The following is a 72,089-nucleotide window of genomic DNA, read 5'->3' as shown; positions in this document are numbered from 1 at the left end:
CAAACAGTAGTTTAGGACCACATATGGGGTGTTTTTGCAAACTACAGAATCAGGGAAACCCATATTGAGTTTTTTTTGGCAGTTAACCCTTACTTTATTACTGGAAAAAATGGGTTATAATGGAAAATTTTCCAAAAAATAGAAATTCCTAAATTGTTTCTCCATCTGCCATTAACTCTTGTGGAACACCTAAAGGGTTAACAAAGTTTGTAAACCCAGTTTTGAATACCTTGAGGGGTGTACTTTCTTAGATGGAGTCACTTTTTTTAAATTTCTATTCTAGGGGTGCAACGGGGGGCTTGAAATGGGACATGGTATAAACAAAACCAGTCCTGCAAAATCTGCCTTGCAAAAAACATATGACAATCCCCTCCTTCTATGTCCTCCCGTTTGGCCAAACAGTAGTTTACGACCACATATGGGGTGTTTCTGCAAACAACAGAATCAGGGCAACCCATATTGAGTTTTGTTTGGCAGTTAACCCTTGCTTTGCTTGATTATATTGGAAAATTAAAAAAAAAAAAAAATTCTTAAATTTTAGGTCCATTTGCCATGAAGTCTTGTGGAAGACCTAAAGGGTAAACAAAGTTTGTAAAATCTGTTTTGAATACCTTGAGGGGTGTAGTTTCTAAAGTGGGGTCATTTCTGGATGGTTTCAATTACTTAAGCCTCACAAAGTGACTTCAGACCTGAACTGGTCCATAAAAAGTGGGATTTGGAAAATTTCTGAAAAATTTCTAAACTTCTAAGCTATGTAACATCCCCAAAAAATGAAATATCATTCCCAAAATTATACAAACATGAAGTAGACATATGGGGAATGTAAAGTTATCATAATTTTTTGGGGTATTACTATGTATTACAGAAGTAGAGAAACTGAAACTTTGAAATTTGCTAATTTTTCCAAATTTTTGGTAAATTTTGTATTTTTTTATGAATTTTTTTTTATTTTTTTGACCCAATTTTAGCAGTGTCATGAAGTACAGTATGTGACAAAAAATCAATCTCAGCTTTGGGTAAGTAAAAGCGTTTTAAAGTTATTAGCACTTAAAGTGACACTGGTCAGATTTGCAAAAAATGGCCAAGTCCTTAAGGGGTTGAGTCCTTAAGGGGTTAAGGATGATGGTCTTACCCATTCCTAAATCGCTAAAACCTTGTAAGGATCTATCATTATGTCGTGGGGAGTCAGAACATGTCCAAGAAATATAATCTCCTGCACCCCAAAGACACATTTTTCCTGTTTAGCAGATAATTGGTTCTTTCTCAACACCTCCAACACCTGTCTAACATGAAACACATGACTCTTAAAATCAGGGGAAAATATCAAAATGTTATCAAGAAATACAATAACAAATTTTCCCAAGAACTCCCTAAGAATATCGTTCATGAAATTTTGGAACACAGCCGGGGCATTGCTGAGTCCAAAAGGCATAACGAGATATTCAAAGTGACCAGTCGGGGTATTGAACGCTGTCTTCCACTCGTCCCCCTCCTTGATTCGAATTAAATTGTATGCTCCTCTTAAATCAATCTTAGAAAACCAGGCCGCCCCTAATACCTGGTTAAATAAATCCGGAATCAATGGGAGGGAGTAAGTATTCCGGATAGTGATCTTATTTAATTTCCAGTAATCTATACAGAGTCTAAGACCACCATCCTTCTTCTTAACAAAGAAAAACCCCGCCCCATAGGAGAAACCGAGTGTCTAATGTGCCCCTTAATGAGACTCTCCTTAATGTAATCTTCCATGGCCTCACGTTCAGGTTTGGAAAAATTGTAAATACGCCCCTTAGGAAACCTTTCCCCCTTCTCCAGGACTATGGCACAATCATAAGGTCTATGGGGAGGAAGAGCCTCCGGGGACGATGACGAGAACACATCAGCATACTCCTTTATGACTGCGGGTAATACCTCAGACTCCACAGAGAACCCAACCCGTATTCTAGACAAACACGAGCCGCACTCAGATCCCCAACTCACCAGTTCCCCTCTGGTCCAATCAATCTTAGGATTGTGTAATTGGAGCCACGGCATCCCCAATACCACCTCGACAGGTAAGTTCTCCAGGACTAACTGGGAACATTTCTCTAAGTGGCACACTCCCACAGCTAAGGAAATCTCTGAGGTACATGACCTCACAGTACCCCCTACCAGGGCAGTGGAGTCGATGGCCATGATATGGATGGGCGTAGGTAAAACAAAAATTGGAATACCCTGTCTAGTAGCATACCCATGGTCAAATAAAGCTGGCCGCTGAGCCCGAATCTATAAAGGCCTGACCCGACCACTTATTAGAACCCAGAGAAATGGTTATAGGAACTAAAAGCTTACTCTTAGTAATAACAGGGAGTACCTGGTCCCTTGGTGGTCTTGTCTTGGAAGCCTTATCAGAAAGGATCCTCTTAGGACACTGATTGATCCAATGGTCAGGATCTCCGCAGTAGAAAAAGATCCCACGTCTGCGGCGCTGATCCCCTCTGGTCATGCCAATTTGTATAGGTTCTTCTGAGGAGACCTCAACACCACTCCTGGTACAAACCTCAGACTGGACCAGCACCTGAGAAGAGAACTGTCGTTCCTGTAATCTTTCTCTCACACGTCGGTCGAGTCAGACTGCTAGGGTCATAGTCTCCTCAAGAGTCTCTGGGAGCTGATAACTCACTAGTAGGTCTTTTAGATTATCAGATAGGCCTGACATGAATTGACACTTAAGAGCTGTCTCATTCCACCCTGAGGGAACACAACACCTTCTAAATTGGGTGCAATACTCCTCCGCAGAGAGGTTGCCTTGAACCAATGCTTTCAGCGCGGTTTCGGATACCAGGGCCCTGTCTGGTTCATCATACAGGATACCCAGAGCCTAAAAAAATCCCTCTACTGTGGTTAAACAATTAGCATCAGGGGGTAAAGAAAAGGCCCACTCCTGGGGATCCCTCTGTAAGCGGGAAATAACAATGCCCACCCGTTGGCTTTCCGACCCGGAAGACAAGGGGCGTAAACTAAAATACAATTTACAGCTCTCCTTAAAGGAGTGAAACTTCCTCCGATCTCCAGAGAAGAGTTATGGAGGCTTGATCGGTGGCTCCATATGAGTGCTCAAGTTCGGACTAGAGGCCTGAGGAGCAGCGGCGTCTGGTCCTATTTCTAGGGAATTAATCTTCTTCCCTAGCTCCTGCACCATCTGCGTCAGGTTTGACACATGCTCAGTCAGGGTCACTAGAGCATTCATGGTACAGTGGTTTCAGTAGGCCTGTTATTCTGTAACGGTCGCGTACACACACACAGGGGGGAGGGAAGTGACCACTGCGCTCCACCCTCACCCCTGGCCCTGCCTACTTGCCTCGCGAGTCCTAATGACAGGGGACAACTGGACGGCAATCCCTAGCTTGGAATAAGTGCAGGGAGGACAGACCAGACAAACAACAGAATGTGAACGGACCGAGTCTATACCAGGAAAGCTACGAAGTACAAATGGAGCAAGCAGAGAATAGTCAGGAGAAACCGGGGTCATAAATACCAGGAGAGCCGTGAAGTACCAAAGGAGTCAGCAGAGGATCATCAGGAGGAAGCCGGGGTCAGAATACCAGGAGAGCAGCAAAGTACACAAGGAGCAGGCAGAGGATCATCAGGAATTCAGCAGGAGGTCAGTACGCCAGGAAAAACAAAGTCGCAGGTGGAACCTAAATAACAGGCAATCTGTGGCCAGCAGACTGCCTGTTTAAGTAGGGAGCCAGAGGGGTCATGTGACGTGGCCAGCATCACATGACTCCACACAGACTACACAGCCGAGCGCCGAGTGATCAGCTCGGCGCTCAGCCCTAAAACCATTCTCATGAATGCGCATAGACGCGCGGGGGGCGTGCATAGTATTATCAGGAGAGCGGGCGACGCTGGACGCGCTGATGATGCGTGCACGCTCCGGACGTGCCTGCCTCCTAGACCGCGCCGTGACACGCTGTTCACATTTGGTGTTATTTGACCTATAAGCGTTTCTTGTCATATTTCTAGAGAAAAAGAGAAAAATACACGCCGTTCACATTTGGTGTTATTTGCGCAGACATAATTTTGTGTCTTATTTCAGTACAAAAAGAACAATATATTTGTCGCTTTTAGGGGTGTTTTAATTTCCGTTTAATTTGTTTAATTCAGCTACAAGTATGTCAGGCAGAGAAGTGCCAGGCCATGCACAGAGGAGTGGCAGTGGCTTGAATGTTTCTGGCACAAGCAGAGGTCGCAGCAGAGTAAGGGGTCGTGGCAGCAGTAGTTGCAGCGAGAGGCCTGAGCTCCCGGTGTCATCTAGCAGTCGTGTCTTGACCAGCAACCCAGCGGTTCTTGATTGGTTAACTCGGTCATCCACGTCATCCCAAGTGACATCAGTCGGTGGGTTGGTCAGACACAACCCTTAGTTGGCATGGCCCGGGAGCAGGCCCTGTGCTCTCACCTGTACTCAACTTGCCTCTGTCCTTTTCTGCTCCCTCACCGTGAGGTGTAGTATATGCTGTAGGCTCAGCTTCACTTTTCAGCGAGGAACAGCTACTAGAGTACTGCCCAGACAAAATCTGGAGGAGACATCCGCAGCTTCCTCTGCTAGGCGGGCAAATAGTGATGAGGAGAGTGGCATACGAGCTTGTGCTGCTAGTGGTCAGGCTCCTGACCCAGAGGCTGTTGAGGAGGACATAAGTGATGTGCAGACACTAATCAATGATGAAGCCGATCGCACTTGGGAGCCGGGTGCAGAAGCTTGCCATTGATGCAGCAGTAGAGCCAGCAAGGTGGTAGCATGACTGGGAGTCAGCAGGCTGGCAGCAGTGGGAGGTCAGGAGCCAAACGTGCTCGGGGTAGACCACCTGCTTTTCAGCAGCCTACCTGCCCGGGATGTAGTGGTGCAGGGGTTCACGGAGGCAGCGGCAGTATCAATCAGTCAGTGCAGACTGTTGGGGGTAAAATCACCTACTCGGCGGTGTGGCAGTTTTTTTCCAAAGCGCCAAAGCATGTGAACGTGGCCATATGTCACATCTGTGGGCAGAAGGTGAAGCTTGGCCAGGGTGCCAATGTTGGCACTACGACCCTGCGTCAACATATGCAGTGGCCAGGTAGAACAGTGTCTCCGATGTGGTGGTCCAGCCTGCCGAAGCAACCGCTACATCACCCAGTGGCACGCATCCAGTTTCAGCCAGTCAAGGGTCCACCACCTAAGCCGAAGGGAGCTGTCTGTCAATCCCATCTTCTGCTGGTCCAGATGCTCCTGATCCTACTCCTCGTCAGCCATTCCTCGTCGATCACTGAAGCGATTGCCAAGAGACAACAGTATGTGTGCACGCATCCAACGGCGCAGAAGCTGAACATCCAAGTGGTGCACCTTTCAGAGAACTGATGGCTTGTGACGAGCCAAGGTGGAGAGTCCCAAGCCGTCATTTCTTTCAGAAAAAGGCAGTACCAGCCCTGCACACACATGTAGAACAGAAGGTGGGCCAGTCTTTGAGCCTGTCGGTGTCTGCCAAATTCCACGGTGGAGCTGTACCTACGGTCAGGGATAATACATGTCCTTTACGGTCCACTGGGTGAATGTGGTTCCTGCACAGTCACACTAGCAACTTGGACAGGTCACGCCGCTTCTTCCTCCACGTTGTCACGCCGTTGGTCCTGCGACAATGTCCGCCTCTGCCTCCTCATCCTCCACCATGTCCTCAGTCTCCACTGCAGGGAAAAGTCACAGTGCCCCTCCAGCATACCACATCTGCAGGGCTTGGCGGTTTTATGCTGTTCTGCACCTGGTTTGCCTTAGTGAACGGAGTAACACAGGGGAGGAACTGCTCCGTGTGATGCATCAAGAAATCGGATCCTGGCTTTCTCCCCAACAACTCAAAATCGGAACTATGGTGTCCAACAACGGGAAGAACATTATGTCGGTGCTGCGTCAAGGAAGTCTGAGCCATGCGCCCTGCATGGCACACATGTTCAATCTGGTTGTCCAGTGGTTCCTGAAGTCTTCCACCCATCTGCAAGGCACCCTAAAAATGGCCAGAAAACTTTGCATGCACTTCAGCCACTCGTATACCGCAAAGCACACCCTCCTTGAGTTGCAGTGGCAGAACAGCATCCCCCAACATAGGCTGATCTGCAACTTTTTCACCCGTTGGAATTCCACCCTCCATATGTTGGACCGACTATACAAACAGAAAAAGGCCATCAACGATTTCTTGATGATGCAAGCGGATAGGAGTACACCACTGTGTAACTTCGATGTCAGCCAGTAGCAGCTTATGCGTGAAACCTGCCATTTGCTCAGGCCCTTTGATGAAGCCATGTTATTTGTCAGTCGCAACAGGAGACAGGAGATGTGGTACCTCGATCTCACGGCCACATGAGCCCTGTGGGGGCTGAACTGGAGGAGGGGGAGAAGGACTTTGGAGCACAGGCAATGTGTAGCCAAATGGGTGGATTTTCTTCTCAGCTGACAGGACAGAAGGAGCAGGAGCAGCCAGAGGAGCTACAGGATGATGAAGAAGATGAGACAGAGGACCCGGACACACTGTGGGAGAATGCAGTAGAGATGGAGACAGGAAGTCCCTCCGAGTCACTTGCAGAAATGGCCCACTGCATGCTCACTTGCTTGCATAGTGACAGCCAAATTGTCACCATTCGGCAGAGGGATGACTTCTGTCTCCCCACCTTGTTGGACCCTTGCTACCGGTCCAGAATGGGGGCCTTTTTTACACCCACCGAGAGGGAGGACAAACTAAACTACTACAGATACATCCTATGTAGTCAGTTGGCTGCTGCCTATCTGCGCCATCATCCATCCTCTCTCAGGTCTGACCGGGGGGGCCCTCTGCGCTCACGTTCCACTGCTATGGCTGCTGGGGAGGCGTGGGGTGAAAAGAGCAGTACCAGCTCCATCAGCAGCAGCCTTAGTCTAGAGTTGCTAACGAGTAGCTTTCTTCACCCGCATAGTGAATAAACTACTCACCAGCAGCAGCAGGTAGACCTAGAGCAGGACCTGAACCAGCAGGTGGTGGCATACTTGGACAGCACCCTGCCACCCCACATTGAAGATCCGCTGGACTACTAGCAGAGTTTGCCTTGGAAAAGCTGTCCTGCCCGGCCAGTAGTGTGGCATCACAGTGGGTGTTTAGTGCTGCGGGGGCCATAGTTTCCCAAAGGAGAACTCGCCTGTCCACCCAAAATGTGGAGAGACTGACCTTTGTCAAGATGAATCAGGCGTGGATCAGCCAGGATTTCCAACCACCAATTCCTGATGCATCAGACTAGATCATCCATGGTGCCACACCAACACTTTGATACAAGAGACCGGTTGCTTCTGACTACCTGCCTCAACTACTACTTTGATGCTGTCCCCTGCCTGATGCCACACATCTGATGCCAAGCGCTCCTTATTTCACCCACCTTCATCAGCGGGTACTTGCATTGCCACCCACCGCCCCACTCTGTAACCGGGTCACTTTCTGGTTTCCTGATGCAGCTGCTGCCATCTCCACACTATGTCACCTTGCCACTCTGTGGTCTCCTCCTGCTGCTGTCGCCATCTCCACACTATGTCACCTTGCCACTCTGTGGTCTCCTCCTTCTGCTGCCGCCATCTCCACACTATGCCACCTTGCCACTCTGTGGTCTCCTCCTGCTGCTGCCATCTCCACACTATGTCACCTTGCCACTCTGTGATCTCCTCCTGCTGATGCCGCCATCTCCACACTATGCCACCTTGCCACTCTGTGGTCTCCTCCTGCTGCTGCCATCTCCACACTATGTCCCCTTGCCACTCTGTGGTCTCCTCCTGCTGCTGCCGCCATCTCCACACTATGTCCCCTTGCCACTCTGTGGTCTCCTCTTGCTGCTGCCACCATCTCCACACTATGTCACCTTGCCACTCTGTGATCTCCTCCTGCTGCTGCCATCTCCACACTATGTCACCTTGCCACTCTATGGTATCCTCCTGATGCTGCTGCTGCTGTTACTGCCATCTCCACACTATGTCACCTTGCCACTTGGTGGCCTCATCATACTGCTGCCATCTACAGACTCTGTCATTGTGTCACTCGGTGGCCTTATCATGATGCTGCTGCTCCATCTGCCACCTCCAGACTCGGTCATTGTGCCACTCGGTGGCCTCCTTATACTGCTGGCAACTCCAGACTCTGTCATTGTGCCATTTGGTGGCCTCCTCATACTGCTTACACCTCCAGACCCTGTCATTGGGCCACTCTGTGGCCTCCTCATGCTGCTTACACCTCACCACTAAGTCATAGGTCCACTCTGTGGACTTCTCATGCTGTTCCCACCCTCCCCACTTCATGACTGGTCCACTATTTTGGCTTTCGGCCTGGCTGACATCATCATTCATTTGACCTTTCTTCTGATCTGTCAGAAGGATGGAAAAATGAGGCGCACAACGGATCCTGTCTGTGTAGCAGCTGTAAGGCCTGTATGGTCCCATCAGATTTGGCTTATGATTTGGTAGCCAAAAGCAGGAGTGGGTACAAAACACAGAAGACATGCAAATATTCTATTCACGTGCAGGGCTGGTTTTAGACAAAATGTGGCCCTGGGCAAAATTTAAAAGATGAGGCCAACATCTTGTAATAATGTGCTAAAAACACAGTCAGACATCCCAGCCGATCTGCTGTTTAAGGACATGGCGCGTGCTGTTCACTGCTGCTGTCCCATAGACATACAGCAGCAGAGCAGGAAGAGAGAAGGGAGACTGCACGTGCACACACCGTCTCATTATACAGCTGATCGTTGGGAGTGCCGGGTGTCAGACCCCCACCGATCTCATATTGATGACCTATCCTAAGGATAGGTCATCAATATGAAAAAACCGGGAGAGCCTCTTGAAGCCCCCAATACTGTGCCTGTTGTGCTCCCCCATGTCCACAAACACTACACTATACACCCAGACTTCCCTCAATAGTAATGGTGCCCCCAATTATGATAATACTCCCCAAGATAGCACCCATTCGTAGCAATGCCCTCCATATTGTGTAAAATAATAATAATGCCCCTACAGTACTCTAGTAGTAATAATATAACCATAATGCTCCCAGTGGCTCTAATGTCCCACTGTAGTGCCCCCACTAGTTCCAATATATAATAATGCTCCCCCCCATAGTGCCAGTATATATATATATATATATATATATGTATATACAGTACAGACCAAAAGTTTGGACACACCTTCTCATTCAAAGAGGTTTCTTTATTTTCATGACTATGAAGGCATCAAAACTATGAATTAACACATGTGGAATTATATACATAACAAACAAGTGTGAAACAACTGAAAATATGTCATATTCTAGGTTCTTCAAAGTAGCCACCTTTTGCTTTGATTACTGCTTTGCACACTCTTGGCATTCTCTTGATGAGCTTCAGGAGGTAGTCCCCTGAAATGGTCTTCCAACAGTCTTGAAGGAGTTCCCAGAGATGCTTAGCACTTGTTGGCCCTTTTGCCTTCACTCTGCGGTCCAGCTCACCCCAAACCATCTCGATTGGGTTCAGGTCCAGTGACTGTGGAGGCCAGGTCATCTGGCGCAGCACCCCATCACTCTCCTTCATGGTCAAATAGCCCTTACTTTCAAAGTTTTCCCAATTTTTTGGCTGACTGACTGACCTTCATTTCTTAAAGTAATGATGGCCACTCGTTTTTCTTTACTTAGCTGCTTTTTTCTTGCCATAATACAAATTCAAACAGTCTATTCAGTAGGACTATCAGCTGTGTATCCACCTGACTTCTCCTCAACGCAACTGATGGTCCCAACCCCATTTATAAGGCAAGAAATCCCACTTATTAAACCTGACAGGGCACACCTGTGAAGTGAAAAACATTTCAGGGGACTACCTCTTGAAGCTCATCAAGAGAATGTCAAGAGTGTGCAAAGCAGTAATCTAAGCAAAAGGTGGCTACTTTGAAGAACCTAGAATATGACATATTTTCAGTTGTTTCACACTTGTTTGCTATGTATATAATTCCACATGTGTTAATTCATAGTTTTGATGCCTTCAGTGTGAATCTGCAATTTTCATAGTCATGAAAATAAAGAAAACTCTTTGAATGAGAAGGTGTGTCCAAACTTTTGGTCTGTACTGTATATGAATGCATAATATCTGGGAAACTACTACATATATCTCTTATATATATAAAAATAAGTTTCTGTCTGTCTAGACGTCTGTCTGTCTGTTCTTTATGCGCGACCAAACGACAGGACCGATCTTCACCAAATTTGGCACACAGGTGCATCAGGTGTCCGATAAGATTTGAGAGCGAGACTCAGCTCTCTAGGACGTACCATTCCTGAGATATACCCAAAAAATTACCTGCATTAGCCAATAGAAGCCTGCAAGTCTTCCACTCATATCCCAACTGCCATACACACGGTCAATGTCCCTTATCAGCCAATAGAAGCTTGCAGGTCCTACTCAAGGTTGCCATAACAACTGATCACAGGTTTCAGTAGGTCGCAGGTCCTTAAATATTCAGTCATATGACGTATGACGGCACGACTACACTGCTACATGGATAGGAGAACAAAACCTAAAAAAAATGTCAGGCCGCTTATAATGAATTAATACTTTATTGCAAAATCACATAAATTTACAAACATGATTAAAAGAAAATATGGTGCAGGAGATAAAAAGAGAGACGACATCGCTGGAGGAAACATACAGCGGATACATGTCCGTACATCAGTCCATTAATGCAATACATAGGAAGATAAAGTGCAAATGCAAACAAATCATCTGTAATCAAAAGGACATCGGACAATTATCCATACTGCGTCTCCTCCAGGATGGCGCCAACCCCAACGCGCGTTTCGGCGTACCTACATGGATAGGAGGCAGGGGCCACTATTAAACGGATGAGCACTGTGGAGTTCACTGTTAAAGGGGTAGGAACTGTGGAGGCCACTGTTAAAGGGGCTGGCACAGCGGAGGTCACTGTTAAAGGGGAGGCCACTATGAAAGTCACTGTAAAAGGGATGGTCAATGTTCAAGGGGCAGGCACTGTGGAAGTCACTGCTGAAGGGGCGGGCACTGTGAAGGTCACTGTTAAAGGGGCAGCCACAATGAAGGTCACTGTTAAAGGGGTAGTCAATGTTAAAGGGGCGGGTACTGTGGAGGTGACTGTTAAAAGGGTGGTCAATATTAAAAGGGTGGGCACTGTGGAGATCACTGTTAAAGGGGAAGAAACTGTGGAGGTCACTGTTAAAGGTGCAGGCACTGATGAGGTCACTGTTAAAGGGGCGTGCAATGTGGAGGTCACTGTTAAAGGGTCGGGCACTATTAAACGGACAGGCAATGTGGAGGTCAATGTTAAAGAGACGGGCACTGTGAAGGTCACTGTTAAAGGGGCGGGCACTGTGGAAGTTACTGTTAAAGGGGTGGTCACTGTGACGGTCACTGTTAAAAGGGCAGACACTGTGGAGGTCACTGTTAAAGGGGCAGGCACTGTGGTGGTCACTGTTAAAGGGGCGGTTACTATTTAAGGGACAAGCAATGTGGATGTCACTGTTAAAAGGGCAGGCAGTGCGGCAGTCACTGTTAAAGGGGCGGGCACTGTGGAAGTCACTGTTAAAGGGGCGGGAACTGCAGAGGTCACTGTGGAGGTCACTGTTATAGGGGCGGCCACTGTGAAGGTCACTGTTAAAAGGGTTGTTAATGTTAAAGAGGGGCACTGTGAAGGACACTGTTAAAGGGGCGGGCACTGTGGAAGTCACTGTTAAAGGGGTGGGCACTGTAAAGGCCACTGTTAAAGGGGCAGACACTGTGGAGGTCACTGTTAAAAGGGTAGGCACTGTGGAGGTCACTGTTAAAGGGGCGGTCACTGTTAAAGGGGAGGGCACTGTGGATGTCACTGTTAATAGGGCAGGCAGTGAGGCGGTCACTGTTAAAGGGGCGGGCACTGTGGAAGTCACTGTTAAAGGGGCGGGTACTGTAGAGGTTACTGTTAAAGGGGCGGCCACTATGAAGGTCACTGATAAAGGGGTGGTCAATATTAAAGGGGTAGACACTGTGGAGGTCAATGTTAAAGGGGCAGGTACTGTGGAGGTCACTGTTAACCACCTCAGCCCCCCTAGCTTAAACACCCTTAATGACCAGGCCACTTTTTACACTTCTGCACTACACTACTTTCACCGTTTATTGCTCGGTCATGCAACTTACCACCCAAATGAATTTTTCCTCCTTTTCTTCTCACTAATAGAGCTTTCATTTGGTGGTATTTCATTGCTGCTGACATTTTTACTTTTTTTGTTATTAATCGAAATTTAACGATTTATTTTCCAAAAAATGACATTTTTCAATTTCTGTTGTAAAATTTCGCAAAAAAAACGACATCCATATATAAATTTTTCTCAAAATTTATTGTTCTACATGTCTTTGATAAAAAAATGGTTTGGGTAAAAGTTATAGCGTTTACAAACTATGGTACAAAAATGTGAATTTCCGCTTTTTGAAGCAGCTCTGACTTTCTGAGCACCTGTCATGATTCCTGAGGTTCTACAATGGCCAGACAATACAAACACCATACAAATGATCCCATTTCGGAAAGTAGACACCCTAAGGTATTCGCTGATGGGCATAGTGAGTTCATAGAACTTTTTATTTTTTGTCACAAGTGAGCGGAAAATGATGATTTTTTTTCTTTTTTTTTTCTTACAAAGTCTCATATTCCACTAACTTGTGACAAAAAATAAAAACTTCCATGAACTCACTATGCCCATCAAAAAATACCTTGGGGTGTCTTGTGGGGTAGTTATAATGCCCTGGCATTTTAGGGGCCCAAATGCGTGCGAAGTAGTTTGAAATCAAAAACTGTAAAAAATGGCTGGTGAAATCCGAAAGGTGCTCTTTGGAATGTGGGCCCCTTTGCCCACCTAGGCTGCAAAAAAATGTGTCACACATGTGGTATTTCCGTACTCAGAAGAAGTTGGGCAATGTGTTTTGGGGTGTCATTTTACATATACCCATGCTGGGTGAGAGAAATATCTTGGCAAAAGACAACTTTTCCCATTTTTTTATACAAAGTTGGCATTTGACCAAGATATTTATCTCACCCAGCATGGGTGTATGTAAAATGACACCCCAAAACACATTGCCCAACTTCTCCTGAGTACGGCGATACCACATGTGTGACACTTTTTTGCAGCCTAGGTGGGCAAAGGGGCCCACATTCCAAAGAGCACCTTTAGGATTTCACCGGCCATTTTTTACACATTCTGATTTCAAACTACTTACCACACATTAGGGCCCCTAGAATGCCAGGGCAGTATAACTACCCCACAAGTGACCCCATTTTGGAAAGAAGACACCCCAAGGTATTCTGTGAAAGGCATGGCGAGTTCCTAGAATTTTTAATTTTTTGTCACAAGTTAGCGGAAAATTATGATTTTTTTTCTTTTTTTTTCTTACAAAGTCTCATATTCCACTAACTTGTGACAAAAAATAAAAACTTCCATGAACTCACTATGCCCATCACGAAATACCTGGGGGTGTCTTCTTTCCAAAATGGGGTCACTTGTGGGGTAGTTATACTGCCCTGGCATTTTAGGGGCCCGAATGCGTGAGAAGTAGTTTGAAATCAAAATCTGTAAAAAATGGCCGGTGAAATCCGAAAGGTGCTCTTTGGAATGTGGGCCCCTTTGCCCACCTAGGCTGCAAAAAAGTGTCACACATCTGGTATTGTCGTACTCAGGAGAAGTTGGGCAATGTGTTTTGGGGTGTCATTTTACATATACCCATGCTGGGTGAGATAAATATCTCGGTCAAATGCCAACTTTGTATAAAAAAATGGGAAAAGTTGTCTTTTGCCAAGATATTTCTCTCACCCAGCATGGGTATATGTAAAAAGACACCCCAAAACACATTGCTCAACTTCTCCTGAGTACGGTGATACCAGATGTGTGACACTTTTTTGCAGCCTAGGTGGGAAAAGGAGCCCACATTCCAAAGAGCACCTGTCACAGCCAGACAGCTGAGAAGCGCTCACAGGAGCTTCTCAGATCCTCCTCCTTGAATTTCTTTGTTTTGGTTTAGTTTCTCATCTCGTTAGTCTATCTCAGCTGTCATGCAGTTGGACTGATTGCTACCCTTTAAGTTCCTCCCCATAATGCAGTAGTGTGCGGCTGATACAACTTCCTGGAGTGTGTGTGCATGCTGTTCCCAGTTCCCAGTCCCCAGTCCTCAGTCGTCAGTCGTCTGCAAGATAAGTGCTGTTTATGTATTTATGATTTTGTCTTTTCTGGATCCAGGTGACCCTGACTCCCTCCGTGTCAGTGTAGGGAGCCGGTGGTCGTGTCCCTTCACTATTGTAGGGTCTTCAGGTAATAGATAGCCGAGTAACGTGGATATGCGGCAATCCACCTTTGGGGTGTTCGCATAGGCTGAGCAGTGAGGGAGAGAGGCAGGTCTATTGCAGGGGTCTCCCTTTGTTCCTTAGTTGTGGATCCAGAGAGACATTGTTTATATGGTATTGTCTTTTTTCCTGTACACCATCCGTGACAGCACCTTTCGGATTTCACCGGCCATTTTTTACAGATTTTGATTTCAAACCACTTCTCACGCATTCGGGCCCCTAAAATGCCAGGGCAGTATACCTACCCCACAAGTGACCCCATTTTTTAAAGAAGACACCCCAAGGTATTTCGTGATGGGCATAGTGAGTTCATGTAAGTTTTTATTTTTTGTCACAAGTTAGTGGAATATGAGACTTTGTAAGAAAAAATAAATAAATAAAATCATAATTTTCCGCTAACTTGTGACAAAAAATAAAAAATTCTAGGAACTCGCTATGCCCTTCACGGAATACCTTGGGGTGTCTTCTTTCCAAAATGGGGTCACTTGTGGGGTAGTTATACTGCCCTGGCATTCTAGGTGCCCTAATGTGTGGTAAGTAGGTAAATGACCTGTGAAATCCTAAAGGTGCTCTTTGGAATGTGGGCCCCTTTGCCCACCTAGGCTGCAAAAAAGTGTCACACATGTGGTATCGCCGTATTCAGGAGAAGTTGGGCAATGTGTTTTATGGTGTCTTTTTACATATACTCATGCTGGGTGAGAGAAATATCTCGGCAAAAGACAACTTTTTCCATTTTTTATACAAAGTTGGCATTTGACCAAGATATTTATCTCACCCAGCATGGGTATATGTAAAATGACACCCCAAAACACATTGCCCAACTTCTCCTGAGTACGGCGATACCAGATGTGTGACACTTTTTTTCAGCCTAGATGCGCATTCCTTTTATGAGAGCATTTTTAGACATTTGGATCCCAGACTTCTTCTCACGCTTTAGGGCCCCTAAAATGCCAGGGCAGTATAAATACCCCACATGTGAACCCATTTTGGAAAGAAGACACCCCAAGGTATTCAATGAGGGGCATGGCGAGTTCATAGAAATTATTATTTTTTTGGCACAAGTTAGCGGAAATTGATATACTCCCTCTCCGCTAACTTGGAACAAAAATTTCAATCTTTCATGGACTCAATATGCCCCTCACGGAATACCTGGGGGTGTCTTCTTTCCGAAATGGGGTCACATGTGGGGTATTTATACTGCCCTGGCATTCTAGGAGCCCTAAAGCGTGAGAAGAAGTCTGGAATAGAAATGTCTAAAAAATTTTACGCATTTGGATTCCGTGAGGGGTATGGTGAGTTCATGTGAGATTTTATTTTTTGACACAAGTTAGTGGAATATGAGACTTTGTAAGAAAAAAAAAAATAATTTCCGCTAACTTGGGCCAAAAAAATGTCTGAATGGAGCCTTACAGGGGGGTGATCAATGACAGGGGGGTGATCAGGGAGTCTATATGGGGTGATCACCCCCCTGTCATTAATCACCCCCCTATAAGGCTCCATTCAGATGTCCGTATGTGTTTTGCGGATCCGATCCATGTATCCGTGGATCCGTAAAAAACATACGGACATCTGAATGCAGCCTTACAGGGGGGTGATCAATGACAGGGGGGTGATCAATGACAGGGGGGTGATAAGGGAGTCTATATGGGGTGATCACCCCCCTGTTATTGATCACCCCCCTATAAGGCTCCATTCAGATGTCCGTATGTGTTTTGCGGAACCGATCCATGTATCCGTGGATCCGTAAAAAACATACGGACATCTGAATGGAGCCTTACAGGGGGGTGATCAATGACAGGAGGGTGATCAATGACAGGGGGGTGATCAGGGAGTCTATATGGGGTGATCACCCCCCTGTCATTGATCACCCCCCTATAAGGCTCCATTCAGATGTCCGTATGTGTTTTGCGGATCCGATCCATGTATCCGTGGATCCGTAAAAAACATACGGACATCTGAATGCAGCCTTACAGGGGGGTGATCAATGACAGGAGGGTGATCAGGGAGTCTATATGGGGTGATCACCCCCCTGTCATTGATCACCCCCCTATAAGGCTCCATTCAGATGTCCGTATGTGTTTTGCGGATCCGATCCATGTATCCGTGGATCTGTAAAAAACATACGGACGTCTGAATGGAGCCTTACAGGGGTGTGATCAATGACAGGGAGGTGATCAATGACAGGGGGGTGATCAGGGAGTCTATATGGGGTGATCACCCCCCTGTCATTGATCACCCCCCTATAAGGCTCCATTCAGATGTCCGTATGTGTTTTGCGGATCCGATCCATGTATCCGTGGATCCGTAAAAAACATACGGACATCTGAATGCAGCCTTACAGGGGGGTGATCAATGACAGGGGGGTGATCAATGACAGGGGGGTGATCAGTGAGTCTATATGGGGTGATCACCCCCCTGTCATTGATCACCCCCCTATAAGGCTCCATTCAGATGTCCGTATGTGTTTTGCGGAACCGATCCATGTATCCGTGGATCCGTAAATGTCACGGAACCATGAACCAGACGTACAACAAGAGATAAATGAAAATAAGAAGGCTTTATTGAAAATAAAGCTGTAAAGCAAAAGTCCAAACGGATGGTGAAAGCGAGCAGAGTCTTTGCGAAGCCAGAGGTCAGGAACCAGAAGGGTAGTCAGACGAAGCCAGGATCAGGAACCAGCAGGGTAGTCAGACGAAGCCAGGATCAGGAACCAGCAGGGTAGTCAGACGAAGCCAGGATCAGGAACCAGCAGGGTAGTCAGACGAAGCCAGGATCAGGAACCAGAAGCAGCAGCAGTCTTAGAAGCATGTGAACACAAGAGGACCAAGCAAGGAACTGAAGCCACAGACCTCCTATATATATGAGCTAGGCATCCAGCTCCTCCCAGGGGAAGGAGGAGCCGCAGGGTGGAAGGCTACAAGAAACCCAGAAACCAAGATGGCCGCCAGCACATGTCAAATGAAGGAGAGCAGCAAGCAGGTAAGACCATGACAGTACCTCCCCCTCAAGGGCCCCTCCTCCGCGGAGCACAAAACGGTTTCTGAGGGAAGCGTGCGTGGAAGGCTCGGAGCAAGGCAGGAGCATGGACATCTGCGGAGGGAACCCAGGAACGCTCCTCTGGACCATAACCACGCCAATGGACCAAAAACTGCAACCGACCGCGGACCAGGCGTGAGTCCAGGATATTGCTCACCTCATATTCCTCACGATTGCCCACTTGGACCGGACGAGGCCGAGGAACCGAGGAAGTGAAACGATTACACACCAGTGGCTTCAACAGGGAGACATGAAACACGTTGGAGATCCGCATGCCAGGAGGAAGCGCAAGGGCATAGGCTACCGGGTTTACCCTGCGAAGCACTCGGAAGGGACCAACAAAGCGAGGCGCCAGCTTGGGAGTGGGCACTCGAAGGTTGAGGTTGCGGGTGGACAACCATACACGGTCTCCGACCTGGTAGGAAGGAGCAGGCGCTCGTCTGCGATCAGCCTGGAGTCTCTGGCGCTGCGCAGAGACCTCAAGGGACTTCTGGATCTGTACCCAAGAAGCACGTAGGACGGAAAGGTGATCCTCCACAGCCGGAATATCCTGGGGAGAGAATACCTCCGGTAACACGGCAGGTTGGAACCCATAATTGGCCATGAAGGGAGACGTCCCAGAGGAAGAGTTCACCGCCGTGTTCCTGGCAAACTCAGCCCAAGGCAGGAGGTCAACCCAATTGTCTTGGTGATCGGAGACATAGCAACGAAGGAATTGCTCCAAGGCCTGATTGGATCGTTCTGCGGCCCCATTGGACTGAGGGTGGTAGGCCGAGGAGAAGGAGAGATGAATCCCCAACTGGGAGCAAAAGGCGCGCCAGAACCTGGACACAAACTGACTCCCCCGATCCGACACAATCTCCTTAGGCAAACCGTGCAACCGGAAGACCTCCCTGGCAAAAATCGTGGCCAACTCTTGTGCAGAGGGTAACTTCTTGAGAGGAACACAGTGGCACATTTTGGAAAACCGATCCACAATCATGAGAATGACCGTATGGCCTCGGGATGCAGGGAGGTCCACAATGAAATCCATCCCCAGGTGTGACCATGGGCGCTCTCCGGTGGCTATGGGTTGCAGAAGGCCCAACGGAAGGTGCCGAGGGGACTTACTCTGGGCACAAACGGAGCATGCCGCTACATATGCGGCGATGTCGGAACGTAGGGAAGGCCACCAGAACAGACGTGAAACAGCCCAGGACAGCTGATTCTTTCCAGGATGCCCCGCGGTCTTGGAGTTATGGTAGGTTCGCAACAACCGAGTGCGCAACTCCTCAGGCACAAAGCATCTGCCGTTGGGTCTCCCAGAGGGAGCACCAGATTGAGCCGCCAAAATCTGCTCACCCAGGGGAGAGGTCAGGCTGGTGCGAATGGCGGCCAGGATCTGATTCGGAGGTATGACCGAAGTCGGAATCGACTCCTCCCTGGACAGCTGGGAGTACTGCCGTGATAAGGCATCCGCCCTGATGTTCTTGGAACCGGGTAGGTAGGAGACCACGTAATTAAAACGTGACAAGAACAGAGCCCATCTGGCCTGACGTGGTGTCAATCTCTTGGCCTCAGAAAGGTAGGTCAGATTCTTGTGGTCCGTCAGGATGAGAACCGGAACCACCGAACCCTCGAGCAAGTGCCTCCATTCTTTAAGGGCCTGCACGATGGCCAATAACTCCCTGTCACCAATCTGATAGTTGCACTCCGCCGAAGACAGTTTCCGGGAGTAAAACCCACAAGGAAGCAGAGGACCCTCTGGTGTTCTACGCTGAGACAGAAGGGCGCCTACTCCCGTCTCAGACGCGTCCACCTCGAGGACAAAGTGCAACCCAGGGTTGGGATGCGACAGAATCGGAGCCGACACAAAGGCGGACTTTAGGGCCTCAAAAGCTCGGATGGCCTCGAGCGGCCAGACCTGGGAATTACTGCCCTTCCTGGTCAGATCCGTGAGAGGCTTGGCCAGCATGGAAAAGTCCCTGATGAACTTCCGATAATAATTGGCGAAGCCCAAAAAGCGCTGCAGGGAACGAAGACCACTGGGCTGGGGCCACTGTAAGACAGCCGAAACCTTCTCAGGATCCATGGAGAACCCCTCAGCGGAAATTATGTAACCTAAGAAGGTTACCTGGGATCGGTGAAATTCGCATTTCTCAAGCTTACCGAACAGCTTGTTCTCTCGTAACCGTTGCAACACTCGTCTGACATCCAGAATGTGGGCCTCCATGGATTCAGAATATACCAAGATGTCATCCAAATAGACTACCACACACTGCTGCAACAGGTCACGGAAAACATCGTTGATGAATTCCTGAAAGACTGCGGGCGCATTGCACAACCCAAAGGGCATAACCAAGGATTCGTAATGACCGGTCCTGGTGTTAAACGCGGTCTTCCACTCATCGCCCGCCTTGATCCTTACCAGGTTATATGCCGCCCTCAGGTCGAGTTTGGTAAAGACCGTGGCCCCTTTAAGGCGATCGAACAGCTCGGAAATCAAGGGTATCGGGTAAGCGTTCTTGATCGTGATGCGATTGAGACCCCTGTAATCGATGCAAGGCCTCAACTCACCGCCCTTCTTTTTCACAAAGAAAAATCCAGCCCCTGCCGGGGACGAAGATTTGCGAATGTGTCCGCGTGAAAGCGCCTCCCTCACGTACTCCTCCATGGCCTCATTCTCCGCTACCGACAGTGGATAGACTTTGCCACGAGGAGGAACGGCACCAGATTGTAACTCTATGGCACAATCGTATGGGCGGTGCGGAGGTAGGGCAACCGCGCGCACCTTATCGAATACATCCCGGTACTCCTCGTATTCAGGAGGCAACAGAGAGTCCGAGGAAGTACACAGCAACTTGACAGACCCATGGATGCAACTAGCCCCACACTGCGGTGACCACGAGAGGATCTCGACCGATCTCCAATCGAAAGTCGGATTATGCTTCTGGAGCCAGGGGTACCCCAAGACCACCGAGTAGTGTGGAGACGAAATAACCTGGAGGCAGACCGACTCTCTGTGAACGGCACCAATGGCTATCCCCACTGGAAGGGTCTCATGAGTCACGTGTGGCGGCAGAAGGGGTCTGCCGTCTATCGCCTCAAGAGCCAGTGGGGAACCTCGAGCCTGCAGAGGAATGGAATTGGCGGCAGCGAACACACTATCAATGAACAAACCACCAGCACCAGAGTCCACCAACGCCTGGGTCGTCACCGAGCCCCCGACCCAGGAGAGGACAACAGTGATCAGTGGTTTGTCAACACGGGAAACCGGGGACGAGGAGACTCCACCCAAGATCTGCCCCCGACAGGATCTCAGGGTACGAGCGTTTCCCGGACGGTTCGGACATGCCAACCGAAAATGCCCACCGAGACCACAGTACATGCATCGGCCCTCGCGTCTCCGGAGTGCCCTCTCCCCCTCGGACAGGCGAGCAAACCCCAGCTGCATGGGTTCACCCCCAGACAAGTCATCCCCAGGAGGCGTGGGAGGAGAGGGAGGCACGGGTGGGACAGCAAACGTAGGCACCAATCTGTTAGAAGACCTCCGCAGGTTCTCCTTAAAGGAAGGTCTCTCCCTGAGTCTGGTGTCAATCAAAATCAGGAAAGAAATAAGAGACTCGAGCTCAACTAGTAGGTCCTTAGCTGCAACCTCATCCTTCAAGGCATCCGAGAGACCATGAGAGAAAGCAGCGACCAGAGCCTCATTATTCCAGCCCACCTCTGCTGCCAGGGTACGAAACTCAATGGCGTATTCAGCTACGGATCGTGAACCCTGTCTGATGGACATAAGGAGCTTCGCAGCAGAGGCAGCACGAGCCGGTACATCGAATACCTTCCGAAGAGAAGCAACAAAACCGGAAAACTCGGCAACCACCGGATTGTTGTTCTCCCATAAAGGGCTGGCCCAGGCCAAGGCCTTGTCCGAGAGCAGCGAGATCAAGAAGCCCACCTTTGATCTCTCAGTAGGAAAGGCATGTGGCAGCAACTCGAAATAAATGCCCACCTGGTTAAGGAAACCTCGGCACTGAGTTGGCTCTCCCCCAAAGCGTTGTGGAAGAGGGGCAGAACCGGTCATACCCCGAAACACCGCAGGCGCAACAACAGGTGTCGGGGTAGACTCTGGCGCAACAACCGGAGCGGCAGTAGGAGCGAGCCCAGGAGCGACAACCGACCCATCGGCAACGGGAGCGAAATGAGCCGTGCGTTCAAGCAGGGTTTGCAACGCCACAGCGAACCGACCCAACAGGTGATCCTGCTGATCAAGTCTGGCAACCAGCGTGGGTAGCGAGGATGGCCCTGTACCGTCAGAATTCATGGCTTGGTCCTAATGTCACGGAACCATGAACCAGACGTACAACAAGAGATAAATGAAAATAAGAAGGCTTTATTGAAAATAAAGCTGTAAAGCAAAAGTCCAAACGGATGGTGAAACCGAGCAGAGTCTTTGCGAAGCCAGAGGTCAGGAACCAGAAGGGTAGTCAGACGAAGCCAGGATCAGGAACCAGCAGGGTAGTCAGACGAAGCCAGGATCAGGAACCAGCAGGGTAGTCAGACGAAGCCAGGATCAGGAACCAGCAGGGTAGTCAGACGAAGCCAGGATCAGGAACCAGAAGCAGCAGCAGTCTTAGAAGCATGTGAACACAAGAGGACCAAGCAAGGAACTGAAGCCACAGACCTCCTATATATATAAGCTAGGCATCCAGCTCCTCCCAGGGGAAGGAGGAGCCGCAGGGTGGAAGGCTACAAGAAACCCAGAAACCAAGATGGCCGCCAGCACATGTCAAACGAAGGAGAGCAGCAAGCAGGTAAGACCATGACAGTAAAAAACATACGGACATCTGAATGGAGCCTTACAGGGGGGTGATCAATGACAGGAGGGTGATCAATGACAGGGGGGTGATCAATGACAGGGGGGTGATCAGGGAGTCTATATGGGGTGATCACCCCCCTGTCATTGATCACCCCCCTATAAGGCTTCATTCAGATGTCCGTATGTGTTTTGCGGATCCGATCCATGTATCCGTGGATCCGTAAAAAACATACGGACATCTGAATGCAGCCTTACAGGGGGGTGATCAATGACAGGAGGGTGATCAGGGAGTCTATATGGGGTGATCACCCCCCTGTCATTGATCACCCCCCTATAAGGCTCCATTCAGATGTCCGTTTGTGTTTTGCGGATCCGATCCATGTATCCGTGGATCTGTAAAAAACATACGGACGTCTGAATGGAGCCTTACAGGGGAGTGATCAATGACAGGGAGGTGATCAATGACAGGGGGGTGATCAGGGAGTCTATATGGGGTGATCACCCCCGTCATTGATCACCCCCCTGTAAGGCTCCATTCAGACGTCCGTATGTGTTTTGCGGATCCGATCCATGTATCAGTGGATCCGTAAAAATCATACGGACGTCTGAATGGAGCCTTACAAGGGGGTGATCAATGACAGGGGGTGATCAATGACAGGGGGGTGATCAGGGAGTCTATATGGGGTGATCAGGGGTGATCAGGGGTTAATAAGGGGTTAATAAGGGGTTAATAAGTGACAGGGGGGGTGTAGTGTGGTGCTTGGTGCTACATATTACTGAGCTACCTGTGTCCTCTGGTGGTCGATCCAAACAAAAGGGACCACCAGAGGACCAGGTAGCAGGTATATTAGATGCTGCTATCAAAACAGCGTCTAATATACCTGTTAGGGGTTAAAAAAATCGCATCTCCAGCCTGCCAGCGAACGATCGCCGCTGGCAGGCTGGAGATCCACTCGCTTACCTTCCGATCCTGTGAACGCGCGCGCCTGTGTGCGCGCGTTCACAGGAAATCTCGCGTCTCGCGAGATGACGCATATATGCGTGACTGTGCGCAGGGCTGCCGCCTCCGGAACGCGATCCTGCGTTAGGCGGTCCGGAGGCGGTTAAATGGGTTTGGCACTTTGGAGGTCAATGTTAAAGGGGCGGGCACTGTGGAGGTCACTGTTAAACGGGCGGGCACTGTGGAGGTCACTGTTAAAAGGGGCAGGCACTGTGGAGGTCAATGTTAAGGGGGCGGCCACTGTGGAGGTCAATGTTAAAGGGGCAGCCACTGTGTAGGTCACTGTTAAAGGGGAGGGCACTGTGGAGGTCACTGTTAAATAGGTGGGCACTGTGAAGGTCGCTGTTAAAGGGGTGGTCACTTTTAAAGGGGCCAGCACTGTGGAGGTCGCTTTTCAAGTGGCAGTCACTATTAAAGGGGCGGGCACTGTACAGGTCACTGTTAAAGGGTCGGGCACTGTGGAAGTCAGTATTACAGGGGCGACCACTGTGGAGGTCACTTTGGAGGTCACTGTTAAAGGGGCGGGAATTGTGGAGGTCACTGTTAAATGGCAGGCACTGCAGAGGTAACTGTTAAAGGGGGCGGGCACTGTGGAAGTCACTGTTAAAGTAGCGGGTACTGTGGAGGTCACTGTTAAAGGGGCGGCCACCGTGAAGGTCACTGTTAACCTCTTAAGGACACATGACGTACCGGTACGTCATGGTGTCCTGGTACTTAAGGACACATGACGTACCGGTACGTCATGAATGGTTCCGATCACTGCCGCTCGGCCGGCGGTGATCGGAACCCGGTGCCTGCTCAAATCATTGAACAGGCACCTGGGGCAAATGCGTCGGGGGGTCCTGTGACCCCCCCATGTCGGCGATCGCAGAAAACCGCAGGTCAATTCAGACCTGCGGTTTTCTGCGTTTCCGGGATATTCGGGTCTCTGAAGACCCGATAACCCGAAACAGGATGGTGATGGTGGTGTGATTTCACTCCTCCAATCACCATCCAGCGATCCTGAGTGGTGATGGTGACATCACCACTCAGGATCGCTTTCTGATTGGTCTGTGGGCGGTCCGGCGGCAGATTCAAAAGAGGAAGGCGCTCCTCTCCTCCTCCTTTTGTGTTCCGGAGCCGGAGGAGAGAGGAGCTGCCTGCACGTGCGTCTGCCATCGCTGCCAGCACCCTCAGGACCCGATCTCTGCCCCAGGACCCGATCTGTGCCCCAGCACCCCCCATCAGGTACATAGGGACAGCACAGGGAAAGTTTGGTTTAGGCAGGGAAAAAAAAGGGAAAGTTAGTTTCTGAACTTTGATTGCATCACCCTAAGTTAGGGTGTCTGGGGTCCACAGCACAGCTGTGTGACCCTAGACCCCCCAGAGGTGCTGCCACTTCCCCCCCCCCACCACCTGACCCCCCCCCCCCCACCTTTTTTGGGGTGCATTTTTTTATTTTATTTTTTATTTTTTGGTGTACGCTGACTGTGGCCGGCACTTAGTGTCCGGCCACTGTTAGCGCATCGCACACCTCACCGCTGATCAACTTCGGACGGTTGATCAGCGGTTTTGAATTTTTTTTTTCACATTTTTTGCCCTTTTTTTAGTTAGTTGTTTTTTTTGTTTTTTTTTAGTTTTAGGGTGAGTTCGTGAACACCCGTGCCCCCACACACACGCACACAAAATAAAGAGTTACACACACGCACATATACACGCAGACACACACTCCCCTATGGCCCGCCGGATGTTCTCGGCCGAGGAGGCATACGCCCAGCTTGCCTCCGACTCCGAGAGTCCCAGTGAGGACGAGGATGACCCCACTTTCCTGTTGTCATCCGCGTCCTCCTCATCATCTAGCGATGATGATGAGCCCCCAAGGCGGCGGAGACGCCACCAGGCGGAGCAAGGGGACCGCCATGTTAGGGACCCTGTGGCCCAGCCTAGTACGAGCAGCTCTGGGGCTCGTACTGGTTTCCCGGCCCACCAGTTAAATCCACCGGAGCACCCTGCCGGTGAACTTGTCTGGTGTAGCCCAGAGCGATACGAGCCCGTGATTCCTGATTTTGTAGGCCAATCAGGAATCCAGATTTCCACAGTGGGCTACACTGAATATGACTTTTTTCGTCATTTTTTCAGTGACCCACTGGTAAATCTGATGGTGGAGCAGACGAATCTGTACGCCCAACAGTTCGTCGCTCAACACCCGGGCTCCTTTTTGGCCAGGCCCGGTGGCTGGACGCCGGTCAGTGCAGCCGAAATGAGGACATTTTGGGGCCTCGTGCTGCATATGGGCCTGGTCAAGAAACCCAGTGTCAGGCTGTACTGGAGTGGGGACGTCCTATACCAGACCCCACTTTACAGTACAGCCATGACACGCTCCCGGTTTGAGGCCATCCGGAAATGTCTGCATTATTCCGATAATGCAGCATGTCCACCCCGAGGTGATCCTGCCCATGACCGTCTGTATAAGATACGGCCGATCATCGATCACTTTGGGGCCAAATTCATGGAGGCCTATGTACCTGGAAGGGAGGTCGCAGTTGATGAGTCTCTCATTGCGTTCAAGGGGAGACTCATTTTCTGCCAGTATGTGCCCTCCAAGCGGGCGAGGTATGGCGTAAAGCTATACAAAATTTGTGAGAGTACCTCAGGGTACACTTACAAATTTCGTATATAAGAGGGGCGAGATTCCCGGATTCAACCCCCAGAATGTCCCCCCACTCTGGGTGTTACCGGGAAACTTGTGTGGGACCTTATGTACCCACTGCTGGATAAGGGTTACCACCTGTACGTGGATAACTTTTATACCAGTATCCCCTTGTTCCAGTCCCTTGCCGCCAGATCCACGTTCGGTTGTGGGACCGTGCGAAAAAATCAACGCGGCCTCCCTGCCCTCCCCCTCCAGGTACCTATCCCCAGGGGTGAGACCCGTGCCCTTACCACTGGAAACCTGTTGCTGGTCAGGTATAAGGACAAGAGGGATGTCCTTATGCTGTCCACAATTCATGGTAACGGCATCACCCCTGTCCCTGTGCGAGGTACCGCGGCAACGGTCCTCAAGCCCAATTGTATCGTCGCCTACAATCGGTATATGGGAGGAGTTGATCTCTCGGATCAAGTCCTCAAGCCATATAACGCCATGCGCAAAACCCGGACATGGTACAAAAAAGTTGCGGTCTACTTGGTGCAGGTTGCCATGTACAACTCTTTTGTACTATCCCGAAGCGCTGGCAGCACGGGGACATTCCTCCAGTTCTATGAGGCAGTCCGCATGGCCCTGATCTTTTCGGACCGGGAAAGAGCAGGCCGGAGTACCTCGGGAACTGTAGGTGCCCGGATCGTCCCTGGCCAACACTTTCCTGGTGTGGTCCCCCATACTGGAAAGAAGGGACGAACCCAAAAAAGGTGCAGAGTGTGTCACAGGAGGGGGATACGGAAGGACACCACTACTCAATGTGACACGTGCCCCGATCATCCGGGCCACTGCATTATTGGTTGCTTCAGGGAGTATCACACTTCCATGGAGTACTAAATTTATATCCCAATTTAGCACTGACATCGGAAAAAAAAACTGGTTCTCAGACTTGAGACACCCAAAAAAACGAAAATAATTTATTAAAAGTAGACATATTAGGTATTGCCGCGTCGGTAATAATCTCCTCTAGAAAAATACCCCATGACCTAACCCCCCAGATTAACACGGTCAAGAAAAAAAAAAAGGTGCAAAAAATTTTTTGGTAACCTTGCCTCACAAAAATGTAATATAGAGCAACCAAAAATCATATGTACCCTAAAAATAGTCCCCCAAAAAATGCCACCTTATCCCCTAGTTTCCAAAATGGGGTCACTTTTAGGGAGTTTCAACTCCAGGGGTGCATCAGGGGGGTTGAAACAGGACACGGTGTAAATAAACCGGTCCATAAAAATCAGCCCTCCAAAAACCAAACGGCGCACCTTTCACTCTACGCCCCGCTGTGTGGTCGTACAGTAGTTTACGGCCACATATTGGGTGTTTCTGTAAACGGCAGAGTCAGGGCAATAAAGATAAAGTCTTGTTTGGCTGTTAACCCTTGCTTTGTTAGTGGAAAAAATGGGTTAAAATGGAAAATTTGGCAAAAAAATGAAATTTTCAAATTTCATCCCCATTTGCCAATAACTCTTGTGCAACACCTAAAGGGTTAACGACGTATGTAAAATCAGTTTTGAATACCTTGAGGGGTGTACTTTCTTAGATGGGGTCACTTTTAGGGAGTTTCTACTCCAGGGGGGCATCAGGGGGGTTGAAACAGGACACGGTGTAAATAAACCGGTCCATAAAAATCAGCCCTCCAAAAACCAAACGGCGCACCTTTCACTCTACGCCCCGCTGTGTGGCCATACAGTAGTTTACGGCCACATATTGGGTGTTTCTGTAAACGGCAGAGTCAGGGAAATAAAGATACAGTCTTGTTTGGCTGTTAACCCTTGCTTTGTTAGTGGAAAAAATGGGTTAAAATGGAAAATTTGGCAAAAAAATGAAATTTTCAAATTTCATCCCCATTTGCCAATAAGTCTTGTGCAACACCTAAAGGGTTAACGACGTATGTAAAATCAGTTTTGAATACCATGAGGGGTGTACTTTCTTAGATGGGGTCACTTTTAGGGAGTTTCTACTCCAGGGGGGCATCAGGGGGGTTGAAACAGGACACGGTGTAAATAAACCGGTCCATAAAAATCAGCCCTCCAAAAACCATACGGCGCACCTTTCACTCTACGCCCCGCTGTGTGGCCGTACAGTAGTTTACGGCCACATATTGGGTGTTTCTGTAAACGGCAGAGTCAGGGCAATAAAGATACAGTCTTGTTTGGCTGTTAACCCTTGCTTTGTTAGTGGAAAAAATGGGTTAAAATGGAAAATTTGGCAAAAAAATTACATTTTCAAATTTCATCCCCATTTGCCAATAACTCTTGTGCAACACCTAAAGGGTTAACGACGTATGTAAAATCAGTTTTGAATACCTTGAGGTGTGTACTTTCTTAGATGGGGTCACTTTTAGGGAGTTTCTACTCCAGGGGGGCATCAGGGGGGTTGAAACAGGACACGGTGTAAATAAACCGGTCCATAAAAATCAGCCCTCCAAAAACCAAACGGCGCACCTTTCACTCTAAGCCCCGCTGTGTGACTGTACAGTAGTTTACGGCCACATATTGGGTGTTTCTGTAAACGGCAGAGTCAGGGCAATAAAGATACAGTCTTATTTGGCTGTTAACCCTTGCTTTGTTAGTGGAAAAAATGGGTTAAAATGGAAAATTTGACAAATAAATGAAATTCTCAAATTTCATCCCCATTTGCCAATAACTCTTGTGCAACACCTAAAGGGTTAACGACGTATGTAAAATCAGTTTTGAATACCTTGAGGGGTGTACTTTCTTAGATGGGGTCATTTTTGGGTGGTTTCTATTATGTAAGCCTCGCAAAGTGACTTGAGACCTGAACTGGTCCCTAAAAATTGAGTTTTTGTAAATTTCTGAAAAATTTCAAGATTTGCTTCTAAACTTCTAAGCCTTATAACATCCCCAAAAAATAAAATATCATTCCCAAAACAATTCAAAGATTAAATAGACATATGGGGAATGTAAAGTCATCACAATTTTTGGGGGTATTACTATGTATTACAGAAGTAGAGAAACTGAAACTTTGAAATTTGCAAATTTTTCCAAATTTTTGTTAAATTAGGTATTTTTTGGTGCAAAAAAAATATTTTTTTTGACTTCATTTTACCAGTGTCATGAAGTACAATATGTGACGAAAAAACAACTTCAGAACGGCCTGGATAAGTCAAAGCGTTTTAAAGTTATCAGCACTTAAAGTGACTCTGGTCAGATTTGCAAAAAATGGCCTGGTCCTAAGGTGTAAAAAGGCTGTGTCCTTAAGGGGTTAAAGGGGTGGTCAATGTTAAAGGGGAGGGCACTGTGAAGGGCACTGTTAAAAAGGTGGGCACTGTGAAGGTCACTGTTAAATGGGCAGGCACTGTGGAGGTGACTGTTAAAGGGGCGAACACTGTGGAGGTGACTGTTAAATAACGGAGACTGTTGAGGTCACTGTTAAAGGGGCAGGCACTATTAAAGGGACGGGCAATGTAGAGGTCACTGTTAAAAGTGGCGGGCACTGTGGAGGTGACTGTTAAAAGGGCGGTCACTGTTAAAAGGGTGGGCATTGTAGAGGTCACTGTTAAAGGGACAAACACTGTGGAGGTCACTATTAAAGGGGCAGACACTGTGGAGGTCACTGTTAAAGGGGAGGGCACTGTGGAAGTCACTGTTAAAGGGGCGGGCACTGTGAAGGTCACTGTTAAAGGGGCGGCCACTATGAAGGTCACTTTTAAAGAGGTGGTCAATGTTAAAGGGGCGGGCACTGTGGAGGTCACAGTTAAAGGGGCAGGTACTATGGAGGTCACTTTTAAATGGGCCGGCACTGTGGACATCACTGTTAAAGGGGCGGGCACTTATGGGGGTCACTGTTAAAGGGACGGGAACTATTAAAGGGATGGGCAATGTGGAGGTCACTGTTAAAGGGGCAGGCACTGTGGAGGTCACTGTTAAAGGGGCTGGCACTGTGGAGGTCTCTGTTAAAGGGACGGGCACTGTGGAAGTCACTGTTAAAGGGGCAGGCACTGTGAATGTCACTATTAAAGGGGTGGTCAATGTTAAAGTGGTGGCCACTGTGGAGGTCACTGTTAAAAGGGCAGGCACTGTGGAAGTCACTGTTAAAGGGGCGGGCACTGTGAAGGTCACTGTTAAAGATGGGGTCACTGTTAAAGGGGCGGGCACTGTTGAGGTCACTGTTAAATGGGCAGGCACTGTGGAGGTTAAAGTTAAAAGGGCGGGCACTGTGAAGGTCACTGTTAAAAGGGCGGGCACTATTATAGGGATAGGCAATGTGGAGGTCACTGTTAAAGGCGCTGACACTGTGGAGGTCACTGTTAAAGGGGAGGTTACTGTTAAAAGGGCGGGCACTGTGGAAGTCACTGTTAAAGGGGAGGGCACTGTGAAGGTCACTGTTAAAGATGTGGTCACTGTTAAAGGGGCGGGCACTGTTGAGGTCGCTGTTAAATGGGCAGGCACTGTGGAGGTCAATGTTAAAGGGGCAGCCACTGTGGAGGTCACTGTTAAAGGGGCAGCCACTGTGTAGGTCACTGTTAAAGGGGCGGGCACTGTGGAGGTCACTGTTAAATAGGTGGGCACTATTAAAGGAGCGGGCACTGTACAGGTCAGTGTTAAAGGGGCGACCACTGTAGAGGTCACTTTGGAGGTCACTGTTGAAGGGGTGGGAATTGTTGAGGTCGCTGTTAAATGGGCAGGCACTGTGGAGGTCAATGTTAAAGGGGCAGCCACTGTGGAGGTCACTGTTAAAGGGGCAGCCACTGTGTAGGTCACTGTTAAAGGGGCCAGCATTGTGGAGGTCACTTTTCATGTGGCAGTCACTATTAAAGGGGCGGGCACTGTACAGGTCAGTGTTAAAGGGGCAACCACTGTAGAGGTCACTTTTGGAGGTCACTGTTGAAGGGGTGGGAATTGTGGAGGTCACTGTTAAAAGAGCAGGCACTGCAGAGGTCACTGTTAAAGGGGGCAGGCACTGTGGAAGTCACTGTGAAAGGGACGGGTACTATGAAGATCACTGGTAAAGGGATGGTCAATGTTAAAAGGGAGAGCACTGTGGAGGTCACTGTTAAAGAGATGGGCACTGTGAATGTCACTGTTAAAGGGGAGGCCACTGTGAAGGTCACTATTAAAGGGGCGGCCACTATGAAGGTCACTGTTAAAGGGGTGGTCAATGTTAAAGGGGCGGGAACTGTGAAGGTCCCTGTTAAAGGGGCGGGCACTGTTAAAGGGGCAGGCACTGTGGAGGTCACTGTTAAAGGGGCGGGCACTGTGGAGGTCACTGTTAAAGGGCCAAACACTGTGGAGGTCACTGTTAAATGACGGGCACTGTGGAGGTCACTGTTAAAGGGACAGGCAGTGTGCAGGTCACTTTTAAAGATGCTGTCATTGTTAAAGGTACGGGCACTGTGGAGGTCACTGTTAAAGGGGTGGGCACTGTGGAGGTCAATGTTAAAGGGGCGCACACTGTGGAAGTCAATGTTAAAGGGGCAGCAACTGTGGAGATCACTTTTAAAGGGGCGGGCACTGTGGAGGTCATTGTTAAAGGGTCGGGTACTGTAGAGATCATTGTTATGGCGGGTACTGTTGATATCTTTTTACGACACACGGAAACATAAAATGAAATAGATGAAATATACCCGTGCGAAGCCAGGTCCTTCTGCTAGTATATTATATATTCTAAATATATAATAATATATGTAAATATATTGTGGCTAAAAACTTATATATATGTTTAAATTAAATTTAGCCTCTATTTCTGACAGGATTTGAACTTACAACCTTCTACATTACCACTCAGAATGCTAACCACTACACTATAGAACTACATGACCAAGCACTTTAAAAAAATAAAAAATAAAATGAGACTTCTGTTGTATAGGACTACTTAATACTAGTAAGTATTCCTATACAGCAGAAGTGTCATATTTTATTTTATTTTTTAAAGTAAGTCCTCATGCAGTTCTATAGTGTAGTGGTTAAGATTCTTGGCTGTAATGTAGAAGGTTGTGAGTTTGAATCCTGCCAGAAATAGAGGCTAAATTAGATTTAAATACACTGGATGTCTCCAAGCACTAGCTCCATATATGGACATAGCTATATATGGAGTTGCGTCACAAGGGGGTGTGGATCAGCAGCCTGTATCTCCAGATGTGGCCATGCCGAGGCTGGGGATTGCACTGCTGGAGCCTGGACAGGTGATTTTTTTTTTACAATTACCATGCGCGCCATCTCCCTTGCAGCAGCAGCACAGTGTAATTACAAGCACTCGCTTCATTTACTTGAATGGAGGGAGTTCTTGTAATTGCATTATGCTGCCACTGCAAGGGAGATGATGCATAGTGTAATGAAGAGGAAGCAGTACTCGCGTGGAGCACCACCTCCTCTTCAACAGCTGACCGTGGGGGTTATGAGTGTCAGACCACTGCCGATCAGATATTGATAACGTACCCTGAGTATACTGCTTGCTTAACCCCTTTAAAGAGGTCTTATTTTAATATAGTCTTAGTTTTTCTACTCTTTAAGTCTTTACTCTTCAGATTGGCAGTATATTGCCTTAATTGATTACTCCTAACATTCCTTACTACTTACAGTTTAATTTAGATGCAGCCAGGGTTTGATTGTGCATTGACTCTACAGACAGAAATCCAGGTGGCTGGTGAGCAGCTCAGCATTCCAGACCTGTATGTCACTGATTACCTGTGAGCTAGCCTGCCACATACCACTATAGGGCTGTCTATAAAATAATGGTACTTCATCTCTCTAAAAGGAGTGTTCCATTGTATTTAGCATTGGCCCCACCTTCCACCAATGCATTGCTATAGCTGATGGTTTAGTGACCCGACCTACTTGTGTTGGCCCTACCTGCTGCTGATTTAGACCCACCTACAATATGCGACCATTTTTAGATCTTTTTTAAGGCTACTTTAAGGAGCACATTTATTTAGACCGGTGTTTTAGACACCGGACTTAATAACTCTTATGCCTGGTGGTGGATCCGCAGAAGTTATGAAGAGGCGCCTGCAGAGACTTCGGCAAATCCTCTGCCACTTCTAAATGTAAGACAGCTTCCTAGTTGTCTTACATTTAGACCATTTTCTACGTCCAAAACAGGCATAGAAAATGGTGAATGAGACGGGCCTGCCTGCCACAGCTTCTTTTTTAGACTAGGCATAAGCGGGGAGAAGTCACAGATTGCGGCGCAAAGGACCTTTGCGCCACAATCTGAGCCAGAAATATACCTAATTTAGGAGTTGGGATCAAAACCTTCAAGATTCTATAAACTTTGCTCTATCTTTAAGTCTCATTTATGACTAGTGCACAGGATCATCCTAACTGTCAACTTTCCAATAAAACTGATGACAAAATAGTAATTGTTTTGGAAGTTATATTGTTTCAGAAGCTTATGCTTTTAAAAAAAATAATAACTGATCCAGGTTAAACAAGATCCTACTTTATTTTTTCCTAATCCGAGATTGTGAGAAACGTGTTGTGACAGTCAAAGAGTCGAGATGTTTGGATGAAGAATAGCAGCTATGTGTAGATTTAATCAATAGGTATAATAGTCAGTCAAGGACAATACTTGCTGGGCTCCACTACAGGGAGTTTGAAAATTGCAGGGATTTATCCAGCTCCACAAAACTATTGTATTAGACTTCTGTGTTGAAAGATAACTTTTAATGAGGCTTGGGAGCCAGAGATTGTAAGTCCTCCTGGAACAACATTTTTTATAAGGTAGTCTTTTCCTCTTTATTTTCTCAAGAACACTACAAATAGGAACATGGGAGAAGAGTTAATCATAGCTTGAGCACTAAAAGTTATAAAAACAAAGTTAAAACTATCCCTGAGATTTTCTGAATGGGTATAATTTTAAAGAATTTAGTAGGTACACAGTAATAATAGTAATTTTCAGGCAAAACCATTCCTGTGTCTACATGTGGAGGATATCCAAGCGTTAGTGGCTGTCAGTGCACACGCAGCCAATGCCCCATAATCTCTTCTTGTAACTTGTTCTCTTCCCTAGCATATGATTTCTGGTATAATAGTGCTATTTCTAGCATCAAGTAATACTCCACCATGCTCCAGATGAATCCTCTGGCACTCATAGTGTTAAAACTCCCTAGTCATTATTGAAAACACATTAAAAACATCCACATTACGTAAAATAAAAATAGCGGCCGATAGAGATGCCATGCATTTCGGATATATAGACACATCCTTCCTCATGGCATACCATGAGGAAAGATGTGTCTATACATCCAAAATGCATAACATTTCTATCTGCTGCTATGTTTGATGCATGGTGGAGCAGTATGGCATGAATTGACAAAGGTTTTCTCCAATTTCCCCGAGAGCACAGTGGAGACTCCTATCTGTGTGGTACCGCATAACATATCTTGCACTATACTGTCTGATGTGATGTGTATCTAAGCTTGTCATTAGAGATGTCCCGAATAGTTCGCAGGCGAATAGTTCCCGGCGAAGATAGCTTGGTCGCGTTCGCCGCGGCGGACGAAAATATGCGATGTTTGGTCCGCCCCCTATACATCATCATTGAGCAAACTTTGACCCTGTACCTCACAGTCAGCAGACACATTCCAGCCAATCAGCAGCAGACCCTCCCTCCCAGACCCTCCCACCTACTGGACAGCATCCATTTTAGATTCATTCGGAAGCTGCATTCTTAGTGAGAGGAGGGACAGTGCTGCTGCTGCTGATTTAATAGGGAAAGCGTTAGCTAGGGCAGTGTTCTGTGTCCACAAACTCATCATCTGTAAGGACAGCGTCCTGACAGCACCCCAAAAAGCCCTTTCCAGGGCTGGTACATCAGTCTGCTTTTTTTTATATATATATATATATATATATATATATATTGCTGTTGCCTGCCCGTGTGTGAGAGGCTGCAGGCTCACAGACAGTACTGTGTGCACACCATTCATACAGGGTGTCACAGACAGTACCTTGCAGATAAAAAAAAGTCCATTTATTATTTCTCTGTGATATAATCCCAGTTGCAAGTCAGTGAGTGTCTGGCCCACAGACTGTACTGTGGCCACTGGCTAGGCCACCACTCATACCGTTACAGGGTCTCACTCACAAAACCTTGCAGATATAAAAAAGTCCATTTATTATTTCTCTGTGATATAATCGCAGTTGCCAGACAGTGAGAGGCTGCAGGCTCCCAGACTGTACTGTGTGCACGCCATTCATACAGGGTGTCACAGACAGTACCTTGCAGATAAAAAAAAGTCCATTTATTATTTGTCTGTGATTTAAATCGCAGTTGCAAGCCAGTGAGTGTCTGGCCCACAGACTGTACTGTGGCCACTGGCGGGGACACCACTCATACCGTTACAGGGTCTCACTCACAATACCTTGCAGATAAAAAAAAGTCCATTTATTATTTCTCTGTGATATAATCGCAGTTGCAAGCCAGTGAGAGGCTGCAGGCTCACAGACAGTACTGTGTGCACGCCATTTATACAGGGTGTCACAGACAGTACCTTGCAGATAAAAAAATGTCAATTATTATATTTATTTTATATAATCGCAGTCGCCAGTTGCCAGACAGTGAGAGGCTGCAGGCTCACAGACTGTACTGTGTGCACACCATTCATACAGGGTGTCACAGACAGTACCTTGCAGATAAAAAAAAGTCCATTTATTATTTGTCTGTGATTTAAATCGCAGTTGCAAGCCAGTGAGTGTCTGGCCCACAGACTGTACTGTGGCCACTGGCGGGGACACCACTCATACCGTTACAGGGTCTCACTCACAATACCTTGCAGATAAAAAAAAGTCCATTTATTATTTCTCTGTGATATAATCGCAGTTGCAAGCCAGTGAGAGGCTGCAGGCTCACAGACAGTACTGTGTGCACGCCATTTATACAGGGTGTCACAGACAGTACCTTGCAGATAAAAAAAAGTCCATTTATTATTTGTCTGTGATTTAAATCGCAGTTGCAAGCCAGTGAGTGTTTGGCCTACAGACTGTTCTGTGGCCACTGGCTAGGCCACCACTCATACCGTTACAAGGTGTCACAGACAGTACCTTGCAGATATAAAAAAGTCCATTTATTATTTCTCTGTGATATAATCGCAGTTGCCAGACAGTGAGAGGCTGCAGGCTCACAAACTGTACTGTGTGCACACCATTCATACAGGGTGTCACAGACAGTACCTTTCAGATAAAAAAAAGTCAATTATTATATTTATTTTATATAATCGCAGTTGCCAGTTGCCAGACAGTGAGAGGCTGCAGGCTCACAGACAGTACTGTGTGCACACCATTCATACAGGGTGTCACAGACAGTACCTTGCAGATAAAAAAAAGTCCATTTATTATTTGTCTGTGATTTAAATCGCAGTTGCAAGCCAGTGAGTGTCTGGCCCACAGACTGTACTGTGGCCACTGGCTAGGCCACCACTCATATCGTTACAGGGTGTCACTCACAAAACCTTGCAGATAAAAAAAAGTCCATTTATTATTTCTCTGTGATATAATTGGAGATTTTCCTAGCTATTGTAACGGAAAGTATGGATTTTATTGAAGACAGGAGGCGAGCATTGTGCATAACTTTCTTTACTACTCCCATTAGCAGCAAGAATAAGTATTACAACAGGTGAAAGAAGTTTTTTCAAAACAGGTAGTAAATATGTAAATGAGGAAGTCCAGGTAGCCAATCAGTGATCCTCTTAGTGTATAAATCATGGTGTTGGTATAGATTCTGCCTCTTTCTTGATGGCTTGAGATGTAGTAAGTAGAATTAAATGGATCTTGAGTATAAACAGAATGTAGAATAAATCTGGAGGGAACAAAACCGGAATAACAGGAACATTCGATGGTCGCTGAAGGATTGAGGAAATTGAAGATATTCTAGTATGCTATGGAAACAGAAAATATATATACAATTAGGGTTGGGTTAATAGGGGGGGACAATGCTCGCCTCCTGTCTTCAATAAAATCCATATTTTCCGTTACAATAGCTAGGAAAATCTCCAATTTTATTGCGACAGGAGGCTCCCATTGTGCAAGTTTAAAGCTAAATGTATATCAAAAGTCACAAATGTAGTTTATATGATAGACATGGATACATGAGAATCCGGTTTAAAATAAAAAGTTTTAAAAGTGGATTCTGAAGACCAATCCGCGGCCTTCAAAATCTCAGAGAGGGAAGCTCCTTTTTGGAATGCTTTAGTGGAAACCGCTCCTCGAAGAGAATGTGGGCCAAAGATTGCTGTATCAATTCCTGCCATTTGCATGGTTAGTTTAATCCATCTTGCTAATGTAGGGGAAGATACTGGAAGATGTGGTTTGCAGAAGGAGATAAGGAGTTGGGAAGATTGAGGAGAGCGTAAAGATTGGGTCATGGATTCGTATGTTTTTAAACAACGGACAATGCATAGTTTGTTGTTAGAAGGAAAGGCCGGATAAGATACCGTATGGAGATTGGTTTTGGTTCTTCTGGTGATTTGGAAGGTTACACCGTTAGGTGTGAAGAATCTTTGGGAGATGTCTAAGGCTCTAACGTCTGAAACCCTTTTAATGGATATGAGACATAAGAGGGTTGTGATTTTAAAAGAGAGTAATTTTAGTGAGAGATGTTCATTATCTTCCCACGTAGAAAAAAGATTTAGAAGGGAGGTAACGTCCCAAGTGGAGTGATATCTAGGTCTCGGGGGGTTTCTAAAGCGAATACCTTTCATAAGTCTACAAACCATGGGATGTTTGCCCACGGGGATTGAGTTAATAGGGGCATGTTCCGATGATATTGCAGAACGATAGAGGTTTATGGTCCTATAAGCTTTCCCCATATTAAGAGATTCAGAAAGAAAATTTAATATGTGGGTAATAGGTGCATGAATGGGATCCAGGTTCCGTTGAGTGCACCAATGAAGCCAAATTTTCCAGGCTGATCTATAAGCTTTTTTGGTACCCGGGGCCCATGCGTCAGAGAGGATGTCAATAGTAGATTGTGAAAGGTCGAGGTCGATTGTTTGTTGCCTGAGATCAGCCAAGCTATTAGTGTTAGGTGTCCCGATAGGATTAGAGGGTGTAGGTGACCCGAAGGGTCTCGGAGCAGATCTTGGGGAGAGGGAAGAATTCTCGGGATATCTATCGTCAGACTGAGTAGTGTGGGAAACCATGTTTGAGACGGCCACCATGGGGTGATGATCACTAGTGTGGATTTCTGAGTGATTGTCTGAAGTAGAACTCTGGATATTAGTGCAAAGGGGGGAAAGGCGTAAAGACGTCCTTGTGGCCAAATTTGGCGGAGAGCATCTAAGGCTAAGGCTTCTGGATCCGGGCGCCAACTGAAGAAGGTGGGAAGTTGGGTGTTCAGTCGTGATGCAAATAGATCTATGAGGAGGGGACCCCATAGATTGTTGATTTGTTTGAAGATGAAAGGGTTCAATTGCCAGTCGCTGGAATCCGTAAGGTATCGGGAATTCCAGTCGGCAACTGAGTTTATTATACCTGGAAGGTATTCTGCTTTTAAAATGATATCCCTGTCTAGACAGAAGTGCCAAAATTCTTTGGCAATGTCGGTTAGAATCTTGGAGGTAGTGCCCCCGAAACGGTTGATGTATTGAACTGCCGACATATTGTCCATACGTAGAAGGATGCAGCAGTGTGATTTGTCTTTCGCGAAACTTTTCATGGCTAAAAAGGCGGCTAGTAATTCCAGACAGTTGATGTGTAGCTGAGATTCTGAACCTGACCATTTCCCTCCTGTGGAATAAGGACCACAACGAGCGCCCCATCCCGAAAGGCTGGCATCTGATTCTAGTATCAGATCTGGTAGGGAATTGAATATCATCTTCCCATTCCATGTCTGAATATGTTGAAGCCACCAAAGAAGTTCTTCTTTGGCTTCTGAGGATAGTGGAATTTTGTCCGAATATTGTAGGCCCTCCCTTAAATGTTGAGTTTTTAGACGCTGTAGGGCTCTGTAATGTAATGGGGCGGGGAAAATTGCTTGTATGGAGGCCGACAAGAGGCCCACAATTCGTGCAATGGTTCGTAGTGAGACTAGATGTTTGTTTAGTATTGAACGGATTTCTCTTCGAATCAAAGTGAGTTTTTTGGTAGGAAGACTCAGTAGAGCAGAGTCGGTGTTGATATTGAATCCCAAAAATTCTATTTCTTTGGATGGGGATAGTATGGATTTTTTGTAATTGACTAGAAAACCCAGACTGGTTAGAAGAGAAATGGTCCATTGTGAATGGGTAAGGATTAAAGAGTGTGATTGTGCCATAATTAAGATATCGTCCAAATATATGATTAGGCGTACCCCTCGGGATCTTAGGGATGATATCACTGGTTTCATTAATTTGGGGAAACACCAAGGGGCTGATGATAGGCCAAATGGAAGGCAAGTGAATTGCCATTTTTGGTTGTTCCAGAAAAATTGTAGAAAAGGTTGATGGAGAGGATGTATGGGTACAGTGAGATACGCGTCCTTCAGATCTATTTTTATTAGCCAGTCTTGAGGGAGTAATAGGTCCCTGAGAAGGTGAATTCCCTCCATTTTGAAGTGATGATAAGTCACAAAATCGTTGAGGGTTCTCAAATTTATGACCGGTCTGTGACCTCCGTCTTTCTTTTTTACTAGAAAGATGTTGCTGATAAAACCTGGGGATAGAGGAGGTACTTGAATGATAGCTCTCTTGTGGAAAAGATCTAGTATCTCTGACTCTATGAGGTCTTGATCTAGAGTGGAGAAATGTATTGGTTGAGGAATGTGGTTCTGTGAGGGAGAGGATTGGAAATATATCTGATATCCTGAGATGGTGTTCAGGATCCATGAGTCTGAGGTTAGAGAAGACCATGTTTGGAAAAAATGTTTCAGTCTTCCCCCTAGAGGAATGTGGGAATAATTTGGGGTAGAAGAGCTTACCTGATGATGGTCTGGATCTAGGGAAACCTCGTTGGCCTCGGGTTCTCCACGGGCGTCCTCTGGTAGGGAAAAATGGTGTAGTGGATGGTGTGAAGGTATAAGGTCTGTCTGGTTGGAAGGGAGCCTGCTGAATTTGTCTGAATTGTGAATTTCGGCTGGGAAAGCGGCCCCTGCCTTTCCCAGCCCTGCCAAAAATTTTGGGTTGACCCACTTTCTTTAGGGATGTTTTGGCCTTATCGAGGGAGGAAAATACTCCAACAAATTTCCCTATCTCTTTGATAAGGGAATCTCCGAACAGGAAGCCTTCAGCCGACTCATCAGGGTCTGAATTGGCCAGATGAGAGAGTTGTGGGTCTAATTTCATTAATATATTGCGTTTTCTTTCCGCACTCAGGGCGGAGTTACCGTTTCCAAAGAAACAGATGGCTCTTTGGGCCCAGCCCCGAAGGACCGACGTGTCTACTGGTTGGCCTGTAATAGCGGATTGCTCTGATAGATCTAATATTTTTGTGAGGGGTCCTAATAAATCTAGAAGTTTGTCTTGGCAAAGTTTAAAAGATCTGTCCAGACCTCTTTTGGGGTTCTTACCCGTTTTATTTAAATATTTAAAAATGATAGGGTCTAGTTCAGGAGTTAAGGATTTTTTATGTGGTAAAGTTGGTCTTGGACATTCTGCTTTTAATTTGTTTTTGGAGGATCTATCCAGGGATTTATTGACCCAGTGCATCAGAAATTTTGAAATTTGAGGTTGGGGAACCCATTCTCCAGATCTAGGGTGTTTTATCTGGTCGGGGTTAAAGAAAGGGATACCCTGACTATCTAGAATTAAAGATTCTGGGATTTGGCTGGTTGAAGGGGATTCTTCAGGATCCTCGGGATAGTCATCCTCATAATAAAATGGGAGTTCGTCTTTCAGAACTGAATCAGAATCATCTGATGATGCAGAGGAAGATATTTCTTTGTAAGAGATGAACTTAGCCCTCTTACTGGCTGTCATAACCCGGCTATTGGTAGTCTTCTCCCGGGTGGAGGGTCCTTTGTGGGGATTTTCGCCACCATTACCTTTGCCGCATGGTTTATGCGGACATTCATTAAAATTTTGACCCTTTCCCAGTGTGTGGGATTTTGGGTCTTCTGAAAACCTTCTCTTTTTGGCTGTTTTGCCCGGTTGTTTAAAACCTTTGGCCAGCTCCGTAATTGAATCTTCCGCAGAGAGGAAGTTGTCAGTCGGGGTAGATGGAAAATTTTGAGGGGACCTTTGGTTTACTACTAGTGAAAGGGATTTAGCAATGGAGTCCTGAATGGATACCATGGCTGACTGTATTGCCACAGATACCGATTTTGAGACGGATTGATCCACCATTTGTTGGATAGAATCCGAAATTAATACCTCATATCCAATGGGAATGGGTCGAATGGATTGGGTATTAGTTTGTTCCTCAGAAGGATTCATATTGCTAAATAAGTGGATATGAAATGGAAGAGAAAAAGGGGTAGAAAAATCAGTGTTTTATACTTGTATGAATACAAGAATGCGCATTCAGGTACACATACTTAGTCAGCATAAATGTATACAGACCAGTATAAGTCCCTGAATGCATGCACAGTAAATATATAAAATATACTTACAATTAGATAGAAGAGGTAGATATATATAAGAATGTGTATATATGTGTATATATGTAACAGTCGTTTTAATGTGAGGAGGAGGAACTGTACCGACGTGCTTTGTCACTGTGAGGTGATTTAGCTGCGCTGAGGTGATTTGAAAAGCGCGCGCAATCACCTCACAGACCAGAGAGTGGAGCGCTCAAAATCTCGCGATACACGAGACTTCGGCTTAGAATGGGAGGAAACGGTGCCTGGGGACTGAAGGAGGAAACGGAGGTAAAATTGAGGGTACAGTAATGGGTGGAAGGCCGAATTGGGTATATAAAGCTCGCAGGGGAAGATTTATTAAGTCAGTGAGGAGACGCACTACCGCAGTGACAAACGGTGGTTGAGGATACAGTGCCTGACTGGGGAAATGCGCCAGTGAAGCACTGCATGTAAATATAGAAGATAAACACATGAAATTACATTTTATGCATTTAAAAACATAAATGGTTAATATATAACAAGGTGAAACTACTAATACATATCTTTCCTTGGTTGGGAGCAGCAAGAAAGAGGCAGAATCTATACCAACACCATGATTTATACACTAAGAGGATCACTGATTGGCTACCTGGACTTCCTCATTTACATATTTACTACCTGTTTTGAAAAAACTTCTTTCACCTGTTGTAATACTTATTCTTGCTGCTAATGGGAGTAGTAAAGAAAGTTATGCACAATGGGAGCCTCCTGTCGCAATAAAATCGCAGTTGCAAGCCAGTGAGTGTCTGTCCCACAGACTGTACTGTGGCCACTGGCGGGGACACCACTCATACCGTTACAGGGTGTCACTCACAATACCTTGCAGATAAAAAAAAATTCCATTTATTATTTCTCTGTGATATAATTGCAGTTGCAAGCCAGTGAGAGGCTGCAGGCTCACAGACAGTACTGTGTGCACACCATTCATACAGGGTGTCACAGACAGTACCTTGCAGATAAAAAAAAATTAAATTATTATATTTATTTTGTATAATCGCAGTCGCCAGTTGCAAGACAGTGAGAGGCTGCAGGCTCACAGACAGTACTGTGTGCACACCATTCATACAGGGTGTCACAGACAGTACCTTGCAGATAAAAAAAAGTCCATTTATTATTTGTCTGTGATTTAAATCGCAGTTGCAAGCCAGTGAGTGTCTGGCCTACAGACTGTACTGTGGCCACTGGCTAGGCCACCACTCATACCGTTACAGGGTGTCACTCACAAAACCTTGCAGATAAAAAAAAGTCCATTTATTATTTCTCTGTGATATAATCGCAGTTGCAAGCCAGTGAGAGGCTGCAGGCTCACAGACTGTACTGTGTGCACACCATTCATACAGGGTGTCACAGACAGTACCTTGCAGATAAAAAAAAAGTCCATTTATTATTTCTCTGTGATATAATCGCAGTTGCAAGCCAGTGTGTGTCAGGCCCACACAGACTGTACTCAGGGTTCAGGTACTGTGCCACCCTATATAAGTGGTGGGCAGTGGGCACAGTACCTTGCATGCATAGTACCACTTATCTAAAAAAAAATGACAAGCGGAGGCAGGCTACCCCGCAGGGGCCGTTGTGGTGCTGTGATGTCCACTGGCCCTGGAATAATGCCCAGTGTTCAGAGGCCACGTACCCTGAACCCGAAAAATTCTGAGAAAATAGTTGACTGGCTTACACAGGACACCCAATCTTCAACAGCTTCCGCTAAGAACCTTGACGCACCATCCTCCTCCAGCTCAGCTTCGGTCACCTGCTCTCAAGTTACCACTCTCCCGCCCGCTGCCACCACCACCACTACCACCACAGCCACCACAGCCGCTTCACTTGATCCGTCAGAGGAGTTATTTACACATCAGTTGGATGAAATTAGTGATGCGCAACCATTATTGCCAGAGGATGTAGATAACAGGGATATGTCTAAGTCAGGCAGCATTACACACATGGATGTACAGTGTGATGATGATGTTGTACCCGCTGCTGCTTCCTTTGCTGAGGTGTCAGATACAAGTGAAGTGGTTGATGATGACGATATGTCCGTGGATGCCACGTGGGTGCTTGCTCGAAGAGAAGAAGAAGAGAGGGAAAGTTCAGAAGGGGAGACAGAGAGAAGGAGGAGACGAGTTGGAAGCAGGGGGAGGTCGTCACAAGGAGCTAGTGGCACAGTCAGACAGCATGTATCAGCACCCGAGGTCAGGCAGACAGCACGCCAATCAACGCATGCTGTTGCCAACACCAGAATGCCGTCATTGCAGAGCTCAGCAGTGTGGCATTTTTTTTGTGTGTCTGCCTCTGACAACAGCGATGCCATTTGCAACCTGTGCCAAAAGAAACTGAGTCGTGGGAAGTCCAACACCCACCTAGGTACAACTGCTTTGCGAAGGCACATGATCGCACATCACAAACGCCTATGGGATCAACACATGAGTACAAGCAGCACACAAACTCAAAGCCACCATCCTTCTCCTGGTCCAGCATCTTCAGCCACGTCAACCACTGCTGTCCTCCTTGCCCCCTCTCAACCATCTGCCACTCCACCTCTCACCTTCAGCAGTTCCTGCTCATCTGCCCACAGTCAGGTGTCTGTCAAGGACATGTTTGAGCGTAAGAAGCCAATGTCACAAAGTCACCCCCTTGCCCGGCGTCTGACAGCTGGCTTGACGGAACTCGTAGCCCACCAGCTTTTACCATACCAGCTGGTGGAGTCTGAGGCCTTCAAAAAATTTGTCGCTATTGGGACACCACAGTGGAATGTACCCGGACTAAATTTTTTTTCAAAAAAGGCAATCCCAAACCTCTACTCAGTTAGTGAAAAGGAAGTCATGGCATCTCTGGCATACAGTGTTGGGGCAAGGGTCCATCTGACCACTGATACCTGGTCTGCAAAGCACGGTCAGGGCAGGTATATCACCTACACTGCGCATTGGGTCAACCTGCTGATGGCTGGAATGCGTGGCTCTGCAGCGGAGTTGGTGACACCGCCATGACTTGCAGGCAGGCCTACTGCCACCTCCTCTACTCCTCCTACTCCATCCTCTTCGATAACCTCCTCGGCTGAGTCCTCTTCTGCTGCGGCGTCTGGCTGCACATCAACTGAAACCCCCCAGCTCCCCAGGGGCTATTCCACATCCCGGATACAACAGTGTCACGCTGTCTTGGGGTTGACTTGCCTTAAAGCAGAGAGCCACACCGGACCAGCACTCCTGTCCGCCCTGAACGCACAGGTGGATCAGTGGCTGACCCCGCACCAACTGGAGATCGGCTAAGTGGTGTGTGACAATGGAAGCAATTTGTTGGCGGCATTGAATTTGGGCAAGTTGTCATGTGTTGAATCTCATCGTACAACGCTTTGTGTCTAAGTACCCAGGCTTACAGGACGCCCTCAAGCAGGCCAGGAAGGTGTGTGGCCATTTCAGGCGTTCCTACATGGCCATGGCGCATTTTTCAGATATCCAGCGGCGAAACAACATGCCAGTGAGGCGCTTGATTTGCGATAGCCCGACACGTTGGAATTCAACACTCCTAATGTTCGACCGCCTGCTCCAACAATAAAAAGCCATCAACGAGTATTTGTATGACCGGGGTGCTAGGACAGCCTCTGCGGAGCTGGGAATTTTTTTGCCACGTTACTGGATGCTCATGCGCAATGCCTGTAGGCTCATGCGTCCTTTTGAGGAGGTGACAAACCTAGTCAGTCGCACCGAAGGCACCATCAGCGACCTCATCCCTTTTGTTTTCTTCCTGGAGCGTGCCCTGTGAATAGTGCTGGATCAGGCTGTAGATGAGCGTGAAGAGGAAGAGGAAGAGTTGTGGTCACCATCACCACCAGAAACAGCCTTGTCATCATAGCTTGCCGGACCTGCGGCAACGCTGGAAGAGGAGTATGAGGAAGAGGAGTCAGAGGAGGAATGTGGCTTTGAGGAGGAGGAAGACCAACCACAGCAGGCATCGTAGGGTGCTCGTTGTTGTCACCTGTCTGGGACCCGTGGTGTTGTACGTGGCTGGGGGGAAGAACAGACCGTCAATGACATCAGTGAGGACGAGGAACGGGAAATGAGTAGTTCGGCATCCAACCTTGTGCAAATGGGGTCTTTCATGCTGTCATGTCTGTTGAGGGACCCTCGTATAAAACGGATGAAGGAGAACGACCTGTACTGGGTGGCCACGCTACTAGACCCCCGGTATAAGCAGAAAGTGGCGGAAATGTTACCAAATTACCGAAAGTCGGAAAGGATGCAGCAGTTCAAAACCAAACTAAAAAATATGCTTTACACAGCTTATAAGGGGGATGTCACAGCACAACGGGAATCTAACAGGGGAAGAGGTGAAAGTAATCCTCCTCCTCCCACGACCACGCCGGCAAGGACAGGACGCTTTACAGACGTGTTATTGATGGAGGACATGCAGAGCTTTTTCAGTCCTACACATCGCCACAGCCCTTTGGGATCCAGCCTTAGAGAACGACTCGACTGACAGGTAGAAGACTACTTCGCCTTAACTACAGATATAGACACTCTGAGGAGCGATAAACCCCTTGACTACTGGGTGTGCAGGCTTGACCTGAGCTATCCCAGTTTGCGAAAGAACTTCTGGCCTGCCCCGCTTCAAGTGTCCTGTCAGAAATGACCTTCAGTGCAGCAGGAGGCATTGTCACTGACAAGAGAAGTCGCCTCGGTCAAAAAAGTGTTGATTACCTCACCTTCATTAAGATGAATGAGGCATGGATCCCGAAGGGACTGACAGTGGGGGATACGTTTGACTAACAAAAGGCCTGATGACATGCCTTGGCCTCAAAATGGTCCCCACGCTGCTGTATTTAATGTCTGCATACCGGATGACTTTCGTGAATTCTCCGCCACCAACTAGGGTTCAAGCCGCAATGTTTTAGTCACCTTTCTGCCTGGAAAACATCAATTTTTCCGGCCGCTGCTACAACAGCGGCTGCAACAATACAGTTTTTTTTAAGGCATGTGTACATACCTAATTTTTCTGGACTCTGGTGCTGCACTGTGGCTGCAAAAGCAAAACAAAAAAAAAGGCACATACATGTGTCAATTCCCCTTCGTGATCGTTACCTTGTCGTGGTGAAGGGGCTTGCATATCACAATGAAGCGATCATCACCTCTATGAGTGTGTTGGCAATGTTGCCACACCCCAGATGATAAGGCCGTTGCTTCATTATGAACAGACCAAAAGCGATCGGCTGGATAATTTTTCATAAAAAAAACATTACTTTTCTTTTTTTTTCTTTTCTTTTTTTAAGTTGTATGGGTTTTTAATACATAAAATAAAAAAATCATAATAAAGTCTCTTAATAGTTTATTAGAAATAATGCAGACAATTTAAAAAATCCCTATCAATTCCAATACAAAGCAAGTACAGAGCTCAGAACTAAATTATTTCAGGATGTCATAATGGTTCGTTAATTCGACAATGGTTAATCAATTCGACACACGTCCCCGGATAGGGGACGTAACAGGGATTAAACTGATAGGAATAGTACTAGTTAAGACACCACTCATATAGGGTGTCACAGCACATTGCTCTGTGCACGCGCAGTGCCCCAACTTGGGAGTAAGAGAACCGACCAAGCTGCTTTTTCCATCTCCAGGTTCCTAAAATCAATTCAGTTAGGTGTATCAGAGTTTGGTCTGTCACTGTGAAGGCAGTCGAAGGTACCCGGCCTAAATTATTTTTTCACAAAAGGCAATCCCTGATATGGGACGTAACAAGGATTAAACTGATGAGAAGAGAACTATAGAAAATACCACTCATATCGGGTGTGACAGTAAATTGCATGGCGCAGACGCAGTGACCGTGGATTCAAACAAAGGGGAGGGAGCCAGCGTTTTTTTAACCATCTCCCCGTTCGAAAAATCAATTCAATAAATGGACCCCAGATTGGGTACGTAACAGGCATTAAACTGATGAGAATAGTACTACAGAAAATACCACTCATATCGGGTGTGACAGTAAATTGCACGGTGCAGACGCAGTGACCGTGGATTCAAACAAAGGGGAGGGAGCCAGTGTTTTATTAACCATCTCCCCGTTCGAAAAATCAATTCAATAAATGGACCCCAGATTGGGGACGTAACAGGCATTAAACTGATGAGAATAGTACTACAGAAAATACCACTCATATCGGGTGTGACAGTAAATTGCACTGTGCAGACGCAGTGACCGTGGATTAAAACAAAGGGGAGGGAGCCAGCATTTTTTTAACCATCTCCTCGTTCGAAAAATCAATTCAATAAATGGACCCCAGATTGGGGACGTAACAGGGATTAAACTGATGAGAATAGTACTACAGAAAATACCACTCATATCGGGTGTGACAGTAAATTGCAAGGTGCAGACGCAGTGACCGTGGATTCAAACAAAGGGGAGGGAGCCAGCGTTTTTTTTAACCATCTCCCCATTCGAAAAATCAATTCAATTCACCTTTCGGGGACCCTTGGTGTTGTACGTGGCTGGGTGGAGGAAGAAACCTTCAATGACATCAACGGGACATGGCTAGCTTGGTATCCAACCTTGTGCAAATGGGGAGTTTGCGGTTGGGCAAATGAACTGTTTGCGGTTGTTTGTGGTGCATTAAAAGGGGAGTTCGGTCTGTCAATGTCTGTGAAGCGGGCGTAACCCTTACACTACCTGATCGATACAACATCATAACTGATCGTATACACACACTGGATGTTTTAAACCACGTTGTTCAAAAAAATTTAGGATTGTTAGGTGATTTATGCCCTTTATGGATTAAAACCTAACTCTGCGTCAACTATGTAATTTTCCATGGAAGTTTTGCCATGGATCCCCCTACGGCATGCCACAGTCCAGGTGTTAGTCCCCTTTAAAACAACTTTTCCATCACTAATGTGGCTAGAAAGAGTCCCTGTGGGTTTTAAAATTCGCCTGCCTATTGAAGTCTATGGCGGTTCGCCCGGTTTGCCCGTTCGCGAACATTTGCAAAAATTTGCGTTTGCCGTTCGCGAACGGAAAATTTTATGTTCGCGACATCTCTACTTGTCATGTCAGATACTGTCTGCTGTGCCTCTGTATATAAGTCTGTCATGTGCAATAGAGTCTAATGAACCTTTATCAAATATCTTCATGTTTGATACTGTCTGCTGAAGTTTGTATCTAAGACCTCATACACGCGACCATATCTGTCCCACACTGCCACATAACGGTGACATCCAGCATCCCGATAGCAGTGTCCCTGAGAAGGCTGTCTTAAGGGTTCTGGAGTGTAATTTGACTGTATGCCTGTAGACACAAACACACACACATAAATATATTTTTGTTGTGTACCAATTCCACTACACAGTCCTGAGGATAGGCTTCTCGCAGAAACCTTTTTGCAGCAGTGAATAGAGCTGTCAGCTGAGATAATCCGTTCACTGCAGAGGCCCCAACACTTGCCCAGTATTAGGATAGTACACCCACCAATATTCCATATATAAGCACAAACTATGATACATGCACGTGGCCATCTGAAATACAACACCAAAATAGAGCCACACCACAAAACACTTATAAACAAATACAAGCTTTATTATTATTAATTTAATAAAAACATATATAATATTCAAGAATATTTACATAAAAAATGGATCACCTATGTGGCAGCATATTGCAAGTCAACAGTTACCGCGGTCAATTAATATCAGAGCAGGTTGTCACTCACTACTTATCCTAAAATATAAATTACTGTACCATGCAAAATGATAGCATTGATACAACGATATACTTATGAAGCATAAAGAGATATATCATGCAGACCATGAAAATCAGTGCCATACAGCCATGGCCCAAAGTCCTATATGGCGGTTCCCCTATAAATACGTTCAGCAGGTATTCTCAATATAGCAATATAATAATACATTGCTCAATGCATATCATATAGACTGCCTGTCAAAAAAAAAAGTAGCCACCAAAAAAAAAAAAGGGTCACACACGACATTAGCTTTGATTACGGCACGCATTCGCTGTGGCATTGTTTAGATAAACTTGGAATATGAGCATTGTCATCTTGGAATATGGCCATGCCTTCAGGGAAGAAAAAATCCATTAATGGAATAACCTGGTCATTCAGTATGTTCAGGTAGTCAGCTGACCACATGACCTTCTTCCATTGCTCCAGAGTCCAATCTTTATGCTGCCTAGCAAATTGAAGCATTTTTTTCTGGTTTGCCTCACTGATTAGTGGTTTTCTTAAGGCTACACAGCTGTTCAGTCCCAATCCCTTGAGTTCCCTTCGCATTGTGCGTGTGAAAATGCTCTTTCACTATTAAACATAGCCCTGAGTTCTACTGTTGTTTTTCTTTGATTTGATTTCACCAAACATTTGTGATCGCCGATCACGATCATTCAAGATTTTTTCCCCGCCACATTTCTTCCTCGAATACGATGGGTGCCCACTATACTTCCAGTTTTTAATAATGCGTTGGACAGTTCTTAACCCAATTTTAGTAGTTTCTGCAATCTCCTTAGATGTTTTCTCTGCTTCATGCATGCCAATGATTTGACCCTTCTTAAACAGACTAACATCCTTTACACGACCACGAGATGTGTCTTTCGACATGGTTATTAAGAAATGAGATGCAACTCATTGCACCAGTTGGGGTTAAATAACTTATTGCCAGCTGAAAGATAATCGCCCATGCAGTAATTATCCAATAGGAGGCTCATAACTATTTGCTTAGTTAAATCCAGGTAGCGACTTTTTTTTGGACAGGCAGTGTATAACATAATTTTAAATGGGCCTCAAAAAGAAGCACCCATAAAATAAAAATGCATGTACAAAAAATTAATGGCTGATGGGATGAGTGGCATTTTAGTATAAATTAAACCTGAAAATCTTACAGACCGCAGTGCCCTCAGACCGCCAGCAACTCCCCGACATGGAAACAAACAACGTTCGTATGCATGTAGCTTAAGTGTGAGACAGAGAAGTACAAGGTGAAGAGCATCTCAGCCTACTAACCACCTGTGCAGCCATGAAACGTGTGAGATCTGTGCACTTTGCATCTTGTGTAAGAACTGCCAGTCCATGCATGCTGAGAACTGTAACTAATACACTTAAACTTGACTCTTCAGTAAAGAACCATTCTGCTGTTAACTTGGCCTAATTATTCCCTACTCTACTACACTGCACCATTGTCTGCAGCTAACATGGGACCCTGCTTTGCACCTCACAATTCATAACCATCAAGGGCACCCTGAACCATTATAAGGCAGGAGAAACCCAGAACCAGAGTGCGACCCAAAGAGAAGAGGAGGTGCGCCCTTCCCATCACTGCACGTCCCTGGGAGCAACAGAGTGACTACGAACTATGACCTCTATTCTTGCTACTATTACTCCTTTCCCCTCCTCTGCTCTTCTCTCCTGGGCACGCTGCCCATGCACATACTGGAGCAGTATTCACTTTAATAACACCAACACTCTTTCTGCTCTGGTACCCGGGATCTGGCTTTGACTGAGTTACTGTAAAGGGGAGCGCTGCCGGCATCCCGCATGTGTGGGGCGAGGACGTGGCCGGCGTCCTCGTCTCCATGGTGACGGTGGGGAGGCCAGTGTCCTCCATCCCCTAGACAACAGGCAGCAGGGGAGCTGAGCGCCCATAGTGATGAATAGAGATGGCCTTGCGGTTCACCTGGCGATCGTTTTGCAGCGAACTTTGCTAGTTCGCGATTCGCCAAACATGCAAACATATGGCGATATTCGCACGTGCCATATTTTTTTGCATAGCGCCGAACTTTGACCCATGATGCATCCATCAGGTTGGGCAGGACAGCCAATTGAGATGCTTCAGCACATGGACAAACCCCCTACCCTATAAATAAACCCGATCTGGCAGCCATTTTACATTCAGTTTTTTGCCAGTGTAGGGAGAGGTTGCTGTGCGGAGCAGGGACAGACTGTTAGGGACGCCAAACACTAGCTAATAGGGCCACAAAAGCTCTTTTAAGGACTGGTATAGGTGTGCTATCGATAGGTGTGACACACTGACGGGTGTGATATACTTATTATATACTTTCTAACATAGAAAGTATATTATAGTGCATTTGCATTGTGCAGCAGTTGTGTGTGGTTCTGCTGAGATACTGCAGCTAGATAGAGGGACAAACGCTATTGGAATAACTAATTGCAACTGGTGTGATATACCTGTTGCCCCCCAAGAAAACTGATTATGGGGTGCGATATACCTGCTTCCACAAAATACTGATTAAGGGGTTTGATATACCTGCTTCCACAAAATACTAATTGAGGGGTGTGATACACCGGCTTCCACAAAATATTGATTGAGGGGTGTGATACACCGTCTTCCACAAAATATTGATTGAGGGGTGTGATACACCGTCTTCCACAAAATATTGATTTAGGCCTGCGATACACCGGCTTACACCAAATATTGATTTAAGGGGTTATCCGAGTTATATAAATGTATGCTAATAGTTATTATATTAGTATATTAAATTATTTAGTAAATCACTTACTTTACTGATTTTGCTCTGTTTAGCCACTGCCGGGTCATGTGACCCCCGACGTCATCAACCCTTCTCTGGCACTGACGTCTCGTTTACAAGCTTCTCCCTGCATGAGGGAGTGGCCTGGCTCTGTAAACGAGACGTCAGAGTCTTTGGTGCCCGCTCCTCTCTCCCTCTCCTCACACACCCCTGCGATTGTAAGCGATCGCTCATGCGCGATACTTACCAGAGTGGTGATAGATTTTATTCAGCAGTAGGGTATGTGGCTCTTTCCCTCACTTCCATGGGCTAGTTTACACGTTTACACTGGTAATACCACCCCCAGGACACAAAAAGTAAATTGTCCATCATATACAGTAGATACAGCTATATCTAAGCTATTGCTGTATCTAAGCTATATCTGCATCTAAGATATATCTTTATCTAAGCTATATCCATATTGAAGCTATATCTGAATCTAAGCTTGAACTCTATCCATGATATATACAGTACAGACCAAAAGTTTGGACACACCTTCTTATTCAAAGAGTTTTCTTTATTTTCATGACTATGAAGGCATCAAAACTATGAATTAACACATGTGGAATTATATACATAACAAACAAGTGTGAAACAACTGAACATATGTAATATTCTAGGTTCTTCAAAGTAGCTTTGATTACTGCTTTGCACACTCTTGGCATTCTCTTGATGAGCTTCAAGAGGTAGTCCCCTGACATGGTCTTCCAACAGTCTTGAAGGAGTTCCCAGAGATGCTTGGCTTCAGGTCCGGTGACTGTGGAGGCCAGGTCATCTGGCGCAGCACCCATCACTCTCCTTCATGGTCAAATAGCCCTTACTTTCAAAGTTTTCCCAATTTTTCGGCTGACTGACTGACCTTCATTTCTTAAAGTAATGATGGCCACTCGTTTTTCTTTACTTAGCTGCTTTTTTCTTGCCATAATACAAATTCTAACAGTCTATTCAGTAGGACTATCAGCTGTGTATCCACATGACTTCTCCTCAACGCCACTGATGGTCCCAACCCCATTTATAAGGCAAGAAATCCCACTTATTAAACTTGACAGGGCACACCTGTGAAGTGAAAACCATTTCAGGGGACTACCTCTTGAAGCTCATCAAGAGAATGCCAAGAGTGTGCAAAGCAGTAATCAAAGAAAAAGGTAGCTACTTTGAAGAACCTAGAATATGACATATTTTCAGTTGTTTCACACTTGTTTGTTATGTATATAATTCCACATGTGTTAATTCATAGTTTTGATGCCTCCAGTGTGAATCTACAATTTTCATAGTCATGAAAATAAAGAAAACTCTTTGAATGAGAAGGTGTGTCCAAACTTTTGGACTGTACTGTATGTATATACGGTAAGTTATATATATAACTAAGCTATATCTATATAATATAGATATAGCTTAGATACAGATACAGCTTAGATACAGATATTGCTTAGTTAAAGAAATAGCTTAGATACAGATATAGCTTAGATACAGATATTGGTTACAAACAGATATAGATTCAATACAGATATTGCTTAGATACAGATATTGCTTAGATATGGATATTGCTTAGATAAAGATATTGCTTAGATAAAGAAATAGCTTACATACAGATATAGCTTAGATACAGATATATGTCCATCTTATAGATATAGCTATATCTAAACTATAGCTATATCTAAGCTATATCTGTATCTAAGCTTGAACTGTATCTAAGCTATATCTGTATCTAAGCTATATCCGTATATAAGCTGTAACTGTATCTAAGCTATATCCATATCTAAGCTATATCTGTATCTAAGCTTGAACTGTATCTAAGATATATAGGTATTTAAGTTATATATATAAATAAGCTATAGCTATCTAATATAGATATTGCTTAGATACAGATATAGCTTAGATACATATATTGCTTAGATAAAGAAATAGCTTAGATACAGATAAAGCTTAGATACAGATATAGCTTAGATACCTATATAGCTTAGATACATATATTGCTTAGATAAATAAATAGCTTAGATACAGATATATGTCCATCTTATAGATATAGCTATAGCTATATCTAAGCTATATCTGTATCTAAGCTATATCTGTATCTAAGCTATATCCATATCTAAGCTATATCCGTATAAAAGCTATATCTGTATCTAAGCTTGAACTGTATCTAAGATATATATTTATCTAAGTTATATATATGAATAAACTATATACACTCACCTAAAGAATTATTAGGAACACCTGTTCTATTTCTCATTAATGCAATTATCTAGTCAACTAATCACATGGCAGTTGCTTCAATGCATTTAGGGGTGTGGTCCTGTCAAGACAATCTCCTGAACTCCATTCTGAATGTCAGAATGGGAAAGAAAGGTGATTTAAGCAATTTTGAGCGTGGCATGGTTGTTGGTGCCAGACGGGCCGGTCTGAGTATTTCACAATCTGCTCAGTTACTGGGATTTTCACGCACAACCATTTCTAGGGTTTACAAAGAATGGTGTGAAAAGGGAAAAACATCCAGTATGCGGCAGTCCTGTGGGCAAAAATGCCTTGTGGATGCTAGAGGTCAGAGGAGAATGGGCCGACTGATTCAAGCTGATAGAAGAGCAACGTTGACTGAAATAACCACTCGTTACAACCGAGGTATGCAGCAAAGCATTTGTGAAGCCACAACACGCACAACCTTGAGGCGGATGGGCTACAACAGCAGAAGACCCCACCGGGTACCACTCATCTCCACTACAAATAGGAAAAAGAGGCTACAATTTGCACGAGCTCACTAAAATTGGACTGTTGAAGACTGGAAAAATGTTGCCTGGTCTGATGAGTCTCGATTTCTGTTGAGACATTCAAATGGTAGAGTCCGAATTTGGCGTAAACAGAATGAGAACATGTATCCATCCTCTGATGGCTACTTCCAGCAGGATAATGCACCATGTCACAAAGCTCGAATCATTTCAAATTGGTTTCTTGAACATGACAATGAGTTCACTGTACTAAAATGGCCCCCACAGTCACCAGATCTCAACCCAATAGAGCATCTTTGGGATGTGGTGGAACGGGAGCTTCGTGCCCTGGATGTGCATCCCTCAAATCTCCATCAACTGCAAGATGCTATCCTATCAATATGGGCCAACATTTCTAAAGAATGCTATCAGCACCTTGTTGAATCAATGCCACGTAGAATTAAGGCAGTTCTGAAGTAAAAAGGGGGGTCCAACACCGTATTAGTATGGTGTTCCTAATAATTCTTTAGGTGAGTGTATTTATCTAAGTTATATATATATATATAAGCTATATCTATCTAAGGCTACTTTCACACTAGCGTTCGGGTGTCCGCTCGTGCGCTCCGTTTGAAGGGGCTCACGAGCGGCCCCGAACGCATCCGTCTGGCCCCAATGCATTCTCAGTGGAGGCGGATGCACTGAGAATGCATCCGCCTGCCAGCGCTCAGCCTCCGCTCCGCTCAGTGAGCGGACACCTGAACGCTGCTTGCAGCGTTCGGGTGTCCGCCTGGCCGTGCGGAGGCGAGCGGATCCGTCCAGACTTATAATGGAAGTCAATGGGGACGGATCCGCTTGAAGATGACACCATATGGCTCAATCTTCAAGCGGATCCGTTCCCCATTGACTTTCAATGTAAAGTCCTTTTTTCTGCGCTGGACTTGATTTGTAGATGAGGGTGTGATACTCCTCAGAGAAATCCTTTTGGAGTGCGCATAAGGTCTGCAGTGAGACACAGTAGATCCGGGTATCTATGATACTTTAGCACGGAAAGTCAATGTCCATCAGGGGGGATCCTAGCACCAAACGCGTTTCGGGGTCTGTTATCACCCCTTCCTCAGTGGACCACTGAGGAAGGGGTGATAACAGACCCCGAAACGCGTTTGGTGCTAGGATCCCCCCTGATGGACATTGACTTTCCGTGCTAAAGTATCATAGATACCCGGATCTACTGTGTCTCACTGCAGACCTTATGCGCACTCCAAAAGGATTTCTCTGAGGAGTATCACACCCTCATCTACAAATCAAGTCCAGCGCAGAAAAAAGGAGCCTGCATTAACCATCGAGCGCCGGCTCTTCTACTGATAGAGCGGCGCCTACGAGACAGAGAGGGGAACGAAACTCATATGTGATATCCCTGAACTCAAAGTACCGGCACAGCAGCGGAATAAAGCATTTCAACTGAACAGTGAGTAAAGCGGGACGCCGCATAACTAAATCACTGTATTGAAAATCTGAGATTTCATTTCATTTGCGGAGGAGAAGTTATATTTGGGCTATCAATACCCTAAAGAATATTTCTACAGTATACCCAAACTCAAAGTTGGAGGAACATTTATTTAAAAGACTTTTTATCCCCGAATAATCAGAGGCGGTCTTATTCCTAAATATTTTTTAGATTAATAGGAATTTAGTTTTATATTTCATATTTTATTATATTTATCCGGATTTTATGTTATGGTGTTTTAATGGTATTAAATGAATTGTCTATATGTTTATATGTCCTATTGATAATAAATTGTGAGGTTCCTTTTATTCCAGAGAGTGCCCAGTATCTTTTTTCATTTGCACATTTTATCAAAGGAAGGGTGATTCCTTTTTACTGAGAGCACCTCTACCATAATCTGCTTTGAATCCAGTGCGTCACCTCTCTTTATAGATGCAGATATTGCTTAGATAAAGAAATAGCTTAGATACAGATATAGCTTAGATAGAGAAATAGCTTAGATACATATATAGCTTAGATAAAGATAAAGATAACGAAACCAAACAGGAAAGAAATGTCTGTAAAATAGAAGAACTTACTCTGTGTATCTGCAATGTGACCGGAAGATCTGCCTGTGTGAGCTAGGATATGATCATGTTGATGGGATATATGTGACTCCATTTTGTCTCATTTAGCCACGTGTATTACATTTGGTTAGTGCACTACAAAACCTCCCTCCCCCCTATGGAATGTGAGACACTTCCTTAAACTGTTTCATGAAATCCATACATGTTGAAAGTATGAACAGCCTTCTAGCCATAAAAGGACATCTGACTCAAGTGTATGCTAGCCTATGTGTATATACCTGATTGGTCAAATGCTGTTACTAGGAGTCAGCTATGATGTTAATGCAGAGCTTATGTGTGACCATACTATTGGTCAAATACTAATGCTAACATATGATTGGATGTAAAGGAAGCTCAACCCCCTCTATTAAAACTGTTTGCCAGCTGTGAATAAACCAGAATGGATCAGAGAAAGACACGTGTTTTTGGTCTCCATCTAATTCATTCTCCCGGTACCGGTAAGGCTTAATTCAAGCTGGCCACTGAAATCATGTGTTAGGGACACACCGTTAGGGAAGAGAATAAGATATTCCTTACAGATCTGGGGACTCAGTCCGGGATTGGGAGGGTCAACTCTTCAGGTCTACCGTGAAAGACATCAATTTTTGTCCGCCTTGGACCTGGGAGCAATGACCAAAAATCCCATTCAAGTAAGTCGAACCATCTATTTATGATTTCAGTGGATTGCGATGTCTGGGACACGCGCAAAAGCTCAGGGAGCTTGTTGATTTTAAGCGGCTCATATCATAGGGTCCATATCGTTAGGTAAAAATGTTGATTGTAAGCGGCTCATTTGAGTCCGTATCGTTAAGAGATAGTGCACTATATAAGGATATCTGTTCCGGGAACAGAAGGATACAAGCTTGAATTAACTCTTATGTATATATAGTATAAGTATTTTAGAAGTATTAAGATTATCTGTCTGTGTGAGATGTTGGCCGGGTGGTAAGTTTACGGTCGCATCCCGCTTTGAAATCATTCTGTTTCTATCACTGCCAACATGTAAACTTTGTTGCACGGTCTAGTCCCACAAATTATTTTCTAGTTAACACATGAGTAGACAATTGGGCAAGATGTGAGAATTGACAGTTAAAATGTGAAACAGAATGTTATGCTAGGCTGGCAGGATTGAAAAGCTGCAAAAAAATCTGTTAGAAGCTTACAGACAGTGTACATCAGAGCTCCTGTGATTGTGAAGGGGGGCTATAGTGAGTGACAAGACACAGCAGAGTCAGGAAGTTAATTCATGGCAAGGGAAAAAGTGTCTCAGTGTTTGCAATTAGAAAGGGCTTGTGTTAAACGTTCAGAAATGAACTGGTTAAGTTTTGTTGCCCTAATGATCTGTGTGTGTTTAAATAGTGACGATTTATAGTCCCTGGAATTAGAGATTACAGCACTAAAAGATGGACAGTTAATGCATAAGTGTATTGATAGTTGAAGAGAGAAGTTGTTAAAGGATAATAATAGCCTGGTGCAAGCTGAGTAATGGTGAAAAAGTGTATATGGAAGTGACTGAGAGAACTTGAAGTTAGAGAAATGAAATGAGCAGCATTTCTTATTTCAAGATGGAGGATTTTGAATCCTATAGAGAACAAAGGTTGCCATGAGGCATCCCTCCCCCCCACCACATTCCAAAATGTCACTTGTAGTACTACAAAAAAACTTCTTCCTGTCCTGTTTGAGATGTGTTTTCAGAGAGAGCCCCCTCCCATCTCACCCCCCTCCTCTGCTCAGGAATTTCATATGGGGGTTGAGGGGGGAGGGGGGCTGCTAATTGGTAATGCATAAGCAGCAATGTGAAGATACTAACCTGTGTTATCTATAAGATATTCCAGACAGGGCTCCAGTATTGATTGTATCTTTCCAAATTGCATGTTCCGATGGTTTAAAATGTGCCTGCAGTGATGATGCTAATTAGAAGTGTCCACTCGTATCAATCTAAGGTTGCACCCAATAAGTTCTTATTCAGATGTGAGTAAAAGTTTGAGGAACATGTGGTACAGCTGAATGTCCTTGATGTATTGCTTTACTTCCCCTGTTTCAACACTCCTGAAATAGGAGACGCAAGGCAGAGGAAATGGGGGAGGGGTTAGTTATATACAATAAGTGGCATGTGTGTAACACTAAAAAAAAAAAAAAAAAAAAACGACATGGCATATAAGATGATTTGTTAATTTTAACAAAATGACTGTATGATTAACATGTATATTGTTTTACAGCGACAGACCATCAGCAATTGCTGTGTTTGTCTGTGCTGCAAGTTTTGGGATGTAACAAAGAGATTGTGTGATTGGGTGAAAGATACATGATTCAGTGGAATGTGAATGGGTGTGGCTCTGAGTTATATGTACGTAGCAGAGCTGTGTGTGTAATTCATATTTTATGTATAAGGGCGTGGTATGAGCTGGTTTGTGAAGATGAGTACATGAAAATGTATATGAATGCGTATGGAATACGGTATTTGTTTTTAAATATGCGCATTAAGAATTTTATTTTATTTTATTGGAAGTTTTTGGGTTTTTTATTGGTACCAACAGCATTGATCAAGCTGTACATTTTTATTTCAATGAAAAGTTTTTATGGGCCCTTTGTGTGTTCATGTCTGTATTGTCAGATCTGTTTGTTTCAATGTTTGCAGTTACATGTTACATGTTCAGTGTTGTGCTTAACATCAGAGCTCTGCTCGTATGGACAGCTAAGATACTAATGGCTGAACAGAAGAAAGACCAAAGCGTCCACCAAAAGGGGCGGACTTAGGTGACTCAGAGTGTCAGGAAGGAAATGTGAGCCCTCTATGGGAATAAATGGGGTACTGACAAGGACATACAGAACAGATTCCTTACCAGTAGAAACCATGGACAGGGAATACATCATGTCATGTATTTAGCATTATACTAGATTGCCCAGTCAGCCTATTAGGGAGAGATTTGTTCATTAGGCTTAACTTGCAGGTATCAGCAAAGAATCAGGACATAAGAGTACACTCAGATCTCATTCCAGTCTCTACACCAGTGCCACTGATTCTTGCAAACATACAGGACCACCCAGAATAACATTAACCCTGCATTATGGTCCTCAAATGAATATGACACAGGATTCATAGATTGCACACATTACACAGCTACTGTGAAACCAGGTGTCATCTCAGTGTTCCAGAAACAATACCTGCTGTAAAAAGAGAAACTTGATGGGCTTAGGCCAATGATAGAAGAATTCCTACAAAAGGGAATCCTGGAAGAGGTGATTTCACCCTACAGCACGCCCGTGAATCCAGTGACAAAGGCAGATGGTGCTGCCCGCTTTGTACAGGATTTAAGGGCCATCAACAACATCATTGTGCCTATAGCCCCTGTTGTACCTGATGTCACTTAATTATTATCTGCCATTCCAGCAGACGCTGTTTGGTTCAGTGTGATAGATCTGAAAAATGCTTTCTTTTCTATCCCAGTTGATAAGATAACCAGACTACTTTTTGCTTTTTCCTTTGACAGACGCCAACTGACCTGGTGCAGAGATGCCCCAGGGATATGCTGATTCACCTGTAGTGTACAGCATAGTCCTCCGAGCGATGTTAGAGTCATGGTACATCCCCCCAAGGTTCTGTGCTGCTGCAATATGTCGATGATTTATTACTGTGTAGCATGTCAGCGGAGGCCAGCATTCAGGATGGTTTATCACTGTTATAATGGTTGTCAGGATGTGGTCACAAAGTGACACTTAAGCAAATGCAATGGTGTAAAATACAGGTTGAATACTTGGGCTTTGTCCTCACAAAAGGTGAACGGAGAATCAGCGCAGAAAGAGTCCAGTCTATTGCGGGTTTGGTCGCCCCGCACACCAAGAAAGAAATGTTATCTTTCCTTGGTATGATAAACGGTAGACAATGGATTACTGGTTGCTCCCACTATTGACAATGTTTTGAGGCAAGCCACTCTGGATGGAAATCCAGATTTGATTAAATGGTCTTCTGAAATGTACAATGCATTTGATTATCTGAAATGTTCGCTCATGTCGAGTCCAGGGCTGGGCCTCCCTGACTATAATATGCCCTTCCACATGTTTGCACGCCAAAATTGTAAAACCATGGCGGGTGTACTGACACAAGAAAACGGAGGCAAGTTGCGTCCTTGTGTGTTTTTCTCAAAGGTAATGCCCACCTCTGTCCAGGGGATGCCGGCATGTCTGCGTTCTCTTGCAGCCTGTGCTATGATGGTAGAGTCGGCAAATTCTTTCACAATGTGACATTACACCATTTTGCACACCACTCATGATGTTGTAGGCCTACTCAAGGACATCCGCACTCAACACAGCAGGCAGCTGAGCTTATTGCACTCACTAGGACATGTATTCTACATGCTGATAGACCTGTCACCATTCATACTGAGAGTAGGTACACACATGGGGTAGTGTGGGACCATGGTATGATCTGGCAGAGGAGAGGATTTACGGCAGCAGATGGTAAGGATCATGTCTCACAGGGCAATGCGCTGGCAGTTAAGATGGCGAAGTGAGTTGCCAAAAGCAACCTCACAGGTTTGTATAACCATTGGGAGATGCCATGTTTGGCATCTCCAACCCCTGAGATGCTGCAAATACTTACTGATCTTCAGTGGTATGTCACTGAACAGGAACAGCAGGACTGGTGTTATCCAGTATTGCAGAAAAATCCTGAGATAGGATTAGTCTGCGAAGAGGGGAAGTTATGCATTCCCCAACACCCCAACACAGTGCTTCCATTTTAAGTAGCACATTTCCACAGAGTGGGACATTCCACAGAGTAGGACATAAACAGCATTGAGATACTCATGGGTAGGCCTTTCCCCACACCATGGGCAAGACGCCCCCTGGTGGTACAGGAAGGGGACTTGGACCTGATCAGAGAGAAGTACTAATCTGATCAAAGTCCTCAGTAAAACTGAAGAAAAAGTGGCTTGTAAGTCTCCTTCTCTTTCACAGGAATCAACCCGTCCATTCCGGATAGGCAACCAGGTGATGATCAAGATCTTAAAGAAGGGAAAGGAACCAGGAAGTTTCACCTACGGACAACCCACCGAGGTAGTCGCGATCACCAGAACAGCGGTCCTCACTGAACAATCGCCCACGTGGATCCACGCCACAAGGATTAAGTTGGTGAAGAAAAGAGAGGTACTAACGGGGGCAGACAGCCCTGACCTCCAACGAGGCCCAGAGGTACTAACGGAGGCAGACAGCCTTGACCTCGAAGAAGATACAGAAGGGGTACTAACGGAGGCAGACAGCCTTGACCCCCAACGAGATGACGCAGTCGGGAAATTCCTCGAGATGGCTGAGATGTAGTGCCTTAATAATTGTAATTTTGTGTCTCCTACTTACTGTCCCATGGCTGTGGAACAGACAGATATACCTGGAAACAGAATGCAGAGGGGAAGACAGTCTATGCAAGACAAAGGAGAACTTATGGCTGTACCTGGCCAAAACTCAGAACTTAACTGACTTTTGTCTCCAAACCACTTTATCGGCATCTAACATTTTGGAGACATGTCTGGTAGCAGTCCCCACCCCACTAGACGTATGGACGGAGCTCCTACGTTCCCAATGGAACGACACAGACTTGGAGGATCATGATGTTAAATATGGATATGTAAATCCTTATCATGCTTGTTATGACTGTCCTACATATGAGACTCTACATAGTAATATGATAGAAATAATTACAGGTCTTGTCACAGCAGCAGAAATATGTTATAACTTCACCTGTGATGAGACACTATTGCCTCCCTGCATACAAGCAAAAATGCAGAATAAGATTAAGCCAAATATTTGTGATAGAGATTTAGGTAGTTGTAAAAAGATAATATCAGGAAAGAATATGCAATGTAATATTACAAAAACAGTACCATCCCTAGACAAACATGTACCTCTACCAGCAGGATGGGTATTGGCCTGTGGGAATACTAGTCACACATACATACCGGCCAATATTACAGAGGGACCCTGTACAATAGCCAGGCTGACATTAGCAATGTTACCACTATTTCCAGCAATGCAGACACGACACACGAGAGACACTTCCCTACAGTTACCGGAAAATTGTGATTATAATGTGAATCTCCTCTCTAGATCAGAATATATGAGTTTAGGGGTATCTTTGATAGGAGTACCAGGGTTGGCCATATATAACCACATGACAATATCAAAACTTGCCTGTTTTATGGTAAAACAGATAAATGTCACTAGTGCAGTTCTGCAAGATATGCTGCTGGATATACAATCGTATGAAAAGGCTATCTTGCAGAATAGGGCAACTATTGACTATTTATTGCTCCAGCATGGTGTAGGATGCTCAGCGTTCGCAGGGATGTGTTGTTTCAATTTATTAGATCACTCCCGTGGAATAAAAGATAAAATAGGCCAATTAGAGGAGATGAGGAAACATATAAAACAGGATGTTGACCAAGGTTGGTGGGACTGGCTTTTTGGCTGAATACCTGACTTTGGTCAAATAAGATATGTTTTAGGAGTGGTACTCGCCGTGGTCGCTGCAATAGTGGGTCTCTGCTGTTGTCTGTAGTGTGTGCCCTCCCTTCTAGCCATATGTCAAAAAGGTGGCCGAAAGAGGGGTACACTCAACATTCCTCTATACACCGGTAGAGGTAGAAGAGGTAAACCCAACCTCAACAAAACCTCAGGATTATACTCCTGAAGGGTATATGGAATACCTAAAGGCTTATAAGCAAACCAAGGAAGAGCAGAGAAAGAACCATATAGTATAAGGTATATATATAAGGTTCTAAGAGGGGATTTGATGGGATATATGTGACTCCATTTTGTCTCATTTAGCCACGTGTATTACATTTGGTTAGTGCACTACAAAACCTCCCTCCCCCCTATGGAATGTGAGACACTTCCTTAAACTGTTTCATGAAATCCATACATGTTGAAAGTATGAACAGCCTTCTAGCCATAAAAGGACATCTGACTCAAGTGTATGCTAGCCTATGTGTATATACCTGATTGGTCAAATGCTGTTACTAGGAGTCAGCTATGATGTTAATGCAGAGCTTATGTGTGACCATACTATTGGTCAAATACTAATGCTAACATATGATTGGATGTAAAGGAAGCTCAACCCCCTCTATTAAAACTGTTTGCCAGCTGTGAATAAACCAGAATGGATCAGAGAAAGACACGTGTTTTTGGTCTCCATCTAATTCATTCTCCCGGTACCGGTAAGGCTTAATTCAAGCTGGCCACTGAAATCATGTGTTAGGGACACACCGTTAGGGAAGAGAATAAGATATTCCTTACACATGTGACAGTTTTTTTTATGCAAAGTTAGGTTGTGCAGAGCAGGGTGAGGGGAAGGTCAGATTGTTCACACCCACAAATATTCATGAGGGAGAGCTCAGGAATTGTTGTTATACGCCCCCTCAGCATGTAAACACAACAGTAAAAGAACTATGAAAAGGTGTAAGAATGGGATTTTCTCCTAAAAAAATCAAGCTTAACCAATGTATATGTATGTTCTGATGAGTTTTATGAGGTTTTAATTTTTTCCCCATAACTCGGATAATCCGTCTAAGGGGTTTGATATACCGGCTTCCAGCAAATACTAATTATTAGGTTCTATATACCTGTTTCCACAAAATACTGATAGAGGGGATTGATATACCGGCTTCCACCAAATATTGATTGAGGCCTGCGATACACCAACTTCCACCAAATATTGATTAAGGGGTTTGATTTTTACCGGCTTCCAGCAAATACTGATTAAGGGGTTCTATATACCTGTTTCCACAAAATACTGATAGAGGGGATTGATATACTGACTTCCACCAAATATTGATTGAGGCCTGTGATACACCGGCTTCCACCAATCATTGATTAAGGGATTTGATTTACCAGCTTCCAGCAAATACTCATTAAGGGGTTGTGTATACCTGTTTCTAGAAAATACTGATAGAGGGGATCGATATACCAGCTTCCACCAAATATTGATTGAGACATGCGATACACCGGGTTTTACCAAATATTGATTAACTGGTTTGATTTACCAGCTTCCAGCAAATACTCATTAAGGGATTCTATATACCTGTTTCCACAAAATACTGATAGAGGGGATTGATATATCGGCTTCCACAAAATATTGATTGAGGCCTGCGATATACCTGCTTCCACAAATGCTGCTCTTCTATAGGGACTTTGTCACAGGGTCATTTTGAAAATGACAGGTAGAGGAAGAGACAGGTCATTCTGCAGGGGTGATAGGGGTTGGGCAGGTGCACCAGGCCGGAGCTGAAGTTGGAGAAGGTGCGTGCGATTACGTCGAAGGACGCAACAGAGTTGGTTGAGTGGCTCACTCAACCTTTCGCTTCTGCACCCTCCTTATCCTCTGTATCTGCACCCTCCTCACTCTCTGCTGTGTGCACCCCCAAAGACACCACCACCACCACCATAGCCGCTCCACTCGAGTCAGAGGAATTACTTTCCCATCCATTCCCAGACCTTACCGATGCGCAGCTATTCTTGGCATCGGATCAGGAATAGGAGGTAGTAACGGCCGCCACCCAGCGGTCTGACGACAGTACCCAGATCAGCCCAAAGACGGAGGTCCCCGCTGTTGCTGTCTACTCCGAGATCTCTAATGTCAATGGTGGTGAAGGTGACGATGATGATGTGTCGATGGATGTCACATGGGTGCCCACAAGAGAAAAAGAGGAGGGGAGTTCAGAGGGAGAGACAGAGCAGCAGATAGGGGGTAGAAGGAGGAGAAGCAGGCAGAACTTACAGTGCACAGGAGGAAAAAAGCAGACTGCAAATGCATCTGGAGCGAGCCATCCACCATGCACGGTCACATCTGGTGGCTCCGCAGTGTGGGCTTTTTTTAACGTGTCAGCTGCTTACAATAGTGTTGCCATCTGCAGCCTGTGCTGTCAACGCATAAGTTGCGGTAAGCCCAACAATCACCTAAGGACGACCGCCTTAAGAAAGCACCTGGCCTCCCATCACCGAGCCCAGTGGGAGCAACATCATCAGAACCCACAAAGCCACACTCCCGGCGCTCCACGTCCTGCCTCTTCTCCTTCTCCTCTCTCCTCCCATTTGTCCTCCACTCCACCTTCTACCATGCCGTCGTCGCGTTCATCTGGCACAAGGCAGGCTTCCGTGGCCCAAATGCTTGAGCGTAAAAAAATGATGACACCAGATAATCCTCTTGCCCAACGGCTGACCGCTGGATTGTCGGAACTGCTAGCCACTCCACTCCACCTACCACCGTGCCATTGTTGCGTTCATCTGGCAAAATGTTCGAGCGTAAAAAGTTGATGACGCCCGCTAACCCTCTTGCCCAATGGCTGACCACTGGCTTTTCGGAACTGCTAGCCCGCCAACTACTGCCATATAAACTGGTGGACTTGGAGTCCTTTAGAAAATTTGTGGCCATTGGCACACCGCAATGGAAGGTCCCTGGAAGGAAATACTTCTCCCAGAAGGGCAGACGTTGCCATGCTGTGCTGCAGCTGTTGTGCCTGGAAGCCAAAAGCCACACCGGTCCTGCACTGCTTTCTGCTCTGCGTTCACAGGCCGATAAGTGGCTAACCCCGCTCAATTTGACAGTTGGTAAAGTGGTGTGCGACAACGATGCCAATCTGCTGAGCGCGCTAAAACAGGGCAAAATGACACGCATGCCGTGCATGGTACACGTCCTGAACTTAGACGTGCAGCGATTCATTGCCAAATACCCCGGGGTCCAGGATGTCTTGCGGTAGGCCAGGAAAATCTCTGTCCATTTTAGAAGATCTTACATGGCCATGGCTCGCCTTGCTGACTGACGTTCAGTGGCGACACCACCTGCCCATCAGACGTCTGATTTGTGACAGCCCGACGCGCTGGAACTCTTACTTGTATATGCTTGATAGGCTGCTCCAGCAGCAACGTGCCTTTAATGACTACCTGTATGAACTCTGCAGCAGAACAGGTTCTGGGGAGCTTGGTTTCTTTTCACTGCACCAGTGGCTGCTCATGCGCGACGCATGCAGACTTTTGTGGCTATTTGATGAGATCACCAAATTGGTCAGTCACAGCCAGGGCGCTATCAGTGACATCGTACCTTTCGCCTTATTTCTGGAGCGTGCATTGCGTCTTGTCATTGATCAAGCCATCGAGTTGCAGGAGCTGGAAGATGAGGAAGTCTCAATTCTGAATGAATTCCCTGGGGGGGCTACTCCATCTGAGACAAGTCAGCAGGAGTCTGAAGAGGAGTAAGAGGAGGATGGTGGCTGGGGGGAGGAGGAGCAAGAAGAGAAGGGTTTGAGGGGGACTTTAAACTTTTTGGGGAGCCCTGGTGTTGTCCGTGGCTGGGGGAGGAGACCGAGGACGACATTCTCCTGGGCGATGAGCAGGAGCCAGGGCGCCCCACCGCTTCCAATTTAGTTCAAATGGGGGCCTTCATGCTCCAGTGTTTATAGAGGACATGTTACCAGCATCACAGAGGGCTGGCAGAATGCAGCATTTCCAGGCCTTGCTGCGAGAGATGCTGCCTTCTGCTGTTGCGGGTGCTGGCAAGGGAATTTCCTCCCACAGGGAAACAGGTGCGGGTACCAATCCTACCGCGCCTACAAGAAGAGGGTGGTTTGAAGATGTGTTGATCACTTCAGATATGAGATCATTCTTGCAGTCAACCCATTGACAGCCGCCCTTCGGATCCAGCCTCAGGGAACGCCTAGACCGACAGGTGTCTGACTACATCGGGTTAACAGCAGATGTGGACCCTCTGAGAAGTGAGGAACCCCTGAACTACTGGGTGTGCAGGCTTGACCTGTGGCCAGAGCTGGCACAATTTGCAATGTAACTCTTGGCTTGCCCCTCGTCGAGTGTCTGTCACGATCACTGTGGGGGGAAACTCCACACTGAACACAGGAGGGAAGGGAAACAGTAACTTGGCCTGGAAACTAGGGAAGAAACAGGTCACCTCCTAGACAACCCTAATCAGGGCCCTCACTACCTATCAATGGGAATAGACCTTGAAGGTAGGAATATTCATAAGCAGGATACCTAGGCCCTGATTTCTTTTTAAGGCCCTGGAATAAGTATAGGACCAGAGATAATCCATTCCTCCCCAGATGGACTAATGGAAGTCTCTGTCTCAGGCCCAGATACAACAACAGGGAATATAACAAATACAAACAAAGGCGACACTTAACTTCTGTAGAGATGGAAGAACAGGAACACCAGAGAGGATGTTACACCAGCTTAGCCAAACACAAATTAAACTATCAACCGCATAGTCAGAAGGGTGGGGTGAGACTATAAAGGGTAGAAGTGATAACCACTGAGCAACAGCTGAGAAAAGGGAACACTGAATCAAGAGAAATCAAGGAGGCTGTTAGATTCCTCCACGCTTAGCCAATCTCCTTGATTTTCTGACATCAGTCACCTGGGGGACCGTGACAGTACCCCCCTTTCTACGGGTGACCTCTGGGAACCCAGGACTGACCTTATGAAAGGTCTTCACCAGACAATTCGCATTAACATCGGCTGCTGGAACCCACATCCTCTCCTCTGGTCTGTAACCCTTCCAGTGGATGAGATACTGGAGTGTTCTATGGAGAACTCAGGAGTTCACAATCCTGCTGATTTGAAATTATAAATTACCGTCCACCATGACAGGAGCGGGAGGCAAGGAGGACTGCTCAACAGGTTCAACATATTTCTTCAACAACGACTTATGAAAAACATTATGAATTTTCAAAGCCTGAGGAAGTTCAAAACAGAAGACTACAGGGTTAACAATGGCAGTGATCTTATATGGACCAATAAATCTTGGGCCCAACTTCCAAGAAGGTACCTTAAGCTTATTGTTTCTTATGGACAGCCACACGGAATCACCCACTCTCAGGTCCGGACCATTCATACGTTTCCTGTCAGCCACACGCTAATACCCGTTGCCCATATTTTTCAGGTTATTTTGAATTTTCCACCACATCGAAGACAAAGAGGAAAATCGTTCCTCATCAGGAATACCGGAAGTTTGAGAACCAGAAAATGTGCCAAACTGTGGATAGAATCCATATGCCCCAAAAAACGGTGACTTATCAGTGGACTCCTGTCTATGGTTATTAATGGCAAACTCAGCTAATGACAAGAATGAAGACCACTCCTCCTGATTCTCCGGAACAAAACATCTCAAGTAAGTCTCCGGATTCTGATTGGTGCACTCCGTCTGTCCGTTCGATTGAGGATGAAAAGCCGAAGAAAAAAACAATTGTACCCTCAGTCGAGTACAGAACGCTTTCCAGAATCTGGAAACAAACACCACATCAGACACCACATCATAGGGAATGCCATGTAGTTTCACGATGTTATCGACAAACATCTGTGCAAGAGTCTTGGCATTACGTAGTGCAGGCAACGCTATAAAATGCGCCATTTCGCTAAACCGATCAACTACCACCAGAATCACGTTTTTTCCTGAAGAATTCGGTAAATCCGTGATAAAGTCCATGGACAAATGCGCCCAAGGTCTGGACGGGATGGGTAACGGAAGAAGAGATCTAGAAGGCCGAGTATGTGTCACCTTAGCACGAGCACAGGTACAACAGGCTGACACATAGTCCTCAACACACTTATGCAACCCCGGCCACCAAAATCTACACGAGATGAGATCGACAGTGGATCTACTCCCAGGGTGTCCAGCCAAGACAATACAGTGATGTTCTTTAAATACCTTATGACGTAAGTCTGAAGGAACAATTTCCCTGGAACACAAGAGTCTGGAGCATCCTCTTGAGCCTCCAACACCTTAGCCTTAAGTTCAGGATATAGGGCAGATATGACTACCCCTTCAGATAAAATAGGACTAGGATCTTTAGAATCACCTCCCCCTAGGAAAGCTGCGCGACAAAGCATCCGCCTTGATGTTCTTAACCCTAGGGCGGTAGGTGACAATGAAGTTAAATCTGGTGAAAAATAGTAACATAGTACATTTGTCCATCCAGTTCGGCCTGTTATCCTGCAAGTTGATCCAGAGGAAGGAAAAAAAACTGGGAGGTAGAAGCCAATTTCCCCCACTTTAGGGGAATAAAAAAATTCCTTCCCGACTCCAATCAGGCAATCAGAATAATTCCCTGGATCAACGACCCCTCTATAATAGCTATAGCCTGTAATATTATTACACTCCAGAAATACATCCAGGCCCCTCTTGAATTCCTTTATTGTATTCACCATCACCACCTCCTCGGGCAGAGAGTTCCATAGTCTCACTGCTCTTACCATAAAGAATCCTCTTCTATGTGCACAAATCTTCTTTCCTCCAGACGCAGAGGATGTCCCCTCGTCACAGTCACAGTCCTGGGGATAAATAGATGATGGGATAGATCTCTGTACTGACCCCTGAAATATTTATACATAGTAATTAGATCTCCCCTCAGTCGTCTTTTTTCTAAAGTGAATAACCCTAATTTTTCAGGGTACTGTAGTTGACCCATTACAGTTATTACTTTAGTTGCCCTCCTCTGGACCCTCTCCAGCTCTGCTATGTCTGCCTTGTTCACAGGAGCCCAGAACTGTACACAGTACTCTATGTGTGGTCTGACTAGCGATTTGTAAAGTGGTAGGACTATGTTCTTATCACGGGCATCTATGCCTCCTTTGTTGCAACCCATTATCTTATTGCCCTTGGCAGCAGCTGCCTGACACAGTTTTTTTGCTGTTTATTAAAATTCTTAGATCCTTTTCCATGTCAGTGTTACTAAGTGTTTTACCATTTAGTATGTACGGGTGACTTGCATTATTCCTAAACTTTTCATTTGTCAGTGTTAAATCTCATCTGCCACTTCTCTGCCAAGCCTCTAATCTATCCAGATCCATCTGTAGCAGTATATTGTCCTCTTTAGTGTTAATTACTTTACACAGTTTAGTGTCATCTGCGAAAATTGATATTTTACAATGCAAGCCTTCTACAAGATCATTAATAAATATATTGAAGAGAATAGGGCCCAATACTGACCCCTGAGGTACCCCACTAGTGACAGTGACCCAATCTGAGTGTGTATCGTTAATAACCACCCTATCACTCAGCCAGTTACTTACCCACATATAGACATTTTCTCCCAGTCCAAGCATTTTCATTTTATATACTAACCTTTTATGTGGTACAGTGTCAAATGCTTTGGAGAAGTCCAGATATGCAACATCGATTGATTCGCCGCTGTCAAGCCTAGAACTTACCTCCTCACAGAAACTGATTAAATTAGTTTGGCATGACCAATCCCTCATGAAGCAATGCTGATATGGCGTTATTCGCTTATTTCCGTTGAGATGCTCTAAGATAGTATCTCTTAGAAAACCTTCAAACAGTTTACCCACAACAGATGTTAAACTTACCGGCCTATAGTTTCCAGGCTCTGTTTTTGGACCCCTCTTGAATATTGGTACCACATCTCGCGGGACATTACCCAACAGTATAGAGTCCGCTAATATCAGAAATAAGGGTCTGGCTATGACATTACTTAATTCCCTTAGGATACGGGGGTGTATGCCATCCGATCCTGGCGATTTGTCTATTTTAATCTTTTTAAGTCGCTGTTGTACTTCTTCCTGGGTCAGACAGGACACTTTTAATTGGGAATTTATTTTTACATTCAGCATTTCATCTGACAGTATATTTTCCTCAGTGAATACATTGGAGAAAAAATATTTAACAGCTTTGCTTTCTCCTCATCGCTCTCTGCGACTTCCCCCTCATTACTCTTTAAACCCTTAAGGACACATGACGTACCAATATGGCATGTTTCCTGAGTGCTTAAGGACACATGACGTACCGGTACATCATGGGTTTAAAACGCGATTGCGGCACGGCGGGGGTTAATCGGAACAGGATGCCCCCCTGAAATCATTCAGCGGGCAACCTGTCACAACACCGGGGAGGTCATGTGACCCCTCGGTATCGGCGATCGCAGCAAACCGCAGGTCAATTCAGACCTGCGGTTTGCAGCGCTTTCTGCAGTTTCTGATCCCTGCGGTCCCTGACCGCGGATATCAGAAACTTTAAAATGCCGAAATTAAAGATTTTTCACCCCCCCTGCACCCCTGAATGATTTTATGCCGGCGAGTGGTGCAGGGGGGGGGGTTGCAGGCAGTGCGGGAGGCGGGCGGTACGGCAGGCGGGATCGTGATCCCCCGCCCGCCTCCTCTTGAATATTCATTGGCGTCCAGTGGGTATACCAGAGTGTCAGCACATTGCTGACACTCTGGTATAAATGGCTGACATCTGTGCTGTGATGTCAGCCGTTTAACCCTTTCCATACCGCGGTCCGTACGGACCGCTGTATGGAAAAGGTTAACTGTCAGGGAGCTCCCTCCCTCTCCCATCCGGGGGGCTGCTGTGCCTTTTCAGCCCCCAGACAGGATGGGGTCACAGAGGGAGGGAGCCC

At 45.9% G+C, this 72,089-nt stretch overlaps 1 long non-coding RNA gene across 1 annotated transcript; it reads left to right on the top strand.

Moving 5' to 3' along the window:
• Window positions 1-23,545: 23,545 nt before the first annotated feature.
• LOC121001777 lies at window positions 23,546-30,988 on the top strand. Its single transcript, XR_005779139.1, has 3 exons — window positions 23,546-23,558; window positions 23,768-23,810; window positions 30,790-30,988. It is a non-coding gene; the product is annotated as an uncharacterized LOC121001777 (long non-coding RNA).
• The last annotated feature ends 41,101 nt before the right edge of the window (window positions 30,989-72,089 follow it).

The sequence above is a fragment of the Bufo bufo genome, chromosome 5, assembly GCF_905171765.1.
Source record: "Bufo bufo chromosome 5, aBufBuf1.1, whole genome shotgun sequence".
NCBI classification, from domain to species: domain Eukaryota; kingdom Metazoa; phylum Chordata; class Amphibia; order Anura; family Bufonidae; genus Bufo; species Bufo bufo.
Note: the sequence above shows the minus strand (reverse complement) of the source record. Positions and strands in the feature narration are given on the sequence as shown.